The 71288-nt window shown below is 50.0% G+C and overlaps 1 protein-coding gene, 1 long non-coding RNA gene and 1 pseudogene across 2 annotated transcripts in view; 1 reads left to right on the plus strand and 2 right to left on the minus strand.

The window, feature by feature from the left end:
- Positions 1-2456: 2456 nt before the first annotated feature.
- LOC120383951 lies at positions 2457-24803 on the minus strand (annotated as a pseudogene).
- Positions 24804-30458: 5655 nt separating this feature from the next.
- On the plus strand, positions 30459-35412 carry LOC120384010. The gene is made up of 3 exons (XR_005588598.1): positions 30459-30727; positions 32566-32608; positions 35276-35412. It is a non-coding gene; the product is annotated as an uncharacterized LOC120384010 (long non-coding RNA).
- A 7588-nt stretch (positions 35413-43000) lies between these two features.
- Positions 43001-71288, minus strand: part of LOC120383901 (butyrophilin subfamily 1 member A1-like) — a 29457-nt gene continuing 1169 nt past the window's right edge. Inside the window, exons 3-14 of the mRNA XM_039502221.1 lie at positions 69469-69816; positions 67475-67756; positions 65913-66017; positions 65196-65216; positions 64749-64769; positions 62592-62612; positions 59038-59058; positions 58569-58589; positions 48388-48408; positions 47930-47950; positions 47192-47224; positions 43001-43667 (exon numbers count right to left, since the gene is read on the minus strand). Coding sequence (XP_039358155.1) covers positions 43153-43667; positions 47192-47224; positions 47930-47950; positions 48388-48408; positions 58569-58589; positions 59038-59058; positions 62592-62612; positions 64749-64769; positions 65196-65216; positions 65913-66017; positions 67475-67756; positions 69469-69816 — 1430 coding nt within the window. The 3' untranslated portion in view covers positions 43001-43152. The remainder of the gene's footprint in view (positions 43668-47191; positions 47225-47929; positions 47951-48387; positions 48409-58568; positions 58590-59037; positions 59059-62591; positions 62613-64748; positions 64770-65195; positions 65217-65912; positions 66018-67474; positions 67757-69468; positions 69817-71288) is intronic.

Raw genomic sequence — 71288 nt, forward strand, 5'->3', positions numbered from 1 at the left:
TACAGTGTATTAAAATCATTACACTCAGCTACAAGCTGTCTTCAGTAACACTCCAGTCTCTGCGCGTCACCCCTGCTTAGGGCCTGTTTGGGAGCTGAGGGCCACTGATGGCTGTGGGAAGAAGGTGGAGGGGAGACATAAGCAGTGGGGAGTTTTCCCCCTCTCCTTTCCTATCGCTCTCCTTGCCCCTTTCCCTCACACTTGTTTCTTTTCTAAGTCCTTGCTCCCCTTCCTGATGTTTCCCCCTTCTTGCTTCCCACCCGTTTCCATTTTCTCATGTCTCTCTGCTCCACACCTCCTGGGGGCTCTGTCTAGTGCCTGCTCCCACCCACCCACTCAAAACAGCAGAGGTGGTTCCCCCTTCTCGAGTAGGAAGGGTGTCCCAATGGTTAAGACACAGGCCTGAGGGTCAGGTGTGCTGGGTTTGGTTCTCTGCTCTGCAGTGACTCTCTGCTTAGCCTTGGGAAAGTCACTTCATCTCTGTATACCTTAGATCCCATCTGCCAAATGCGGCTAATGCTGACCCTGCCTCTTAGGCTGAATCCCTTCATGGCTTTGTGGTGAGGGGGGAAACGGAGATACCAGGGTGAGTAGATGTGGGCTGAATTTCTCCACAGCCTGAAGTATCAGAGGGGTAGCTGTGTTAGTTGAACTAACCTTGTTAGCTCTAGCTTGCTTCTTGCTTGCATATATATACCTGCCCCTGGAAATTTCCACTACATGCATCCGACAAAGTGGCTATTCACCGACAAAAGCTCATGCTCCAAAACGTCTGTTAGTTTATAAGGTGCCACAGGATTCTTTGCTGCTTCCATAGCCTGAGCGTTAGAGGCAGCTCCGCACAGAGGGCACAGGAGAGAGAGGGACTCAGGCCATCTCTGAACAGAGGGCGATTGGGGCTTCAGCCCCACATCTTCTGCCCCCCACCCCACCCTGTGTGGTTCCTGCTGGAGTCCAGGGCTTCTCCTACCCACCCTGTCCAACCCCCCGCCCAGCTACCACGGTCCGGGGCTTCTTCTCCCCACTCCTGGCCAGTGCAGCTCCTGCCGGGGTTCAGGGCTTATCCTCCCTCCCTGCCCAGCATGGCTCCTGCCAGGGTCCGGGGCTTCACCTTCCCCTAATGTGCCACTGCACCCATCCAGCGCGTGCGCCTAGGAGCCCTGCAGCCTGCTGGGGCGAATTCAAAGGGCCTGGGGCTCCCAGCCGCCGCCATCACTACCAGGCACTGGCAGGCCCCGGACGTCAGACGGTGAGTTCCTGTTTGTGGGTTGCTAAGCAGAGACAAACACCCCTCTGCAGCCCAGATTTAGGCACCTATCCATGAGAGGGGTGTGGCTTAGGACACCCCTCCCCCCCTTGCCGGCATCTCCCATTGGCTGGTTTACATGGCTCCCTGCCTACTGAGGTGGCTTTTGTGAATTGCATTGTAAGGTGCCTGTGTCGCCCTGGCATTGTCTAGGGAGTTTAGGCCCCTGACTCAGCTCTGAGGGTCACAGTGCTGCTGTCCCTGCGATTTTCTCACTCCCTAAAAATTACTCAGTGTGACACTCAGCATTGCAACACCCGAGTCCCTGCATGGATTGCCCCCTGTGCAACCAGTCACCGCTCCGCAGAGCACAGCTGAGCAATTCCTGATTGACATGGGTGTGCAGAGGACAGAAACAGAGCACAGGCTGGAGAGTGACACATCACACAGTAAAATCCAAACTCTCTTCCCAGAGGCTTAATATTCCTTGCAGCTGGAACATTAAAGTGGAACACACAAGAAGAATTGTTTGTAATGTTTTATTTACAATAAGTTGCTGGAAAGTACCAAAGTAAAAGGAGCTGACAAGGAGCTTTAATAACTGCAGCAGGGAAAGGAGATCCCCAGCTACTGAGAACAGTTTTCTTAATGGCACTAAAATAGCACCAATGGCCAGAGATTAATATAGGGAATTAATGAATTACAGTCTCGCTTTCAGTAACATAATAAATTTATCCGTCCTGCTCACGTTCCCTTTCCTTTCATACTGTCCTTTTCTATTCATTATTGTTCTAGTCCTCACTTTCCATCCCTCTTTATTCCCCTGTGTCTCTCCTCCCTGTCACAGATCATCCCCCTCGGCTGCTCTCTTCTTTCCCTGATCTTATCCCTTCCCCTTGTGATGATCCCCGGCTGGGAGCCACCAGTGAGATCTAAGGACACAGATCTGTACAAAACCCTCCCTGCTGCTGCTGCTTCTCCCCAACCCACCAAACCCTAATTGATTCATGCTGTGTCCCTGCCACCCCCACCTGCGCCTGTCCCCAGCCTGGCTGTTAGTTCTGCCCCCTGCCCAGCCCCACCTCTGCCCCTCAGGGCCCCTCCTGTAGCCCCAGGGGTTCTTCCCCCTCCTTCCCCCATCCCTGGGGCTGCAGATAGGGAGGGGGAGGTGCTTCCAGGGGCCATAGAGATGAGGGGCCAGGGGCTGGGTAAATAGGAGTCCTCCAAGGTCATAGAGACTGGGGTCCATGAGGCTAGAGAGGCTGATTTCCGGTTCCTGCCTCTGCTGCATGTCTCAGGGACACAGGCTGAGCCAGGATCCCAGCCCCACCCAGAGCCAGGGTCGGATTCTCTCCCCAGGGACGGAGCCCGGCGGGAAAGTGAAGATCGGGGCCTCGTCACCAGCATCGATAAGTGTCACCTGCCCCCGGTCACAGTCCAGACAAACCCGGATCCTGCTGGGGGCCCGGCTCAGGGGCAGGGGGGTCACAGGGGAGGTGAGAGCCCGGAACTGATCCCCCAACCACTGCACAGCCCAGATCCCCCCCTCAGGGCTAAGGCTGATCCATCCCTTCCTCCCCACAGACTCTCTGGCCACCCCCACAGCCCAGTGTCGCCCATCCCCCACCTCCACCTCCCAGCAATGTCTCCCCGAGGTGAATCCCTCACAGCCCAGCACACAGGCCCAAGAGTCAAATCTCTCAAGGTTGTTTGGCAGATCCTTCCGTGTGTCTCCACATCTCACACTTTTCCGATCCTCAGACAGGACGACGTGGGGATGAGCCGTGTCTGGATCCAGAGTCACATTCACTGGAGAGAGAATCAGAGCGTTAGGGGCAGAGCTCGGCCCTGGGGGAGTCTGGGGCCATTTCTCACACTCCCCAGCAGCCCCATTCAGGCTGGGACAGTCCCGGATCCCAGGCAACTGCCTCTGTCCTGGACACCTGAGGATACGTCCAGACTACCCGCTGTATTGGCGGGTAGTGATCGATTGAGACCCAATATATCGATCCCCGAACGCGCTCCTGTTGACTCCAGAACTCCACCAGCACGAACGGCGGTAGTGGAGTCGACAGGGGGAGCCGGGGACGTCGATCCCACGCCGTGAGGACGAGAGGTAAATCGATCTAAGATACTTTTACTTCAGCTACGCTATTCACGTAGCTGAAGTTGCGTATCTCAGATCGACCCCCCACCCCCACCCAGTGTAGACCAGCCCTGAGACTGAGCAGACATGTCACTGCAGCTCCTCAGTCTTTATAACAGGTCCCACTTCATTAGTTTCTCATTTATCACAGAGGCTTCAGCTCCCACATCCCGCTGCTGGTGTTGCTCCATTCCCAGCAGCACAGACACAGCCAGGAAGGCGTCAATTTTTATTGAGAGAGCAGAAGTGGCAGGTACCAGCTTTATACCCCAGAGGGAAGCTCCTTCCCCTAATGCAGCCTCCACTCCCAGGCCAGGGAACAGAGAGGAAGGTGCAGCAATGGGGAACAGCCACTTAAGACCAGAGAGTAGGAGGTGGCACTGGGTGTGGTAGCACCATCTCCAGCCTAGAGAGAAAGGAGGAGCTGACAGTTTCACAGGAAGACCATCTCCCTAATCCAGGAAGCAGGGAGCAGCTCCAATGGGAGAGCCCAGCCCTGCCCAGAGGAAAGGCAGGATGTTGGAGAAGAGCGATGGGGGACTCCCTGCACCGGGGTGAAGCAGAGGGATGTGGCAGAGAGCTCTGTTCACGTGTGACTCAGTTAAGAGCGTTTCTGTTCATCAGAATGGGCATGAACTCAGCACTAAGGGTGGTGTCAGGACTCTTTTTGTGTCCCTGCCCCCTCCATGGCCCTGACCGAGGCCCTGACATGGGTCCATGGGCCTTTGGCAGCAGTCCCCAGCCCATGTCCCCACTCCCCGGAGTGCACCACCCTGGGCAGGTGGAGGATCCAGGGCTCCCCAGTGCAGTCCCTGTATAGAGGCCTGGTTCTGGCTTCTGCCCTGGCCGGGGGCAGGGCCTCAGGGAAAGACGAGCAGGGGTGGGGCCATTGAGAGGCCAGCACCAGGGAGAGGTTGATGCCATGGGTAGGGGCTGCACTACACAGAGAGGAGCTGATCAGTTGCCCTGCCCTAAGCATAGATACTGCCTGCATGCTCCACGCCTGCCCAAGGCTTGCAGTGTGTGTGTGGGGGGCGGCAACGTGGCCTTCTTCCCCCAGACTATGCCCATGCTGAAAAGTGTCCTGGTCATCCCGCCATTAAAAGTGTGTGTGGGACGGGGTGGGGAAGGCTGGATCTACTTACTGTTTAATGTGTTATTTTTAGGGCGGTGTGTGTCATGGTCGCTGTCAGTTTGGTTGGTAACTTTAGCTACAATCTCATGAAGACGTTTTCTCTGGAATTTTCTCATAATTTAAAGGCAATCTTCACCCGCAGACTCACCCTGTCTGTGTGCTCCAAATGATCCTCTCCTTTTTCTCTCCAGTTCAGACGGCAGAGTGTCTTCGGGGAGAAAGGAGAAGAGAGGTGAGATTTCAGACTTTCTTATTCATAAGAGCATCCCCACTCTGAAACTGTTTTATAATTATGACAGAGAAACAGACAGAGACGCACAGAGACACATTCAGGTATTTAATATAAAAAGGTCTGAAATCTATTTTCCCCTCTCAATCAGGCATCTCTCAGCAATGGAGCCAGCAGCCTTGCAGCCTCACAACTAACCCAGGACACACAATCTGTAACAGATTTACTTTTCCCTCCTCATCCCCTCCCTCACTTCAGACTCCAGTTGGTTTGTCTCATTCACTTACTGTCTTTTGTCGTAACCTAGACCCAGAACATACAAAGACTTTGGCATAAAAGTAACTTTACCCACTTGAGTCCCTTTGACACTAACAGGATGTTCAGAGTTTGTGAAATTCTGGCTGTAATTGTGAGCTGTTGGGTCTGTTTACTCAGCACCTCTACAGAGAGCAGCATGACGCGACCTCGTCCTCCATAGGCAGAAATGGAAATAGTAAAATTATTTTATCAAGGTGGAAATTGAGGTGGGGGAGGGTTGTCTAAAAGGGTCCGATTCCCCCCTGTACGGGGAAAAGGAGAGGGGAGGAGCCATTTGTGACTCTGCTGTTCAGTGGCTGCAGGGGCCGGTGCAGACCTTGGCACAGGCTGAGGAAGTTCTGAAGCCAGCCAGAGTTACATCCCTATGACAACGGCCCCCATGGGTCTTGGCCAGGGAGCAGAGTGACAGAGGCCCAGCTTTACACGGCCCATGGCCCTCTATCCCTCGTCCACCTGGTCCCTCTTCCAACCGCCTTCACCAGCCCCACCCCATTCCCAGCCCTCTCAGGAACACGCCTTGTGCCTGCAGCTGCTGGGGAGGAGGCACAAAAGGCCCCTGTGCTGGAGGGATCCCTAATCATGGGGTGGGGGGGGCTTTCTCCTTCTCCACAGCCCATTTGGCCCAAACTAGCTGCAAACGGGACCAGAGCTCAGTGATGGGCTGGATCCGCCTTTGAGAAATGTGCCCCATGGCTGGAGATGGGGCAGTAGATGGGGAGGGCTCTGAGCTATAGAGAGTTCTTTGCCACATGTCTGGCTGTTGGGTCTTGCCAAAATGCTCAGTATTCAACTGACCACCATATCTGGGGTGGGGAAGGGATTTCCCCCCAAGTCAGATTGACAGAGAGCCTGTGGATTTTTTTCCTTCCTTCCTCTGCAGCCTGGTGCACGGGTCAGTTGCAGTTTTAAACTAGAGTCAGTGGTGGATTCTCTGTTGGATCCCCCCCCCCCCAGCCTAAGGGGAGGACCTACAGGACCTCAGAAACGCACTAATTGCGGGGGACAACTAATAAAAGAACAGGGACAGGAGTGCGGTGAAAGGGTCATAAGAAGGGAGCCTGACGGGGACGCCGAGCAGAGAACCCCGGACAGCGCCCACTGCTCCTCTAAGGCGTCAAGGGAGCCAGCGGACGCCGCCCAGAAGAACTCCGCCCGGAGACGTGAACGGACTAAGGAACGGAAGCAAGCCCCACAGTTGCAGGAGTCTCCAATGGCCAACCGCCTCTCCCGGTCGCGTAGATGGCCTTTTTAGCCAGGGCGAGGAGGAGGTTGACCAGGAGGTCCCGCGATTTCGTGGGGCCACGGATAGAGAGTGCATGGAGAAGCAGGTGGGGGGAAAAGTGCAGCCAGAAACGTAACAGGATATTAGTGAGGAGCCGGTATAGGGGCTGCAACCTGGCGCTCTCTAAGTAAACGTGCGCCAGGGTCTCTCTCATGCCGCAGAAGAGGCAGGTGTCTGGGACAGGGGTAAACTGCGCCAAGTACACACCCATGCTCACGGCCCCATGGAGGAGCCGCCAGCTGATATCCCTGTCAGGCCTCGGGACCAGGGTGCAGTAGAGGCTGGCCCACCGGGGCTCCTCACCCTCCAGAGGTGGCAGGAGGTCCCGCCACTTGGTGTTGGGGCGAGACACGAGGGTGAGGAAGTGAAGGGTGTGGAGCACGAGCATGTAGACATGCTTCCTTGGCGTGGTTTGGAAACGGATCGGCTGCAGATCGTGCAGCCAGCTGGCGGAGAAGGGGCGGGGGCCAGTCGGGTCCACGGGGTAGGGGCCCGATGAAAAGGTCCGGAGGGCTCGGGGTGGGGGGTGGGCAGGGCGTGCCCTCACGCAGGACCCGGTCCAGATAGGCCCGAGTAGAGGGCGGCCTTCACCTCCTGTAGTACGCGCCGGGGAGTAAAAGGGCTGGAGAGCCCCATAAGCCGAGCGAGCGTCAGGGGATCCAGCCAGTCTCCCCGGTCGTAGTCCAGGAGGTCTCCGACCCTGGTAGCTTCCGCCAGGACCAACCTCTGGCGCACCGCGGGGGACTCCGCCACCTGCACACGGAGCTGGGGGTTGTGTACTATTGGGTTATCCGGGAGAGGGGGCGGGCGGAAGCCCGCCCCATGCTAACGGATCCCCCCCCAGCCTAAGGGGAGGATCCACAGGGCCACGGAAACCCACTAAGTGCGGGGGACAACTAATAAAAGAACAGGGACAGGAGTCAGGTCAAAGGGTCATAAGGAGGGAGCCTGATGGGGACACCGAGCAGAGAACCCCGGACAGCGCCCACTGCTCCTCGAAGGCGTCAAGGGAGCCAGCGGACGCCGCCCAGAGGAACTCCGCCCGGAGACGTGAGCGGACGAGGGACCGGAAACAAGCCCCACAGTCGCAGGAGTCTCCGTCGGCCAACCTCCTCTCCCTGGTCGCGTGAATGGCCTTTTTAGCCAGGACGAGGAGGAGGTTGACCAGGAGGTCCCGCGACTTTGTGGGGCCACGGATAGGGAGTGCATGGATAAGGAGGTGAGGGGAAAAGTGCAGCCAGAAACGTAACAGAATGTCGGTGAGGAGCCGGTATAGGGGCTGCAACCTGGCGCACTCTAGGTAAGCATGCGCCAGGGTCTCCCTCACGCCGCAGAAGGGGCAGGTGTCTGGGACAGGGGTGAACCGCGCCAAGTACACGCCCGTGCTCACGGCCCCGTGAAGGAGCCGCCAGCTGATATCCCCGGCGGGCCTCGGGACCAGGGTGGAGTACAGGCTGGCCCACCGGGGCTCCTCACCCTTCACAGGTGGCAAGAGGTCCCGCCACTTGGTGTCGGGGCGGGACACGAGGGTGAGGAAGTGAACGGTATGGAGCACGAGCGTAGAGTTGTTTCCTTGGCGCGTGCGGAAGCGGACCGGCTGCAGATTGTGCAGCCGGCTGGCGGAGAAGGGGCGGGGGGGGCGGTCGGGTCCACGGGGCAGGGGCCCAATGAAGAGGTCCGGAGGGCTCGGGGTGGGGGGTGGGCGGGGCGTGCCCTCACGCAGGACCCGGTCGAGGTAAGCCCGAGCAGCGGGCGGCAAAGCGGCCTTCACCTCCTGTAGTACGCGCCGGGGAGTACAAGGTCTGGAGAGCCCCATCCGCCGAGCGAGCGTCAGGGGATCCAGCCAGTCTCCCCGGTCGTAGTCCAGGAGGTCTCCGACCCTGGTGGCATCTGCCAGGACCAACCTCTGGCGCACCGCGGGGGACTCCGCCACCTGCACACGGAGCTGGGGGTTGTGTATCTATTGGGTTTCCAGGAAACAGGGCGGGCGAAGCCCGCCCCATGCTAACGGAACCCCCCCCCCAGCCTAAGGAGAGGTGCCACAGAGCCTCAGAAACCCACTAATTGCGGGGGACAACTAATAAAAGAACAGGGACGGGAGTGCGGTCAAAGGGTCATAAGAAGGGAGCCTGACGGGGACACCGAGCAGAGAACCCCGGACAGCGCCCACTGCTCCTCGAAGGCGTCAAGGGAGCCAGCGGACGCCGCCCAGAGGAACTCCGCCCGGAGACGTGAACGTACTAAGGACCGGAAACAAGCCCCACAGTCGCAGGAGTCTCCATTGGCCAACCGCCTCTCCCTGGTCACGTAGATGGCCATTTTTGCCAGGGCGAGGAGCAGGTTGACCAGGAGGTCCCGCGACTTCGTGGGGCCACGGATAGGGAGTGCATGGAGAAGGAGGTGGGGGGAAAAGTGCAGCCAGAAGCGCAATAGGAGATTAGTGAGGAGCCGGTATAGGGGCTGCAGCCTGGCGCACTCTAGGTAAACGTGCGCCAGGGTCTCCCTCACGCCGCAGAAGGGGCAGGTGTCTGGGACAGGGGTGAACCGCGCCAAGTACACGCCCGTGCTCACGGCCCCGTGAAGGAGCCGCCAGCTGATATCCCCGGCGGGCCTCGGGACCAGGGTGGAGTACAGGCTGGCCCACCGGGGCTCCTCACCCTCCAGAGGTGGCAAGAGGTCCCGCCACTTGGTGTCGGGGCGGGACACGAGGGTGAGGAAGTGAACGGTATGGAGCACGAGCGCGTAGAGTTGTTTCCTTGGCGCGGTGTGGAAACGGACCGGCTGCAGATCGTGCAGCCGGCTGGCGGAGAAGGGGCGGGGGGGCCGGTCGGGTCCACGGGGCAGGGGCCCGATGAAGAGGTCCGGAGGGCTCGGGGTGGGGGGTGGGCGGGGCGTGCCCTCACGCAGGACCCGGTCGAGGTAGGCCCGAGCAGCGGGCGGCAAAGCGGCCTTCACCTCCTGTAGTACGCGCCGGGGAGTACAAGGTCTGGAGAGCCCCATCCGCCGAGCGAGCGTCAGGGGATCCAGCCAGTCTCCCCGGTCGTAGTCCAGGAGGTCTCCGACCCTGGTGGCATCTGCCAGGACCAACCTCTGGCGCACCGCGGGGGACTCCGCCACCTGCACACGGAGCTGGGGGTTGTGTATCTATTGGGTTTCCAGGAAACGGGGCGGGCGAAGCCCGCCCCATGCTAACGGAACCCCCCCCAGCCTAAGGGGAGGTGCCACAGAACCTCAGAAACCCACTAATTGCGGGGGACAACTAATAAAAGAACAGGGACAGGAGTGCGGTCAAAGGGTCATAAGAAGGGAGCCTGACGGGGACACCGAGCAGAGAACCCCGGACAGCGCCCACTGCTCCTCGAAGGCGTCAAGGGAGCCAGCGGACGCCGCCCAGAGGAACTCCGCTCGGAGACGTGAACGGACTAAGGATCGGAAACAAGCCCCACAGTCGCAGGAGTCTCCATTGGCCAACCGCCTCTCCCTGGTCACGTAGATGGCCATTTTCGCCAGGGCGAGGAGAAGGTTGACCAGGAGGTCCCGCGACTTCGTGGGGCCACGGATAGGGAGTGCATGGAGAAGGAGGTGGGGGGAAAAGTGCAGCCAGAAACGCAATAGGAGATTAGTGAGGAGCCGGTATAGAGGCTGCAGCCTGGCGCACTCTATGTAAACGTGCGCCAGGGTCTCCCTCACGCCGCAGAAGGGGCAGGTGTCTGGGACAGGGGTAAACCGTGCCAAGTACACGCCCGTGCTCACGGCCCCGTGGAGGAGCCGCCAACTGATGTCCCCGATGGGCCTCGGGACCAGGGTGGAGTACAGGCTGGCCCACCGGGGCTCCTCACCCTCCACAGGTGGCAAGAGGTCCCGCCACTTGGTGTCGGGGCAGGACATGAGGGTGAGGAAGTGAACGGTATGGAGCACGAGCGCGTAGAGTTGTTTCCTTGGCGCGGTTTGGAAACGGACCGGCTGCAGATCGTGCAGCCGGCTGGCGGAGAAGGGGCGGGGGGGCCGGTCGGGTCCACGGGGCAGGGGCCCGATGAAGAGGTCCGGAGGGCTCGGGGTGGGGGGTGGGCGGGGCGTGCCCTCACGCAGGACCCGGTCGAGGTAGGCCCGAGCAGCGGGCGGCAAAGCGGCCTTCACCTCCTGTAGTACGCGCCGGGGAGTACAAGGTCTGGAGAGCCCCATCCGCCGAGCGAGCGTCAGGGGATCCAGCCAGTCTCCCCGGTCGTAGTCCAGGAGGTCTCCGACCCTGGTGGCATCTGCCAGGACCAACCTCTGGCGCACCGCGGGGGACTCCGCCACCTGCACACGGAGCTGGGGGTTGTGTAGCAGGGCAGTTACCCTGTTCCTGGTATAAAAGGAGGTAAAAGATGAAAAGCAGCTGAGGTTGGCTGATTGGGGAGGCAGGCACAGCTGGGGCCACACCCAATTAGGTCACAGCTCGCCCTGATCAAAGGACTGGGAGCTAGGCAGGCAAGAGTCTCACTGCAGGGCTGCCTGGGAGTACAGGGTACCTTACACAGAGCAGGGCTGGGGGTGGGGCAGGCAGAAATGGGGAGCTCTGGCCTGGCAAGTCCCCAGGCTGAGGCCTTGTTAAGGGCCAGGGATGGTACTAGGGTTAGAAAGGCAGTAGGTCCAACCCCTTTGCTAATGATGAGTGGACATTGCGGACTGCAGGCTGCCCCAGAGAAAGGGGGCTAGATGACTGGCAGTAACCACTGAGGCAAGGTGGGTATAGAGGGTTGGGATGCTCCTGGGAGAGGAGACCCAGAGTGTGGGGGTACTGCTGTGGGCAGAACCCCAAGGTAAGGGGCACTGGGGTCCAGGAGGGACATGGAGGGGCCTGAGCCAGGAGAGACACTGGCCAACAGTGGGCACTCTGGAGCGGGAAAGCTAATTCCCTGACTGACCAGCAGGAGGTGCTGCACTGCTGAGTGCTCAACCAGTTACACTTGAAGTTTTAAAATCATGATTTAAGGACTTCAGTAACTTGGCCAGAGGTTAGGAGTCAATTGCAGGAGTGGGTGCATGAGATTCTGTGGCCTGCAGTGTGCAGGAGGTCAGACTGGATGATCATGATGGTCCCTTCTGGCCTTAAAGTCTTTGAGTCATTTCTTAATTTAACAGCATCATCTAAGTGGGAACAAATTGATCAGCACCATTCTCTTCTCAGAGACTCATCCCAATTTCCATTCCTAGATCCCTTCTAGGTACCTTTGAACTTCCCCAGAATGTCCAATAGCAGAATCATTTTCTGGGAGAAATCACTGACTCGCTCTTCCACTTCAGGAGAAATCTCTTCCGGCTGCGGAAACTTCCCCTTCTCAGACCTGGAGAGAAACAATTTTACATGATTGGATTTTACTGTGTGACTCATTATAAGTTCTGGCTTGTGAGTCGCTGCTCTAATAGGCCTGGAGTTAGAATTCCTCGACTTCTCCCAGCCTCAGAGCAGATGCAACACAGCCCAGGGCCAAGCAACCTTCTCGTCAAAGGTCATTAATCTTCAACTCTGGTCTGGAGAGATCAGCTCTGGGGACAAAAGGGGAATTGAGTCTCCATGGCCAATTCGCTCCTTGGCCTCCATGCTCTGAGGGACAGGAGGTTCCCAGGTGAAGTGCTGTAGAAATCTGCCTCTAGGAACTAGACTGAGACACCAACTACCCCTTCCCCAGCTCATTCCACACAGGTCTCCAAACAGTCCTCAGGTGGGAAAGACTCTTGATCGCTTCTGCCCTGGGCTGAATAGTGACCAGGACCCAGCAGCGACAGGCCCATATTCCATCCCCACAATCCTGAAGCTGCCTGTCCCCCAGGGATGTGACATCTCTATGAAATACTTGAGGTCAGTCCTTGCCACTGACTGGAGAATTCCAGAGTCTTCTGTACAAGAGTTAGCACCCCAGGATGAAGTGATCAGAGAAATTTGTATCCAACACGTGATCTCCCCACACATTTTGCTGTAGAGCCCTGGGGAAATGCAGTGCTACCCTCATGATCAAGCTCTTTCCCAGCATTGTGGAGTGCGAGGGAGCCACATACCTGCTCAAGGTGGTTCTGACATCCTAGAGGAAAGAGAGACAAAAGAATTTCAGTCCTCTATGACACATACACAGGGGATCCCAGGGAAGGGGTTTAGGAAGTATGGGGGAAGAGCCCCTGCCCTGGCCCCAGGGCCATTGATTCCCTGAGCTAATGGGGCTTTTCCATCTTTCATATCCCTGTGACTCTGCTAAGAATAATACTCACTCTGATGTCAGCAATGCACATGCCAAGTTACACTGAGATCTCCGACTGCTGGACTCCAGTGCTTATGATTCAGCAGCCCGCTCCTCCCTCTGTGGGGGCCTGGCATGTTTCTAATGATGAGTGCTGGTTTCCAATTGTCCCTGGGGGTGCTCAACCCCATGCCCCACCTCCACTCCAAACCTTTCCCCAGTGCCACACCCCAACCCAACTCTTCCCCCTCCCACTCAACCTCCACCCTGTCTCTTCCTCGGCTCCTCTTGTGAGCTGCCATAAATATAAAGGAAAGAGTAACATAAAATACCTCCTTGCAGCTGTACTGAATCGCTTTATCTCTAAGGGGTTAAGAAGCTCAGATAACCTGGTTGGCTCCTGACCAGAAGGACCGATAAGGAAAGAAGACACTTTCAAATCTGGTGGGTTGGGGGAGGTTTTGTTTGGGCTCTGTTTGTTTGTTTCCTCTCCTGATAGAGAGAGAGACCAAGCAGGGACAACATCTCCTGAAAACCTACCTGAAATGATCCATCTAAGATTACAAAAATTCTAACTAAGGCAAGGAAATGTGAATTTTCCCTATGCTAAGAGGTAGTTTTATTCCTGCTTTTGTAACTGTGAAGGTGAGTCCAGAGGGGAGTCCTCTGTGTTTTAAATCTTTTTATTACCCTGTAAAGTTACCTTCCATCCTGATTTTGCAGGTGTGATTCTTGTACTTTTTTCTTTATAATAAAGTTATTCTTTAAAGAACCCGATTGATTTTAGTGTCCTAAAGATAAGGGTCTGGTCTGTACTTACATTAAAGGCAATTGGTTGGTATATTATTCTCAAGCCTCCCCAGGAAAGGGGGTGAAGGGGTTTGGGGGGATATTTGGGGGGAATAGGGTTCCAAGTGACCCATCTCTGAATTTTTGTTTAAATCACTTGGTGGTGGCAGCAAGGACAAGGAAAGGAATTTGTGCCTTGGGGAAGTTTTTAACCTAAGATGATGGAATATAAGATTAGGGGGTCTTTCATGTGGGTCCCCACATCTGTCCCCCAGAGTTCAAAGCGGGGAGGGAATCCTAACCTGAGGACACTCCCTCCCCGCTCCCTCCCAGCATCTCCTGCACACAATGGAACAGCTGATTGCAGCAGGCAGATGGTGCTGGAAGAAGGGGGAGGAGTTGATCGGCAGGGCTGACAGTGGGTAGCACTGAGGGGGAGAGCTGGCTGTCCTGGAGCACCCACCTATGTTTCTCAATCAGTCTCACCTGTAGGAATTCACTCTCTGGCTTCTGACACTTCCCCTCCAGCTCACTGATCAGCTCACTCAGACGGGAAATCTGCTCGGAGAGTTTACTGAGATTTTCATTCTGGATCCTCACAATCTCCTTGTCCAGCTTCTCCAGCTGGGCCAGCAGGAGTCGCTCTTGTTCCTCCAGGAACTGCTGCAATTGCTGAAATTCAGACACAATCTTCTGCCTCTCGGTTTGTGTTTGTTTCTGTATGAAATAGGGCAAGGGCTGGTCAGGGACATGGATGGAGCACAGGGTCCTTTCATGGAGAGCTGAGTGTGCAGGAGGGTGATTTTTTTTGAAAATCCCCTGATTTCTGACATTTGACTCTACCCTGTGGGTACTAGGCAGGGGATTCTCTCACACCTTCCCTTTTGGCCCCTGTATCCCTGTGAAAGGGATGTTTCTCTGTCAGTCATGGTCAGCATCTTCTGTTATTTATGGTCTGTGGAAATTCAGACCCAGAGCAGCAGGAGGCAGGACTCAGCACTACGCTGACAGAGACGTCACTTGAGTTAAAAGAAACAAACGTTTTAAAAATGCACAAAATGTCTAGACACAGTGGACAAGCACTTCACGGGGACATTTGTGTGAATTCAGGCAAGCCACAAGGGCTACTCATCAACTGAAATGAAAGCTTAGGGCTTGTCTACACATGAATCTAACCCAGCAATCCGTGATCATGGAGAAACACACACAAGCCCATGTTCACGTAGGCCACACAGGAGTCTGCCTCCAAACAGACCTCCCACTGCCAGTCCCACAGCTGGTTCATAACAACAGGCACCTACCAGATATTCCCGGCAATTCCTCTCTCCAGTCGCTTTCAATCCCAGCAGCTTTTCTCTCTCTTCCCTCAGAGTTTTCAAATGGGCCTGGATTCTTTCCTGAAGAAACAGAAATGATTTGGGAGGTTTCATCTGGATAGTTGAGAGGTGCTTGGAAGTGGGTGTTTTTCCACCCGAAACCCAAGATGACTGTGGTTCTAATCACTTTGCAACATCAGGACCACCAAGGTGATGAAACCTCATTACTGGAAACTAGGAGCGTGTCACATTCAGACTCGTTACCAATTCTGGTTCAATGTTTTTAGTAATTAGAAAGAGATCTCAATTATACCCAAGCTTTACTGGTATTTGTGAATTGATTAATGGTACAGAGTATAACAGGGCACTGGAGTCACATGGGGGTGAATCAAGAAACCTGTTTGTTGAAGGTTTAACAAACAAAGTGATACAAATCTCAGAAGCCAACAGGGTTTAAATATGGGCTGGGATTTCAGCCCTGGAGTACTGGGGCTGCACTGGTTGGGCAGAGCTGGTCTAAGCACCAGGGCAAAACTCGTGAGATGTTGGGAGGCCGTTCGTCTGGTTGGAAGCTACACAGTCCAGTTTTGTGGAGCACTATCCCTGTCCGGTAGGGACTCAGCACTGGACTTGGCTTTGTCTGGTGCAAAAGGGAGAGGAGGAGACTGAGGCTGCAGGAGGACACCCGTGAGGGTGGGGGCAGGGCTGGGGTGGCACCTTCATGCAGAATGATGCAGGCGGGTGGCACGCTGGAAAAAATGGTGGTGGGGTCCACACAGGGTGACTGATACTGGTGAGGACGGGCCAATGCAGGCAGGTGTGAGGGTGTCCCGTGTTCTGGGGATGCCTCAGTGACCTCCCTAATTAGACATGATGCAGATTTGTATAAAGGACGGGTTGGAGGTTGCCCCAGTGATGTCCTAACCCCTCTCCATGGCAATGCCCCCTGGGCAGGTACCCCACGGTCCCATTCCCTGGTAAAGATCCCGGAAGCAGTGCATTCTGGGAGATTTCAAAAGGCTGCCTGGTGGGACTAATGGAACCACTCTGGCTGGTCCTTGCCCACGTACACAACAGAGCAGGTCAGACTGGCACCGGTCAGCTCCAGCCTGGGGTTGGTTTTGCTACAACCCAGTGTAATCCCAGTGGCACTTGGCATGGACCTGAGCTGTCTGGAGCCCTTTTGTGTGCGGACTGATGGTGCTCGGGGTCCCACATAGCGTTTAGCCCAGTGATCTCCTCTAGAGTTTAACCCCTCATGGAGCAACACAGGAGTTCAGAATCCCAGTGAGAAACCTCCTCTCCCTGGTGCGCCTGGGACCTTTATCAAGGTGTCTCTGCCTCCTAACGGAGACAATTCATCACTGGGTGGGGCTGATGCTAAGATGGCAGCATGGCAAAGTGGTTCGGGTCTTGGACTGGGTCTGGGGAGATCTGGGTTCTATGCTAAGCTCTGTCATTGACATGCTCAGTGACTATGTGCAACTCGCTGCCACGCTTTGTGCCTCAGTTTCCCTTCCCACCTGTTGTCTAGCTAGACCAGTGGTCACCTACCAGTTGATTGCGATCAACTAGTTGATCCTGGAGATTCTCCCAGTTGATCGCAATCTCTGGCAGCCGTGCGGCACTCCCAGAAGGGGCCAGCTTGCCCCTGCAGCCTGGGGTGAGGGCAGGGTTCTCTTCACAGGGCTCCTGCCTGCAAGCACCGCCCCCACAGCTCCTATTGGCCAGAAATGGGGAACTGTGGCCAATGGGAGCTGCGGGAGTGGTTCCTGCAGAGAGGGGCAGCGTGTGTAGCCACATGCTCCCCTCCAGGGGCCACAGGGGCACATTGGCCCCTTCCAGGAGTGGCGCAGGGTTGGGACAGGCAGGGAGCCTGCATTAGCCCCACTGCTCTACTGACCGGGAACTGCCTGAGGTAAGTCAGTGCTGCCCATCTGGAACCAGCTTCCCAGACCCCCTCCTGCCTCCCAACCCCCTACTCCAGCCCTGACCCTCCTCCCAGAGCCAGCACCCTGTGCCCTCACCTGCACCCCAACCCTCTGCCCCAGCCTGGAGCCCTCTCCTGCACCCCAACCCCCTGCCCCAGGCTCAGCCCAGAGCCCCCTCCCCGACTGCAACCCCCTCGGCCCCAGCCCAGAGCCTGCACCCCCTCCTGAATCCCAACCTCCTGCCACAGACCGGTGAACGTGAGTCAGGGTGGGGGAGAGCAATGGAGGGGAGGGGGGGTATGGAGTGAGCGGTGCTTCGGGGGCGGGGGGTGCAGATCCTGCTTTCAAGATTTGATATTTTGCCTCTGTGGCCACACTGCCTGACCATTAATTTTGTTACAGCATCTCCCCACACAATGAAGACTGTACAGAACTGAATGATGAGTCACACCTGTGCTAGGTAACTTTCAGTGAAATTAGCCGGTAATTAAAACCCCAAAGTTAACTTGACGAGTTCTACGACATTTGCCAGTTGCCTGTTGGGCCTGAGGTTTCTCTGTTGCACAGTTTCTCTGCACTGAGGGCAGGAGGCGGTTGTAGCGGATCCCTCCCAACACTGGCTGATGCAGGCTTGGCAGAAATTGTGCCCACACTCCAGACTGACTGGTTCTGTGAAATATTCCAGACAGACGGGACATGTCGCTTCCTCCTGGAGACTTTCCACAGGGTTCTCTGCAGCCATGGCTCCCTCTGGGCAGTGGATCAGGGTTAGTTTCAATTTCCTGAATTCACACTCTGCCCCGCCTGCAGCAGCAAGGGGGTGTTTCCTTGCCTGAAAATGACTCAGGCTGTTTGCAGAGCAGGGAGAACCCAGCCAATTTCACCCCTGGAGGCTTTACTGAAAAAAGGTACCAGTAGGGCTTCGGTCCTGCAATTAGCCCCTGTGCTGGTGGGGAGGGTCCCTGGGGCATCCACCTGTGAGGATGAGCCTGCAGGAGAAGGAGCTGTGTGTTAGGAGTGATAGTCAGGCTGGGCAGAATTTTGTTATAATATATAATTTTGACAGATGATGTTTATTTTAAGCAATTTTTATATTTATTTATTTAAATTTTCACAGCGGCACAACAATCTGGGGTTTAAGCTTTTCATTCCAATTAAAATTTTCACAGTTGTGGGAAATTATGGGGGGATCAGATAATATTTTGGTCAGACCAGAACTATTTAATGACACTGGACACTGAGATTCAAAATGTTGAAGCTTTAGAACTGTTAAAATTGTCTGTGAGCAGGTAAATCTCCTCCCTCCCCCAGCAGCTCCCCCAGGGCAGTAACCCAGTGCCTCCCCCACTACCACATGGACCAAGGCTGAAAGTCCATCTGATGGCAGCTCAGGGGCCTGTGGAATGTGCTGGGATCTCAGCCTGGGCCCTAGTGGGGCAGGTGACCCTGTAACACAACCACTCCCAGCAAGGCCATGCCCCCATTTTCTCCCTGTTTGTCAGTCTCAGCAGAGAGACCAGGGACTGCAGGGAGACTAAGCTCCTGTCCCCCAGGTGAGGGCTGGGGCCCAATGGCCGAGGGCAGCGGGTGTGCGGGGAGCTCGCACTAGGGGCTGCAGGGACCTGGTGTGGGGTAAACAGAGACCTCTCAGGCCACTTGTCCATTGCGGCTGCAGGAGGGGATGTGGGGACAGACTGAGGAGGCCTGGGGCAGTCTGGGAAGCCGCCATCAGGACAAGGAGAGGGAATTCAGCCGTGGCGGGGGAGCCGTGCTGGGCAGAGATGCTGCTGCGGATGCAGCTAGTTACCCGGGTCCAGCATTGCAGCAGTTTAACAACATGGTTAATAGACGTTGCAGCTCAGCAGAGGGAAGTGCTGATCTTTTGCTGGTCTCCGCGGGGCTTGAGATTTGCCGGCATCGTTCAAACACCTTTCTCCTGCGGCTGTCTCAGGTACCTGGGTCTTCACGCAGCATTGCAGAGCAGAGCAGATTCAGTGCTTTGGTACAGGGTTACAGGAAGGAAAAAGACTGGAATGGTTCATATCGTACCTGTCATTTCTCTCCCCGGGCCCTGGGGATGTACCGTGTGCAGCTGGTTACTTAGAGACATTCAGTTAGACAGCTGGGGGGAGGGCATTTTTGTGCTCTGCCCCTTTCTCAGTAAACTGAGACTTTTCAGGATCAGGACACTGACTCATTCGCTTTCTGGGTCTACTTGCTCAGTGTCTGCTCAGAGCTCAGCACCATGAGGCCCTCGTCCTCCATAGACTGTAATGCAAAGAGACACACAGGCATTGTATAGATGGGGAAACTGAGGCAGAGAGAGGGGTGGTTCAGTAGGCCCCCTATTCAGTGACTGCAAGGGCCAGTGCAGACCTTAGCAGCAGCCAGGCAAGTCCTGAGCTCCAGCCAGAGCCGCATCGCAGCTTTAATGGTCCTAAGGGGCTTTGCCAGGGTGCAGGATATAAGAGAAGCAGCTTCATCCTGGCCACACCCCTCTAGTCCTTTCTACCCCTCCCTCCTCCAGCCTGTCCCTGCCCCAACCCCACTCCCTCCCGCCCCTCCCAGGGGCGCTCCCTGTGCCTGCAGCTGCTGGGGAGGAGGCACAAACAGCCGTTCCTGCCGGCACAGGAGCCAGAGCACACTGAGGGGCTGGATCCAACTGTCAATAATTTCTTTTGATATAGGGTCCTAATTTGGGGTACTGACCTAAGTGCTGAGGGGCTGGTTCTCCAAGGGGCTGGGCACCCGCAGCGCCCACTGACTCCAGTTCCTGCTGTGGATGCAGCTGGAACATGTGCCCTGGAGTCCCGTATTTTGAAGAGGTATTTCAAGACATACAGAATTAGGCCATTGTTTAAAATTTAGGCCTTACCGATTTGCCCATTGTGATGTTATTGAAATGAACTGTGACCGTGTAGATCATTGTTGCAACCAAGGTCCTAGAGCTGCACCAAATATTATACAAAGAAGGTCAAGTAAGGTGTCTATGAAAAGGTTGTAATTTGCTGGTTATGGTTATGCTGTCTGTATGTGTGTATTGTTTTTGTATTTGAAGTTATGAATAGTGGCTATCTGCTTGTTTCTCAATGTGTTTGATTTTAAGTAGCATCAGTGAAGCATTTGGTCAGCTTCTTGAGAAAGGACTCTTCTGAGTAAGTGCCAGATCAAGAAACACTTAACTGACAGTGGACCTTGGGAGACTCCAATCCACTTCTGAGGAGCCTTCCTGGGAAAGTTCAAGATAGCATGTGAGCAATGGCTGCTCTACCAGCAAACTGAGTCATGCATGGACCTGTGACTCGCCCATGTGACTCCAAACTCCATTTTGCTGCTGTGATTTTCCACAGTAAGAACAAAGGGGTTTCCGACCACATGGCAGAGGATATAAAAGGCCCTGGAAACCCCTATATTTTGATCTTCAGTCCTGCTTCTGACATCTGGAGGAACTTTGCTAGAAAGTGAAGCTCTGAAGAAAGGACTGAACGACCCATCCAAAGCTGTTTTGATTGTACTCCAGAGAGTTGATTTGAGCTTGCAGTTTATTCCACCACTGCTATAAGCCTGAACCAAGAACTTTGCAATTGTTGTATGTATTTGATTCCAGTTAACCAATTTTAACTCTCATCTATATTTCTTTCTTTTTATGAACAAACCTTTAGATTTTAGATTCTAAAGGATTGGCAACAGTGTGATTTGTGCGTAAGATTTGACTTGTATATTGACCTGGGTATGGGGCTTGTAACCTTTTTTTTTTTTTTTACTGGGGTATTGGTTTTCATATCTGTTCATCCCCATATAGAGTGGGGCTGGTGGTGATACTGGGAATCTGGAGGGAATTGCTTGTTTGACTTCTGGTTAGCCACTGGGATGAAAGTGAAGTCCTCTCTGTTTGTCGGGTTGGGTGTGGGCTTGGGCTGTGAATGCCCTGCTCTTTCCTGAATTGATCCTCTCAGTATTGTCCCCCAAGAGCATGCCTTGTTATACCCATTAACAGCAGTACGTGGGCTAAGACTCATTGTATATCCATGTTTATACTTGGTCACTGCTCAATCCTGTTATTCTAAGCACAAGAGGAACCAACTCCAGGGGTGCTCTGGAGCTCAAATGCCCACAGAAAAAAATAGCAGGTGCTCAGAACCCACCTGCCACAGCTGTTTGATGGGGCCGTTGATCAGCTGTTTGGCAGCTGGGGAAAGTGCTTGGGTGAGGGCAGCAAGCCGCAGGTGCGGGGGGGCTTCTGGGGAAGGGTTGGATCAGGGGTAGGAAGTGGTGGAGAGAGGGTGGGGCTCGGGGCTGGAGCACTCTGAGGGAAAAATAAAAGTCTGCACCTATGGTAAGCAGAGAGCTGGCAGTGAAAGGCCCATGTTACATCCCCAGTGTCTACAGGCAGCCAGTCCCCCCAGGATGTAATAAGTTCATAATTGACGATGACCTGCTCTGTTCATTTGATCGTTGCCTGTTCTGTTCATTGCCTCTGGGGCACCTGGCATTGGCCACTGTCAGCAGACAGGACACTGGGCTACATGGACCTTTGGTTTGACCCAGTGTGGCCGTTCTTATGTTCTTATAATCTTTCCCACGGGATGGGTGAATTCACTGTTTTGTTCAGGGGTTGAGAACCTCAAGGTTAATTTGAACAAAGTGAAAGTAGCGGAAATGGGACCCTTGCGCCGCACACTGTGCTGAGGTGCCCTGGGGAGACGTGGCTTTCACCTGGTGTCCAACCCCTGCCCAGGCTCAAGAAGTGTGAGGGGGGGTGAGAAGGAGCCACATGCCTGTTCGTGGTGCCTCTGATGTCCTAGAGATGGAAGAGAGAACAGAGCGCTCAGTCTAATACCTCACACAGGGGGGAGCCTTCCATTATGCAGAATGGGGCTCGACTCCTGTCTCTGCCCCCAGCTCCACCCCCACTCCACCCCTTCCATCAAGGCTACAATCCTGCCCATTTCTGCCCTGTCCCCTGTGTGCCGTTTGAGGGAGAAGGTAATATGCCACGTTTACAGAGAATTCTTAATAGGAGTAAAAGATAAGTAATTCAGTTTCTATTCCTAGCTAAAGGCTTGGCTACACTCGAAACTCCAAAGCGCTCCAGCGGCAGTGCTTTGAAGTGCGAGTGTAGTTGCGGAAGCAGCGCTGGGAGAGAGCTCTCCCAGCACTGCAGGTACTGCACCTCCCCGTGGGGATTAGCTGCGCTCCCAGCACTGGGGCCGTTTACACTGAAGCTTTACCGTGCTGTAACTTGCTGCGCTCAGGGGGGTGTTTTTTCACACCCTTGAGTGAGAAAGTTGCAGCGCTGTAAAGCACCAGTGTAGCCAAGGCCTAACACACAGACACACAGAGTTCAACAGGTGGAATATAATTACCAGCCTCAGTTGCTCATCCTAGTCCACTGGCCAGGTGGTCCAGTCACGAGGAGGGGAGCTGGGTCCTGTCACACTTTTAAGGTACCCCCCCAACATTAAACAGAGTTTCAGTTACAATAGGGAGTTGCTTTACTTAGAATGTTAGACATCAGGCAATCCACACAAGAGAGAGAGACCCCATAAGTGCTTAATCTGTGGGAGAAGTTTCATACGGAGATCAGACCTTGCTAAACATCAGATAATCCACATAGGAGAGAAATCCCATAAATGTTTGGACTGTGGGGAAAGTTTTACACAAAGATCAAATCTTATGGCACATCAGGCAATCGACTGTTCATACAGAGGTCTCACCTTGTTAAACATCAAGCAATCCATACCATAGGGAGACCATAAGACTCTTGGAAAGGTTTCAGAAACAGATCAGCCCTACTAAAGATCAGGCAACCCACACAAGAGAGAGACCCCACTAAGTGCTTAGATTATGGATACTTTCAAATGTGGCGGGAGGTGGGGAAGGCTTTGTTTGTGCTCTTTGTTCGCGTTTTCTCTTGGAGCCAGAGAGGGACCAGACAGAAAAAAAACCCCAAACATCTCTTAAAACCCTGCCTATGGAAATAATCATCTAGAATTACAAAAATAGTAAGTAAAGCCAGGCAAGGCTTTACATGCCGACGTCCCTCTGTCCCTCGTCCACCCCCGTCCCTCTTCCACCCGCCCTCACCATCCCCACCCCATTCCCAGCCCTCTCAGGAACCCGCCTTGTGCCTGCAGCTGCTGGGGAGGAGGCACAAGAGGCTCCTGTGCTGGAGGGATCCCTCACCGTGGGGGAGGGGCTTTCTCCTTCCCTGCAGCCCATGTGCCCAGACGAGCTGCATACAGGACCAGAGCCCAGTGGTGGACTGGATCCAGCTTTAACAAATGCCCTTTAATTTAGGGTCTAGATTTTGGGTGCCAACTTTTAGGCACCTGGGGCCTGGTTCTCAGAGGGGTTGGGCACCTGCAGCTCCACTGACTCCACCTGCAGCTGTGGAGGCTGCATGGTTCTGGTGCATGAGCCCTGCAGTTTTCTAGCTGGGAGATTTCAAAGGCTGCCTGGTGGGACTAACGGAACCGCTCTCTCTGGTCCTTGCCCACGTACACAATGGAACAGGTCAGACTGGCACCGGTCAGCTCCAGCCTGGGGTTAGTTTGGCTACAATCCAGTCTTGGCATGGACCTGAGCTGTCTAGAGCCCTGTTGTGTGCGGACTCAAGGTGCTCAGGGTCCCACACAGTGTTCAGCCCAGTGATCTCCTCTAGTGCAGGCCGGCGGCAGCTGAGTTTAACTCCTCATGGAGCAGCACAGGAGTTCAGAATCCCAGTGGGAAACCTCCTCTCTCTGGTGAGCCTGGGACCTTTACCAAGGCATCTCTCCCTCCTAACGGACACACTTCTTCAGGGAAGTTGATGTTGAGGTGGCAGCATGGCGTAATGCTTGGCACAGTGGAGTGGGTCTGGGGAGTTTGGGGTTCCAGTCCCATCTGTCCTGGGCAAGTAACTGTGCCTCTCTGTGCCTCATTTTCCCTCCCACCCTAGTTAGACTGTAACCTGCTCAGGGCAGGGATTGCCCCTGGCTGGGTTTTGTGCAGTGCTCAGATCTCATGTGTGGTCTGTAAAGGGTGTTGTGATGCAAATAGAAGTAATAATAAATTATATAAAACAAACCAGTACAAACCTCAGCTCATAGCTTCCTCTCCTGCAATCTGAAGGCAGCACTCTCACAGACTGGTCCTCGGTTCATGTGATTTAAATGTCACTGGTGTTAACAGCTTTCATTCAGAAAAATATTCCCTTATTTCACCAGTGGAAGCTGGTGAAAAGCATTCAGCATCTCCGGTAAGTTTCCCACATCAGATATCTTTGAAGACTTCATTTTTTGCCTTCGTTGCCACACTGCCAGAATATTTATTTTGTTATCTCCCAAGCACTGAAGGCTTTAGAGAGCTGAATGCTGCAGTTACATCTATGAGAGGGAACCTTCAGTGAAATCAGCCTGTAATTAAAATCCAAAGCTAAGTTATTACCCATTAAACTTGACAGCAATTCCCTACCTTGCACTCCTGGGCAGCTTCCTCTATGCGAACCACTGCGTGAGCGCGGTGAGCCCGGGATCTGTCACACACCACACAGATGGGGGTTTGATCCTCTTCACAAACAGTTCCAGAGTCTCCTGGTGTTCCCCACACAACCTGCCTGCCAGGGCTGGCTCCAGATCCCAGCGCGCCAAGCGCGCGCGTGGGGCGGTGTTTTGCCGGCAGGGCGGCAGGCGGGTCCGGCGGACTTCCGCAGTCATGCCTGCGGGAGGTCCAACGGAGCCGTGGGACAGCAGACCTCCCGCAGGCATGCCTGCGGAAGCTCCACCAGAGCCGCAGGACCAGCGAACCCTCCGCAGCTGCGGGAGGTCCACTGGAGCCGCGGGACCAGCGGACCCTCCACAGTCATGCCTGCGGGAGGTCTACCCGAGCCGTGGGACCAGCACCTCCTGCAGGCATGACTGCTTGGGGCGGCCAAATTCCTAGAGCCGCCCCTGCTGCCTGCTCCCAATCCCTTTGCTGCCTGTAAACTCAGTCGTTTGGTGATTTCTACCATGTTTGCCAGCTGCCTGTTGGGCCTGAGGTTTCTCTGCACTGAGGGCAGGAGGCGGCTGTATTGGATCCCTCCCAGCACTGGCTGATGCAGGCTCGGCAGAAATTGTGCCCACACTCCAGAGTGACAGGTTCTGTGAAATACTCCAGACAGACGGGACATGTCGCTTCCTCCTGGAGACTTTCCATGGGGTTCTCTGCAGCCATGGCTCCCTCTGGGCAGTGGAACAGGGTAAGTTTCACTTTCTGGAGATCAGGAATATGCCCCACCACCTGCAGCAGTAATTGGGGGTTTTCCTCCCTGGAAGTGACTCAGGCTGTTTGCAGAGCAGGAACCAGCCCACTGGTAACATTAGAGGCCTGGAGGCTTTGGTGAAGAATGTCTCTGCTCCTGCAACAAGCCCCCTGTGCTGGTGTGAGGGGTCAGTGGGGCTTCACTTGGGCACCACTCACATTGGGCATCCCCTGGTATGATGAGTTTGCAGGATAAGGGTCTGTGTGATTAAGGAGGGATATTCAGACTTGGCAGAATTCTTTATATCAATTTTGTTGGAAAATGTTGATGTTCCTTTTTAAGCACTTTTTCCATATGTCTTGAGATAAAGTTTCAGTTGCACAACAATCTGGGTTTCAGCATTTCTTTCCAATTTTTATCAACTTACATTTTTACAGTTGTGGGAAATTATGGGGGGATACGATAATAGTGGGTCAGACCACAGTTATTCAATGACAGTACACACTGAGATTCAAAATGTTAAAGCTTTATAACCATTAAAACACAGATGGCTAAGATCACCTCTCAAAATAGACAAAGTCTCTCTCCTTAAATCAAACTTGAATAAGTTCTAAAGCAGCCTTGTTCTTACTTTGCATATCTGTAATTTTCACTTATCCGTTGAAATATTTTTTCATTGGTTTGTGTGTTCCCAGCTCCCTCAGTGGGGGATGAGCTAAAAAGATAAAGGAGAATGTTCATTTTTATATTTAGATCATTAGGACCAGATCCTCCAAGGTCTGTAGGCTCCTAACTCCCATTGACAGCAGTCTACATCCTTTGAGGATCTGAGGCTTAGAGTCTTACCTGAAGATACCAGGCCTGGAAACATAAACTGATCAATGGCCATGCAGTACTGACAGCACCAAGTGTTCAACATTCATGAGACTGGCGGAAGGAATCATGAGATCTTTTCTAAAACTTTTTTGTTTCTGAGTGACAAGGTTTCACTCTCATATTCTCAAGTTTTTCTACTCAACCAAGAGAAAGTAACTCTTCAAAGTGTCAAGCTTTTCTGGCAAGAAACTTATTTTTAAATGAGATTCTCATGTATTCATATGATTTCAAGAGCTGAGGCCAGGGGCTCCATTTCAGATTTGGTGGGTGCGGGGGTGGAAGGGGCAGCTTTAACCATGATTCCCAGGGTTATTTTTTACTGCATCAATAGTCCACAGTCACTTCAAACATAGCCCCAAAGTAGCCCAATCTATTTGTTATAGACTGTAGTGTTAATAAAAACAAAGTTTAATCTGTAAAAAGAATCATTATCTATCTAGAGTATAAATGATGGATGGTAGCAGCATATAGATCGATAACAAATTCTGGCAGCCAAATCATACAAATTTTCAGATTGGCTTAGGTTTATGTTCCCTGAAGGGTTTATACAAATAGTTCTAATGAATACAAAGTGTGATACAGCATGGCCAGAGGGCAGCAGGAGAGTGTTAGCAGGGAGCCTTATTCCCTGCAAGGGGAGGAAGGTTTGCTATAGATTAACTAGAGCACCTGAAGCCAATTGGAGTATCAGCAGTGAGTCACATGATATAAACCCCCTGCTTCAGGTCAGATAGTGTGGGTTGTTGGAGCAGGAAGGTTTGGTTGGAGCAGAGAGTGGTTTGAAGGAGTTGAAGCAGAGAACAGTTTTGAAGAGAGACAAAAGTAAAGTTTGGAAGTGTGCTGCGGTGGGCTGAGAAGTCCAAAAAACCCTAGGTAAGGGGCACCTGGCTTGTGTAGAAGGAAGGCAAGAAGTCCCTCCACAAACTGAAGGGCAGGAGAGGGAAGTAACCCAAAGGAAGGAACAATCAGTACAAGTGGTTCACCACTAACCTCAGGACCCCTGGGTTGGGACCTGGAGAAGAGGGCGGGCCCAGGTCCCTCCCTCTCCACTCCACTCCTCAAGGACACTAGGGGGGTAATTAAAAATACCGGTTCAGAGGCAAGCAATGGTGCCCTGAACCTTCCCCAAAGAAGAGAAAATGTGAGACCCAGCAGCATAACTGTACCAGCAATTTCTAACAAAAGGGTTAAGTTAGAAGGAGGTTTCTGGTGTGTTGCTGTAAGGATTTGAGAGAGTAAACATCACCTCCGTGAAATACACTGATTGCACTCAACTTTGTGAGCCTCTGCCACCCTCACAACTGTTAAACAGTGAGTTCGACAGGAGATATGAATATTTACCAGCTGGAAGAGAAGATACAGCAGAAAGCTGCAAAATGGCTACGAGGGGGTAGCAGATCCCCAAAAGAGATCTGGGGAAAAGGTCCTAAAATAGAAAAGTGCAGCCCCACTGTGGGGAGATTTGGTAACATCCAGACATTCCCAGGGGAATTGGTGTTTCTCTGTCACAGCCGATGGTCCTGATCCAAAGCCCATTGCTGGCAAAGGAAAGACTCCCACAGACAAGGGGGACTAAATGGTAGAATAATGGCAGTGCCCAGTGTGGCCATTTAACTACAGAATTAGAGAGTTGGAAAAAATTGGAAAGTTTTAGTGTAATTTAAGCAATTTCTGTAGTGGTGGCAGCTCATGCTTGTTTCTTCCTAGCAGGGAACGATTCCAGGTTTTCTGTTCTGCAGCACGGCTCTTGCAGGCTGGCTGTGCTTTACTTTCTCCATTTACCTAAGTGTAGACACTGAAAAAAATCAGTTGTACAAATTTAATTCATTTCACTTTCAATGTCCTGATGCTCCAATATTTGGGTTTCAAATACTGTCCAGGACTCTTGGTCTAAGAACTATTTTCAGTCAGACACAGAGCCCGTAAAAATAAGTTTTAAGTGCTGGAACGAGGGGTACTGGGGATGCAGCACCCCCTGGCTTGAAGTGGTTTGGTGGCTGCATGATCTCTAGATTATTCTTGGACATGATATGTTTTGAGATTTTTCTACTTCATCATGAAATAAATTTTCATATTATGTGTTGTAGCTTGATCTTTCACCCTTAACATAAATGAGCTGATGCTGAGCTCCAGGGGTTAAGATGTTTCCTGGAATGAAATATTCTGTAATGTTTCCCTGCACAAATGTAGAAACAGAAAATGTGGACGGACATTTTAGATTGAAATTTAAATGATTCAGCCGTTTGCAATTAGACGTTGATTCTTCTGATCAGAATCTAGCGTACTGTCGTAGAAAGCAACATTTCTAGGGAAACCCTGATTTTGCTGAAGCCACACTTTCAGGTGAGAGACATTTATGTGTGAAAAATGTCAACACGCTGTAATTATGGAGGGCCTTAACTGCAGAGGAATTGAGATTTCTAATAGAGTGTTCAAATTGTTCATGTTTTAAAGAAAACGATTTGGATTATTCAATAAGTAAATATAATTTCCTCCATTCTCCTTTCTCCTGTTAGTTTCCATTAAGCGAGAACAGAAATTGCTTTGCACAGAGGCAACAATAGTCTGTCACGGGGGGGGGGGGGGGGAGGAGCATGTTACTCACTGTTACTCTCCTGTTATTCACAGAGATCTGAGCATTGATAACATCCCTGTGCAGATTTACTGGTGAGTAACAACAGCACCTACCAGCAGTTCCTGGGTTTTCCTTTTCCCCACTGTAGTTAAATGCCAATTTCTCATCTCCCTCTTTCCTCAAATTCCCCAAACAGCTCTAAATTTGATCCTAAGAAGAGAGAAATGGCTTCTGAATTTTCTGTATTTTGGGGCATTTACCTCAAACAAAATGTATCAAGAGACAGGGAAGAGTCACAGTAACAGCCCTGCAATCCACAAAGCTGAGTGGGGGGGTCTGGACTCCTTATACAATTCCCCTCTGCTCAGCATCTCCCACTGACTGGTTTAGGCAGCTCCCTGCCTAGCACGCTGGCTTCTGTGTAACCCATTCTAAGGCACATACATCTCCCCATAACTCAGGCTTTGTGGCTCAGTGTCATTCCAGTGACTTTCTAGGCAGCTGCAATTTAGACCCAGTGACATTCAGTTTTGTAATACCTGAGTCCCTTCATGGATCTCGCTCTTTGTCTCCAACTCAGAAGGAGAGAGCAAAGTCCCCCAGCATGCAGCAGGTTCATGAGGCTGGAGGCCCTGCCTGCTTTCCTAGGCTCACATGGCCCCCAGGACTCCCAAGGGAAAGGTGAGTTAGTGAGGGGCACTGCAGTTAGGTTGGTCATTTTGTGCTACGTGATCTGAACTTTCTTGTACTTTATCTGGTTAAGTGAAAGAGCAATGGTGTGTCGGACTTGTGCAAAGAGTCTCTCCCTGTGTGTGAGATGCTTCACAACTACTGCGTGCCTCCAGAGAGAGTTCAGCTGAAACAGGAAGGCTCTCACCTTGGCGTGGAGTTCTGGGAGATGGTGTGTTTAAGCATGCAGGAGTCTGGAGAGTCAGCTCTGCACCAGGGGGTTAGGCAGTGGGTTTCACACCTCAGATGGAGGAGAGTCCCCAAAGAATGTGCCTAGGGACTCCAAGATTGGAGCAGTGGATGGGCTCTGTTCTGGTGCCAGAGTCTTGACTACTCTGGGGATCCTGTACAGAGAGGTAGCCGTGTTAGTCTGGTTCTGTAAAAGCAGCAAAGAATCCTGTGGCACTTTATAGACTAACAGAAGTTTTTGCAGCATGAGCTTTTGTGGGTGAATACCCACTTCTTCGGATGCAAGTAGTGGAAATTTCCAGGGGCAGGTAAATATAAGCAAGCTAGAGATAACGAGGTTAGATCAATCAGGGAGGATGAGGCCCTGTTCTAGCAGTTGAGGTGTGAAAACCAAGGGAGGAGAAACTGGTTCTGTAATTGGCAAGCCATTCACATTCTGGGGATCCTGGGGCTCAGATACCTGGATTCCCCTGACAACAGTCCAGTGGCACCTAACCAGATCTAGGATACACACACACACACACTAGTAAACAGAAACCTTCTCATGGCCCAGTATTGAAACACCCTTAACTCTGACCATGTGGGTTCTAGTGAATATTTCTACAGGTCTGAAATATTAAATTTGGAGACATGAATGGAGAGATCTCCCCCTCAGGGCTGTGACACCCCATTGCCTTAGATTGAGGAGGGCTCTTTCCTAAATGCTTCTCATTTCTGTATTTAGGAGATGGTCTCCCTCCAGGGCTGCCCTTTGCCTTGGGGTGGGAAGGTTTTTATTAATGGTTCTTCCTTGGCTGGGGAGAGGATGCCTGCTGTTCCACAGCTTCCATCCTTCTCTGTGGTCAGGATAGGGCAGCTGGTGGCTTTAACCAGATACCTGTGGCCAGGAGCTGCACAGGCTGGAAAATGACACATCCCAGTAAACACCAAACTCTTCTCCTAGGGGCATAATACTCTCTATGGTGTGTGGGTGGACAGATTTCCTGCTTCCATATTTATAATGCATCCCCACTCCGAACTGACCTAACACACACAGAGCCATTACACAACTGGACCAGACCCCCAGTCGACCCCACCCTCAGCTGGTGCACCCCAGTGCCCAAAGACTGACCAATAATTAGTGTAGGTACAAGTGCTGGCAAGCCACGCTGTCTCTGCATTGAACCATTCAATAGTACAAGTACAGCATGCATATTCTGTTATGCTATCATTAGTCACTCAGGACAATGGCCCGGTGAGGCCGGTGAGGGGAGCCAGCCTTAACCAATCAGAATGAAGTAAACAGGTGTATCAATCATATAGTAATAAGTAACCTGTGTGATGTCAATCATGTAATACTGAGTAACCAGTCTGTAAGAAAGAGAATAAAAGCAGCGGTCCGGGACTATCCTGGGACGCCTCACTGCAGCCTTGTCTCGTCTCTGTTTCCCGATACAACATCTGGTGACCCCGACGTGATCCAGACACAGGACCCCCGACTCATCGGCTGGCTTAGCCTTGGTGCACCTCAGCGCAACGCGCTCCCTCGTGAGTATGGGGGGGGACTTATCCATTGAGCAAAAAGATCATGCAAAAGAGTTATTGAAACTTATCAAACAGTACTGCAATATCGTTACGGCACTTGGAGGAATTGCTCCGAGTGATTGAGTATAAGTGCCCATGGTACTCGAACCGAGGCTCCCTAGATCACTCCGATTGGATAAAGATCGGAGAGGCGTTGTTTAGGGAACCTCGAGCCGAGATCCAACATATTTTGTTGTGGCAGCACTGTTCAGCTGCGGTGGGGAGATTACGAAAAGAGGCATCCCCCTCCGCACCTCCCTTGCTCTCGGTGGAGGCACCTCCCGCCTATCCCCGAGTGCTCCCACCAGCCCCTTTGTTAGCATCAAAAACTTCTACACCAGTGGTGGACACCCTGGGGCAGAAGTCCCTTCATCAGGGTGCTGTCTGTGCCGCCCTTGCGGCGGCGCGGGCAAGCGGGCAGGACCCCTTATTGGAAGAATGGGAGGGAGAAATCCCTTTGGTGTTTCCTCTGTCTTATGACCCTCCCAATGAGGCAGGTGAAGTGGTAGCTCGACACTCCACCATCCCGTACTCTATTCTTCGGGAGCTTAACAAAGCTGTACGTGAGTAAGGGTGCGTTCCACTTATGTGCAGGGTATGATAGAAGGGATCGCCAATAGTTATACTATGATCCCAGAGGACTGGAAACATCTATTTCGTATGATCCTTTCCCCTGCACAGTACGTGGTCTGGGATAATGAGTTTAAATTGGCAGCCCTGGCACTCGGTAACGCGCAGAATACTGCTGAGCAAATATATGGGACAGGAGCTTTTGCCACCATAGAACAACAATCTATATTGCCCATGGAATCTTTTCACCGCACGGCAATGTGCATTCAGAGAGCCTTTCGGCGCGTTCCAGCCTCTGGCAAGCCCCTTCGATCATTCACAAATGTTAAACAACAAGCTACGGAACCTTATCATCATTTTGTTGATTGCCTCAAGGAGGCTGTTCAACGCCAAATTGACAATCCAGATGCTCAGACGGAACTCCTTTTACGCTTAGCGTATGAGCAGTCCAATGCTGACTGTCGGAAAATTCTCCAAACTATCATTCACCGCCCTAATTACACACTCGCTGACATGTTGCAGGCATGTGCCGAAGTGGGCACTCAGACCCACGCTATGGCACTATTGGCGGGAGCAATCCGTCAAGGTAACAAACCTACAGGTAACTGCTTTAACTGCCAGCGACCTGGACACTTCAAAAAGGAGTGCCGGGCCCCAGGAGGTGGTGCTCATAAGGGCGGAACTAACACCACCGGGGGCCGTCCTTCTAAAAAGTGCCCAAAATGTAATAAAGGATATCATTGGGCTAATCAATGTCGCTCCTCAACCCCAGATAATTCGGGAAACTTTCGACCGGGCCCCCCTTCAGCCCCGGTTTAAAGGAGGGAGCCCTGCCTGCCATGGCCGCTCAACCGGCCACAAAAGGCAGTGCTGGTTTGGATCTTATTAATGCAGTAGATATGCAATCCCCTCTTCCTGGTGATGTACTCCTCATGCCTACGCAGATTTCGGGTCCGCTTCCCCCAGATACATTTGGGTTGATTTTGCCTCGCTCATCTGCTAGTAGTCAGTCTATTATGATTGTGCCCGGAGTTATCGATTCTGATTACACCGGCATTATCTATGTTCAAATTTGGAGTCACCTTCCCCTCAAATTAAAGGCGGGGGATTCTTGGGCTCAACTGCTAATCTTACCTTACACAGCGCTGGCCGGACCCGGCCAGGCGAGTCGTGCTGGCGGATTTGGTTCTACTCGCGTTAATCTGGAGCAAGGTCTCCTTTTTCATCCACAGATTGCTGCAGTATTACAACACATTCGAACCCACAAGCCGACCCGTAAGTATATCATCAACGGTAAGGAGCTCTATGGGTTGCTAGACACTGGAGCGGATGTTTCAGTAATTGCACAAAAGCATTGGGACCCTTCCTGGCCTTCCGAAGTTTCCCCCTCTGTTTGGGGAGTGGGAGGCCCGCAATCTTCCCGACAAAGCACCAATTGGCTCTCAGTATGGGATAGTGAGGAGGGGCGAGAGGTTGCAAAAATTCGTCTGTGCATTTTGCCAATTGATCTTAATCTCTGGGGGCGAGACCTATTGTCTCAGCTGGGAGCCTCCCTAGTTGTGCCATGACACGTCAATGCTCTTCACACACTGCCCTCCCCCTGGAATGGAAAACCCACGTCCCAGTGTGGGTTGAACAATGGCCACTCCCTCAGGAAAAATTAATAGCCCTTAAGGAATTAGTTCAGGAACAATTAACCGAGGGACATATTGAGCCTACTACTAGCCCATATAATACTCCGATCTTTGTTATTAAGAAAAAATCTGGACGCTGGCGATTATTACATGATCTCCGAGCTATAAACAAAATTATGGAACCTATGGGAGCCCTTCAATGTGGGACCCCGAATCCGAATGTTATACCACATGATTATCAGTTAGCAGTAATCGATCTTAAGGATTGTTTTTTCTCTATCCCTCTCCTCCCCCGTGATCGAAAGTACTTTGCCTTTACTATCCCTGTTTTGAATAATAGTCAGCCAACAGAACGCTACCATTGGAAAGTTCTTCCCCAGGGTATGCTAAACAGCCCCACCCTCTGTCAATATTACGTAAATCAGTCTCTCTTACCTTTTCGCAAACGGTACCCTATGCTTAAGGTTTACCATTATATGGATGATATCCTCATAGCAGGACCAGAACTCCCTCCCTCGTGGAAAACTGACCTGCAAAATATGCTCCAGGAATACGGCCTTCAGATAGCCCCAGAAAAGGTACAATGTATAGAGCCCTTCCTTTATCTGGGACATAAAATGATGGCCGCTTATTCCATTCCGATTATCCCGCAAATTGCCTTGAAAACCAACATTAATTACGTCACCCTTCAGCAAGTCCTCGGCATAATTAATTGGGTACGTCCCTATTATCGCCTTGATACCAACATGTTAAGTCCATTATTTGATGCTCTTTGGCAGGGGCGTCACCCCTCCGATATAATTTCTCTCACAAAAACACAACTAGATGCCATTGCACAGGTGAATCAATCTCTCGCTAAGGTTTGGGTGGATCATGCCGTGGATAACGAGCCTCCACGTCTCGCTTGTCTTCAAGGGGTGACCCAGCCTTGTGCCGCCCTCTTTCAAGCACCCGAGGCTGGGACGGTACGAATCCTTGAATGGCTTTATCTCGCCCACACCCCAGCAAATACCCTTACTCCCCTTCCCTCCATGCTTGCTTCCCTAATTACAAAAGGGCGCCAACGTGCATTAGTGCTTTTTGCTATTGATCCAGCAGAAATAGTTCTTCCAATTCCCCTACATTTATGGCAAACCCTTTGTGAAACAACTCCTGAGGTTCAATGTGCGTGTGCGGGTTATACAGGAACCTTTACCTTTCATACCTTAAAGGACCCCCGCTTTGGCATGACGCAGCGATTACCCCTTAACTTTTGCTATTTGCTCTCACCAACCCCGCTGCCAGATGTGCTTACAGTATTTACGGACGGAAGTCCACACCGTGGGGTTCTCTCTTGGCGTGACCCATCTACTACCCACTGGTGTTCTCTGTTTACCCTACCCCAAAGCTCCGCCCAGCGTGCTGAGCTGGCTGCAGTAATTTTAGCCTTTAATCGTTTTTCTATGCAACCGTTTAATATTATTACTGATAGTTTATATGTAGCCAATGTTGTTTCAAATATCAGTGGCAGTTATGTATCACCAGCACTAGATAAAAATTTGCGAGCTTTGTTTTTAACATTGCAACATCTCATTCATTCCCGTACCGATCAGTTTTTTATTGCTCATATCAGAAGCCACCAACCCTTCCCTGGCATGTTGACGGAAGGCAATGCCCAGGCGGATGCCCAACTCAGGGCATTCCCTTGTACCCCTATAGAAAGTCATGCCCTACACCATCAAAATGCCAAGGCATTGGCTAAACAATTTCAGATCCCTCTTTCTGATGCTCGAGGTATTGTTCAACAATGTCCTCAATGCACCCTTAACCCACAGGGTCCTCCCATAGGGGTAAATCCCCGTGGTCTCTAAGCCAATCAACTTTGGCAGATGGATGTTACCCTTTTTCCCCCCTTCTCCCCTTGGAAATACCTGCATGTTGTCATCGACACATTTTCAGGCTACACTTGGGTAACAGCCCAAAAAGGGGAGGCTACCAAACATGTTTGCAATCACTTGATTCGCAGTTTTGCGGTAATGGGCAGCCCCGCTGAGTTGAAAACCGACAATGGCCCTGCTTACTGTTCCTCCGCCATGGCCGCATTCTGTGCCCGGTGGGGCATTCTCCACAAATTCGGCATTCCTTATAATTCCCGGGGTCAGGCCATTGTTGAGCGGGCTAACCGTACCCTAAAGGAGGCCCTTACTAAACAAAAACAAAAAGGAGGAGTGCCCCTGTCTTTGCCAGATAAGGAAGAATGGCTGGCTCGTGTATTGTTTACTCTGAATCATTTAAATTTAACTTTGTTTAATAATCAGTTTTTGTCTAGAGCCCAGCGCCATTATAGACAGACCGAGCCCCTTCCGGCGCCGAAGGTGATATATCGCAAGTTGCCAGGACCAGAGTGGAGCCTGCCTGTGCCACTCATCACCTGGGGCCGGGGCTACGCAGCAGTGTCAACTGAAACCGGCCCGGTGTGGGTTCCCGCTCGCTTTGTGAAGCCGTGGAGAGATGGTCTGGCATCAGGGGCTAAAGAATCCCATTCCGGACTTCAGTCTAACCCTGACGGATAGGGCAGACAAGATCGACAAGGCCCGAAAGCGTGGCACACCTAACACTGCCATAACTTGGGGGCAGGTCAAAGCTTTATCACGGCAGGCTGAACATGTATTAGAGCAAACTAAGGCGGATAAGACTACAGAAAATTACTTTCTTGCGCTAATAGCCAGCTTAAATGCCATGGGGTATTGCAAAATCGAGCAGCTATAGATTATTTACTTATGCTGCATCATTATGGATGTGAAAAGGTTAATGATATGTGTTGCTTTAATATTTCTGATCATCATCATTCAGTTGAAAATCAACTCAAGATAATTAAAAATTTAACAGATCAAATCAGATACAATCCAGACCCCTTCTCGGGATGGTAGGATTGGCTCTCCTCATGGCTTCCTAACACCGGGTGGTTGCATCAACTTGTCACCTTTGGGGGACTCACTGTACTGTTACTCGTGCTGTTTTGCTGCGGCATCCAGTGTGTCCCTTCACTTGTTTCTCTCTTCATTAAGGGCTGTCCATGGACTAACCCAGGGCCCCCTCGTAAGTATTAGTCATGTTAACAAAACAAAAAAGGGTGAGATGTAGGTACAAGTGCTGGCAAGCCACGCTGTCTCTGCATTGAACCATTCAATAGTACAGTACAGTATGCACATTCTGTTATGCTAGCATTAGTCACTCAGGACAATGGCCCGGTGAGGCCGGTGAGGAAAGCCAGCCTTAACCAATCAGAATGAAGTAAACAGGTGTATCAATCATGTAGTAATGAATAACCTGTATGTATGAGAAAATTGAATAAAAGCAAGAGTCCGGGACTTTCCTGGGACGCCTCACTGCAGTACCGTCTCTGTTTCCCGTTACTACAGCTCAGACGAGCCTACCAGAAAACCAAAGAAGCAAACGGAAGGTCCGGTGCAGGGCCAAAAACATGCCGCTTCTACGCTGAGCTGCATGCAATTTTAAGGGGCTGTGCCACAACTACCCCACCCCTGTCCGTGGATTCCGAGGTGGGGATGGTAATCGCAGCCATGGCTGAGGATTCTGCAGATAGGGAAGATGACGATGAAGAAGAGGAGGACGAGCTTGCAGAGAGCACACAGCACTCCGTTAGCCCCAAGAACCAGGAGCTTTTTCTGACCCAGACGGAATTACCCTCCCAGCCCTCCCAAGCCACTAGCCCAGACGGTGAAGCCATGGAAGCGACCACTGGTGAGTGTACCTTTGTAAATATAAAACATGGTTTAAAAGCAAGCGTTTTTTAATGATTAATTTGCCCTGAGGACTTGGGATGCATTCGCAGCCAGTAAAGTTACTTAGAAAAGTTTGTTAACATGTCTGGGGATTGAGCGGAAATCCTCCAGGGACATCTCCATGAAGTGCTCCTGGAGGTACTCCAAAAGCCTTTGCAGAAGGTTTCTGGGCATGGCAGCCTTGTTCCGTCCACCATGGTAGGACACTTTACCACGCCATGCATGTAACAAGTAATTGGGTATCACTGCATGACAAAGCATAGCTGCGTATGGTCCCGATGATTGCTGGCATTCAAGAAACATCCGTTCTTTATCTCGCTGTGTTATCCTCAGCAGAGTGATATCGTTCAGGGTAACCTGGTTGAAAATCAGGAATTTAATTAAGGGGACAGAGATGCCCATTTTCCTACTGGGTTCATGGCCTGCTGCTTAAAAATAATCCTTCCTTGCACGTAGCCAAGCCGGGGGAGGGGAGGAGTGAAATAGCGATGAGCTGTTTGGCTAGCAGCGATCTTCCCAGCTACCAGCCACGCGGGGGGGGGGGTGGGGGGTGGAAGGGGGGTGATTAGCAGTGAGCTTTCATGATATCAGCCATGCGGTGGGGGGAGAGGTAAAGCACTGTATATATGAAGGCTGCAGAAGCCAAAAGACAGTGGCTTACCATGGCCGCATGCAAGCTGAATTCTGATGCCCAGACCTGCGTCTGTGAGATCTGTAACACCAGAGCCACAGGCACTTAATATTAAGATGCAAAATGCGACCTTGTAGTGAAATCACATGTGCTATGTAAGGTGAATAGTGTTGTTCACTGTGAAAGAGTATAACCATTGTTCTGTAAAATGTATCTTTTTAAATACTTCTCTCCCTTTTTTCCCTCCCTCATGCAGCTGCAAATTTTTCAAACCTCCCTACTCCATCCCAAAGACTAGCTCAGATAAGGCGGAGGAAAAAGAAGACGCGAGATGAAATGTTCTCGGATATCATGGAAGTAACCCGCAAGGAAAGAGCTCATCTGAATGAGTGGAAGGAGGTGGTATCAAATTACAGGAAAGATGCCAGTGAACATGAGGACAGGAGGGATGCTCGAGATGAGAGGTGGCGGCAGGAAGATCACAGGTGGTGGCAGGAAGATCAGCGGTGGCGGGATGCAACTCTGGGGCTGCTGCATGATCAAACTGACATGCTCTGGCATCTGGTGGAGCTTCAGGAACGGCAGCAGGACCACAGAGTGCCGCTGCAGCCCCTGTATAACCACCCTCACCCCTCACCATGTTCCACATCCTCCTCACCCAGACGTGTAAGAACGCGTGGGGGGAAGGCTACGTGCACCCGCCCACTCCACGCCCGTGGACAGCCCAACCAAAAGGCTGTCATTACTGTGAAATTTTTTTAGTGGCCTTTTCCTTCCCTCCTAATCTCCTCCCAAACCACACCCGGGCTACCTTCTCAGTTCTCTCCCTCTTTTTATAATGAATTAATAAAGAATACATGATTTTTAAACGATAGTGACTTTATTTCCTTAAGCAAGCTGTAATCGAAGGGGGAGAGTGGGTTGCTTACAGGGAATGAGTCAATCAAGGGGGGTGGGGGTTCATCAAGGGGAAACAAACACAGCAGTCACACCCTACCCTGGCCAGTGATGAAGCTCGTTTTCAAAGCTTCTCTGATGCGCACCGCTTCCTGGTGTGCTCTTCTAATCTCCCTGGTGTCGGGCTGCGCATAATCAGCGGCCAGGCGATTTCCCTCAGCCTCCCACCCTGCCATAAAGGTCTCCCCCTTACTCTCACAGAGATTGTGAAGAACACAGCAAGCAGCAATAACAAAGGGGCATTGGTTTGGTTGAGGTCTGAGTGAGTCAGTAATGTGCGCCAGCGCGCCTTTAAACGGCCAAAGGCACATTCTACCACCATTCTGCACTTGCTCAGCCTGTAGTTGAACAGCTCCTGACCAGTGTCCAGGCTGCCTGTGTATGCCTTCATAAGCCATGGCATCAAGGGGTAGACTGGGTCCCCCAGGATAACGACAGGCATTTCAACATCCCCAACCATTATTTTCTGGTCTGGGAAGTAATTCCCTTGCTGCAGCTGTTTAAACAGAGCAGTGCTCCAGAAGACGCAAGTGTCATGAACCCTTCCCGGCCATCCCACGTGGATGTTGGTGAAACATCCCTTGTGATCCACCAGTGCTTGCAGCACCATTGAAAAGTACCCCTTGCGGTTTACATACTGGGTGCCCTGGTGCTCCGGTGCCAAGATAGGGATATGGGTTCCATCTATTGCCCCCCCCATACATAGTTAGGGAATCCCATTGCAGCAAAGCCATCCACTAAGGCCTGCACGTTTCCCAGAGTCACAACCTTTCGTAGCAGCAGCTTAATGATTGCTTTGGCTACTTGCATCACAGCAGCCCCCACAGAAGATTTTCCAACTCCAAATTGATTCCCGACTAACCGGTAGCTGTCTGGTGTTGCAAGCTTCCAGAGGGCTATTGCCACTCGCTTCTCCACTGTGAGGACTGTTCTCATCTTGGTATTATGGAGTTTCAGGGCAGGGGAAAGCAAGTCACAAAGTTCCATGAAAGTGCCCTTACGCATGCGAAAATTTCGCAGCCACTGCGAATCGTCCCACACCTGCAAAACTATGCGGTCCCACCAGGCTGTGCTTATTTCCTGGGCCCAAAATCGGCGTTCAATGGCTAGAACCTGCCCCATTACCATCAGGATCTCCAAAGCGCAGGGGCCCATGGTTTGAGAGAATTCTGTGTCCATGTCCTCATCACTCTCATCGCCGCGCTGCCGTAGCTGCCTCCTCCTCGCCTGGCTTTGCAGGTCCTGGTTCAGCATAGACTGCATGAGAATGCTCGAGGTGTTTAAAACGTCCACGATTGCAGTATTGAGCTAAGCAGGGTCCATGCTTGCTGTGCTATGGCGTCTGCACAGTTCACCCAGGAAAAAAGGCGCGAAACGGTTGTCTGCTGCTTTCACGGAGGGAGGGGTGAGGCTGTACCCAGAACCACCGGCGACAATGATTTTTGCCCCATCAGGCACTGGTACCTCAACCCAGAATTCCAAGGAGTGGGGGAGACTGCAGGAACTATGGGATAGCTACGGGATAGCTACCCACAGTGCAACGCTCCGGAAATCGACGCTACCCTCGGACCATGGATGCACACCGCCGAATTAATGTGTGTTGTGTGGCCCTCGTGCACTCGACTTTATACAATCTGTTTTACAAAACCGGTTTCTGTAAAATCAGAATAATCCTGTAGTGTAGACGTACCCTTTCTTTGAGAAGCTCTAGTCTCCCCGTGTTTCAGAGCAGGGACTCAAAACTGGGTGAGGGCGTAGCCTGTGTGTCAAGGCTGATGTGCTTTTAGCCAGCCTTGGGAAAATTGTGTCTAAATTTGGCCACATCATAAGCCTTTGAAAAATTGTGGTTTGCACATGATGCCAATGGCACTGTGGCACCAGGCCCACACTGGGAAGGGGTCCATTATGGACCCCAGGCTCTAACCCATCCACACAGTCGGGTCTGGCCCCTTGCTTCCTATCAGGGCCGGTTATTGAGGATTTGGGGTCTGGGTGTGGGAGAGCAGGTCTCTAGAGGGCATGGGGAGGTGCTCAGTAGTGGGGAAGGTTTGTATGATTTGGGGTGCTGGGGAGTGGGGTTGGAGGCACCGGGCTTTGGGGGTGGGTAGATCTGTGTGTGTTGGGGGCTGTGCAGTGGTGGAGATCTGTGTTGGGGCGTTGGGAAACGTGGGGGGTCTGTGTGGGGCACAGTGCAGTTGTGGCGGTGGGGGTGTGGGGGCCACTGGGCAGTGAAGGGATCTGTGTGGGGGCCTCTGGGTGGGTGGGGGTGTGCTGGGCATAGTGGTCTAAGGGAGGGCACTGGATATAGGGATTTGTGGAGCTCTCTGGGTGGTGTGGCACTGGGTGTAGGGGGTCAGAGGGGTGCTGGGTAGGTGGTAGCATCATGTGACATGGGCCCACCCCCAAGGGGAAGAAGCACAGTGGCAGCAGCACAGGGCGTTGCAAAAGGACTGGAGGAAGCTCAACACAGAATGCTCTAGGTTTCTCCCTTCTCTTTCCCTCAACGATTTTAAATCCACGTCTTAGCAGGCTACAGTAGAAAGACTGGCTGAACAGGCTAAGACAGGGCTCTGTCCATTTGCTGGGTCTCTAGCAGTTCAATCCATCAGAAAAGTACCTCACATTTGATTACTTTGGAGTCTCATTCCAAAAACTGAAAGCTAAATAACCGTGGAGTTAGTCCTCATTTTTCTGCCCCAACACAAACTACCTTCTTTCCCAAGCGGAAAATGCTGGGGAAGCCTGGAATGAGTGTGATTCAAGATGGGAATGAGAACAAAGGCCAATTCCTGCTCATGGTTACACCCAGTGATGAGCTGCCAAAATAGGAACAACCAGTTCCCTCCTCCTCACCCCACGAGGGGGTCATGCCCCCACCCCGGGACTCCTGCCCCACCCCAGGACCCCTGCCTATCCACCCCCTTCCCTGTCCCCTAACTTCCCCTGCCGCCCCATCCAACCCCTCCTCTTATTCCTGATGGCACCCTGGGACCCCCGCCCCATCCTACCACCCCGTCTCTCTGTCCCGACTGCCCCTGGAGCCCCTGCCCCTGCCCCTGACTGCAACCCACCGCCCCATCCAACCCCTGGTCCTTCCTGACTGCCCCCCCAGGACCCTTGCCCCCATTCAATTCCCGTTCCCTGCCCTCTGACCACCCCCAGTCCTGACCCTAATCCACCCCCCTGCCCTCTACCCAACACCCTCTCCCTGCTCCCCTTACCGCGCTGCCTGTAGATGGGGGCCGTGCCACCCAGAGTCGTGGCTGGGAGCCGCGGGCGTTGGGCTGGAGTTGGGGGCTGGGCCAGAGCCACTGTCCAGCCCGAAATCGGGGGCTGGCCTGCAGTCGGGACTGGGGGCCAGCCCAGAGCCACTGGTCAGGCCAGAGTTGAGGGTCGGGCCAGAGTCGGGGAGCGGGGGCTGGCCCGGAGCCGCGCCACCCAGCTGGAGTCGGGTCGGAACCGGGGCCTGGCCTGGAGTGCGCCGCCTGGACACAGTTGGGGTTGGGGGGCAGCCTGGAGTCGCGGTTGGGGCCAGGGACGTGTGGCACCTAGATCCCTCCTTGTGCCCCCTAGCTCACCTGCAGGAAGCTGCTTCCTTCTCAGCCCTCCAAGGCTTCCCACACTAACAGCGGATTGGCGGGAAGCCCGGAGTGGGAGCCTTCAGAGGAGGAGGCAGAGGCAGAGCTGGAGCCAGGTGGCCTGGGGCCAGGGGCAGGGCAGGGCAGGGAGCTGCTGGAGCTTTTGTTAAATTTAAAAGCCCTTTACAACCGGTTCTAAAACGGTTTCTAAATTTAACAACTGGTTGCCACGAACCGGCTGCAGCTCACCACTGCTCGCACCCTGTGCAACCAGCGTCCAATCCGCAGAGCACAGCTGAGCAATTCCTGATTTATGTGGGTGTGCACAGGACAGAGACAGAGCACAGGCTGGAGCGTGACATATCACAGTAAAACCCAAACTCTCCTCCTAGAGGCACAATATTTCCTGTGAGGGCTGGGGGAACACAACCAGGTCAGGAAGCAAATCCCAGGACTTTGCCCCAGGCACCTGCAGCTGGGACAGTAAAGTGGAACAAACATGAAGAATTGTTTGTAATGTTTTATTTACAGTAAGTAGCTGGAAAGTAGCAAAGTAAAAGGAGCTGAGAAGGAGCTTTAATAACCACAGCACGGCAAGGAGATCCCCAGCTACTGACAACAGTTTTCTTAATGGCACTAAAATAGCACCCATGGTCAGGAATTAATATAGGGAATTAATGAGTTACAGACTCACTTTCAGTAACATGTAATAAATCTCCCCGTCCCACTCACGTTCCATTTCCTTTCATACTGTCCTTTTCTATTCATTATTGTTCTAGCCTCACTTTCCATCCCTCTTTATTTCCCTGTGTCTCTCCTCCCTGTCACAGATCATCCCCCTCGGCTGCTCTCTTCCTTCCCTGATCTTGTCCCTTCCCCTCATGCTGATCCCGGGCTGGGAGCCCCCAATGAGATCTAAGGACACAGATCTGTACAAAACGCCCCTGGCTGCTGCTGCTTCTCCCCAACCCCCCCAAACCCTGATTGATTCATGCTGTGTCCCTGCCACCCCCACCTCCGCCTGTCCCCAGCCCGGCTGTTAGTTCTGCCCCCTGCCCAGCCCCCACTCTGCCGCGCAGGGCCCCTCTGGTGCTGCAGGGAGGGGGAGGGGCTTCCACAGGTCATAGAGATGAGGAGCCAGAAGCTGGGTAGATGGGAGTCCTCCAAGGTCATAGAGACTGGGGTCCATCAGGCTAGAGAGGCTGATTTCCGGTTCCTGCCTCTGCTGCGTGTCTCAGGGACACAGGCTGAGCAGGGATCCCCGCCCCACCCAGAGCCAGGGTCGGATTCTCTCCCCAGGGACGGAGCCCGGCGGGAAAGTGAAGATCGGGGCCTCGTCACCAGCATCGATAAATGTCACCTGCCCCCGGTCACAGTCCAGACAAACCCGGATCCTGCTGGGGGCCCGGCTCAGGGGCAGGGGGGTCACAGGGGAGCTGAGAGCCTGGAACTGATCCCCCAACCACTGCACAGCCCAGATCCCCCCCTCAGGGCTACAGCTGATCTCTCCCTTCCTGCTCACAGACTCTCTAGCCACCCCCACAGCCCAGTATCGCCCATCCCCCACCTCCACCTCCCAGCAATGTCTCCCTGAGGTGAATCCCTCACAGCCTAGCACACAGCCCCAAATGTCAAATCTCTCAGGGCTGTCGGGCAGATCCTGGCGTCTGTCTTCCCGTCTCACACTTTTCTGATCCTCAGACAGGACGAGTTGGGGATGAGCCGTGTCTGGATCCAGAGTCACATTCGCTGGGGAGAGAGAATCAGAGCATTAAGGACAGAGCTCAGCCCTGGGGGAGGGTTTGATGGCGTCAGTGACAGAATCTGCCCCAGCTGGGGAGTGACTCCAGGATTTATCCATCAGCTCTGAGATCTCAGCACAGGGCTGAGGAGAGTCACTCCCCTGGCAGAGATGTGTCAGCAACAGAAACAGCTGGGCCAGGCCTGAGACTCAGAATCTCTCCCCTCCTTCCCCCACATCTCCCCAAGGAGGGGACTAGAGACTCTGGGAGCCCCCAGCAGATGGTAAAATTCAGTGAACACTGACAGAGCTCCCCTCCCACCTTAAATCTCTCTGTGTCCCAGCTGCCCCTGCTGTGCTGCACTTTGCTATAGGGCCTCCCCACTGCACCTGGCCTGCTCTGAAATGTCACAGCCGGGACAGCAACAGGCCAAATGGTACCAGGATTGAACCCGCCGAGAATGTCACTGCTGAGCAGTAGTCGCAGCACAAAAGTACGTTATCCCGGGAGACTGAGGGGCTAAACAAGGGAAGCAGGTTCATGGTGGAAGCTATGAGTGTGGGGGGAGCCAGGACAAATGAAGGTTTTGTGGGGCCATGGGCCATAGCAAGTAAGGGCCCCTCCCCCCTTCTGCCTGTAGAAACCCCCCCCCCCCACACACACACACTCCTGCTGGGGAATTAGGGCTGGGGCATGGGGGTGTGCCCTGCTCTGCCCATCTGGTGCTCCAGCTGCAGAGCAGGGCAAGACCCCGCACCCTGACGCCATTCCCTGGCTGGAGTTCTGGGTGGATGGGGGAGTGGGGCAAGCACCCGAGCCCTGACCCCACTCTCTGGCAGGAGCAGTGGGCAGGCAGAGCGGGTTGGGGCACAGAGACGCCCATTTTTCTGGAGCCCCTGGGCACAGGCTCCATTGTCCAAGTGGCAAATCCACCACTGGGGAGGAGGTACAGAATAAGTTGCTGGTGGAAAAAGGGAGAGGGTCATGCTAGGGATGGGGAGGCTGACTTGACGTCCTGTTTACCAGAGATGGGACCATGCTGGGGTCATGGTGGATGGAGACAGGAGAAAAGAGACAAGCTCACAGCGCTGATCACAGGAGCTTCCCAGATCTGTAGAATGGAGCCAGGGGAGCCCCTGTCTGTGATCAAGGTTCTGTTCCTCTGCTTGAGACAGAAGCAAGGGTCTCACACAGACACAGTCCCTGATCACCCCATCAGTGTGGGGTAACTGCAGAGCTCCTGGCTTTCTTCACAGGGGAAAAGATGAAGGAAGAAACAAAGGGACACTGGAGATTGGACATCAGCACAGGAACATAAAACAAACTCGCCCTGGAGAAGTGGCTATGGAGGTGCATGTCCTACTGGATCTGTACATTGAGTGGCAGCTGCTATCACAGATCTCTGCAGGGTGCAGTGCATATGCAAGCCGTGAACATAAGAACATAAGAACGGCCGCACCGGATCTGACCAAAGGTCCATCTAGCCCAGTATCTCTTTACCGACAGTGGCCAATGCCAGGTGCCCCAGAGGGAGTGAACCTAACACGCAATGATCAAGTGATCTCTCTCCTGCCATCCATCTCCATCCTCTGACGAACAGAGGCTAGGGACACCATTCTTACCCATCCTAGTTAATAGCCATTTATGGACTTAGCCACCATGAATTTATCCAGTCCGCTTTTAAACATTGTTATAGTCCTAGCCTTCACAACCTCCTCAGGTAAGGAGTTCCACAAGTTGACTGTGCGCTGCGTGAAGAAGAAATTCCTTTTATTTGTTTTAAACCTGCTGCCTATTAATTTCATTTGGTGACCCCTAGTTCTTGTATTATGGGAATAAGTAAATAACTTTTCCTTATCCACTTTCTCAACATCACTCATGATTTTATATATCTCTATCATATCCCCCCTTATTCTCTTCTTTGCCAAGCTGAAGAGTCCTAGCCTCCTTAATCTTTCCTCATATGGGACCCTCTCTAAACCCCTAATCATTTTAGTTGCCCTTTTCTGAAACTTTTCTAGTGACAGAATATCTTTTTTGAGGTGAGGAGACCACATCTGTACACAGTATTCGAGATGTGGGCGTACCATGGATTTATATAAGGGCAATAATATATTCTCAGTCTTATTTTCTATCCCCTTTTTAATGATTCCTAGCATTCTGTTTGCTTTTTTGACCGCCTCTGCACACTGCGTGGACATCTTCAGAGAACTATCCACAATGACTCCAAGATCTTTTTCCTGACTCGTTGTAGCTAAATTAGCCCCCATCATATTGTATGTATAGTTGGGGTTATTTTTTCCAATATGCATTACTTTACATTTATCCACATTAAATTCCATTTGCCATTTTGTTGCCCAATCACTTAGTTTTGTGAGATCTTTTTGAAGTTCTTCACAATCTGCTTTGGTCTTAACTATCTTGAGCAGTTTAGTATCATCTGCAAACTTTGCCACCTCACTGTTTACCCCTTTCTCAAGATCATTTATGAATAAATTGAATAGGATTGGTCCTAGGACTGACCCTTGGGGAACACCACTAGTTACCCCTCTCCATTCTGAGAATTTACCATTAATTCCTACCCTTTGTTCCCTGTCTTTTAACCAGTTCTCAATCCATGAAAGGACCTTCCCTTTTGTCCCATGACAGCTTAATTTATGTTAGAGCCTTTGGTGAGGGACCTTGTCAAAGGCTTTCTGGAAATCTAAGTACACTATGTCCACCGGATCCCCCTTGTCCACATGTTTGTTGACCCCTTCAAAGAACGCTAATAGATTAGTAAGATACGATTTCCCTTTACAGAAACCATGTTGACTATTGCTCAACAGTTTATGTTTTTCTATGTGTCTGACAATTTTATTCTTAACTCTTGTTTCGACTAATTTGCCCGGTACTGACGTTAGACTTACCGGTCTGTAATTGCTGGGATCACCTCTAGAGCCCTTTTTAAATATTGGCATTACATTAGCTAACTTCCAGTCATTGGGTACCAATGTCGATTTAAAGGACAGGTTACAAACCTTTGTTAATAGTTCCGCAACTTCACATTTGAGTTCTTTCAGAACTCTTGGGTGAATGCCATCTGGTCCCGGTGACTTGTTAATGTTGAGTTTATCAATTACTTACAAAACCTCCTCTAGTGACACTTCAATCTGTGACAGTTCCTCAGATTTGTCACCTACAAAAGCCAGCTCAGGTTTGGGAATCTCCCTAACATCCTCAGCCGTGAAGACTGAAGCAAAGAATCCATTTCGTTTCTCCGCAATGACTTCATCGTCTTTAAGCGCTCCTTTTGTATTTCGATCGTCAAGGAAGAGGTAGGACGAGTAGATGCAATATGCTATGGATTCATTATGGTGTGGTAGGACATAGGCACAAACCCCACCTCACCTTGTGATGCACCGTGAAATGAAGGGTGTTGGGGAGGTCTGCCCTGAACTATCATGTTCACTCCCATATACAAGGAAAAAGAGGCACATTACCTCATGGGAACAGAGATTTGGACATTGATAAAATATGATCTTTAATTACCTTCTTCTATAGGTGCCACGGATGTTCTCCACCCTAAAACCAGCCACATAATTAGAGAGGAGAGCAGATTTGAACATGTATTGCATGATTCAATATTGTACAAACTAATACACTGAGGGAAAAGAGAAAGTTCTAAGTTCATCGGAACCTGCACTGGGTTGCATGAGTGTTTCTCTCCCAGGGTTGATGTTCACTGCAGGGTTAGCTCAGGATCTTACCTGGCTGTTGCCCCAACCTGTTTAATGCGCAAGCACAAAAACTCTGACTCGAGTTTGGTGGTGCTGGCAAGACTTTGGGTAGAGGCTATAGCCCAGGTACCACTTTAATTCAGGTTGGTTAGATGCCTACTTTGCAGTGTGGAGGGAAGATACTCATCTCAGGTGCTGATAGACCACCAGTGCCTTTGCACAATTCCTCCTGGGCAATATTTTTTTGACCATTACCTACTTTACTACAGTATTACTTATCAATTTTTCAAATTAGCTTTTGGTGTGAAATTCATCCAGTTTAGTCTTTCCCCTCATTTTATAAAGTTACATTAACTAACAAACCCCCCCAAAATGATGATGATGATGATAATAAAAAAGCAAGCAAACAAACTAAAAATGTTTCCTATTGCAATAATTTTAAAATTTAAATTTAAAAGCAAACAACCCCACCACAATTAAACAAACAGCCACATGAGACTCCAAACTGGTACGAAAAGTTTCTTTTCAGAGGAAGGATAATGACACTTACTTATCTCGTTATCTCGTTTCTCTGAAAATGAAAGAGAAAGAAATAGTATTTTTTTAGGCATTTCCGTTTTCTTATGTTTTACTTCTCTTTATCATCAGTATGACAGAAAAGGCTGAGAGAAATCAACATCTTCTTCAGAACATCAGACAAGAGTATCCAGTGGTACCTTCTGGTCTTAAACTCTGTGACTCTATTGCATATCAGTTTTTCAAATTAGCTTTTGGTGTGAAATCTCTCCACTTTAGTGTTTCCCCACATTTTACACAATTACACTAACCCTTCCACAAAAGAATAATAATAAAAAAGCAAGTAAACAAAAAGAAAGGTTTCATATTACAACAAATTTTAGAAGTTACATTTTTCAGTGAACTCCACAACATTTAAACAAACTGCCACATGAAGATCCAATTACAAAAAAAAAAAAAAATCCTTGTCAGAGGAAGGATAATGACACTTACCAATTTCTATATCTCGTTTGCCTAAAAATTAAACAGACACACAATGTTTGTTAGATGTTTTGCTTTTCTTAAGTTTTATTTCTCTTTATCGTCACTATGACAGTTAAGGCAGGTTACTTCTATTCAATCTCTTCTTCAGGAACTCAGATAAGACCAGTGGTGCCCAAGCTTTTCCAGTCACACCCCCCTTGCAGTAATGGAATCTGTCTGCTCCCCCTTCCATTGCTGCACAGTTGGCTCAGCAGAGGAGCTTGGGCTGAAGGCAGAGTTGGGTGCAGAACTGGGGATAGGGGAGGAGCTGGGGCTACAGGCAGAGCTGGCGAGGGGGAGGAGAGGGACTTTGGTAGGAACTGGCCTGGGGCCAGAGCAGGGGGAGGACTGGAACTGTGGCAGGAGCTGGAGCTTGGCAGGGGAGTAGGGGGCAGAGCGCAGCAGCAGATGGGATTGGATCTGGGCTGGGGGCTGGGTGGGGCTCCATCCCCTCTCCCCAAGGGGGCTGGCAGGGACCCTGCCTTTTACCTGCTCAGGGCCAGATTAAGAAAGGAGCTTTAGGGGCTGCAGCCCAGGGCCCCAGGGAAAGGGAGGCCCCGCAAAATGATCTCCAGACGGCCAAAAGTGCAGATCTTTTTGCAGGGCCACCTTAGCCCGGGACCATGGGCTGCTGCCACTAAAGCCCCTGCATTCCAGCGTAGCCTGGCATTGGCGGGGAGGTGGCTCTGTGTGCTGGCATGCCATTCCCACCGCCACCCCGCTGGGCTGGAGCTGCGAGTGCTGGGAAACTCAGTCTGCGCGCTTCCTTCACGTGCAGCCACTGCCCCCGCAGCTCCCATTGGCCAGGAATTACAGCCAATGGGAGCTGTGGGGGGTGTTGCCTGCATGAAAGAACCAGGACAGTGTGTGGAGCCGCCTGCTCCCCCTCCCTGGGGCCTGAGCCACCAAAAGGGAGCTGTCCTAGGTAAGCGCCCCACACCACAGCCCCCTGTCCTGCCCCACACCACAGCCCTGAGCCCCCTCCCACACCCTAACTCCCTTCAAGACCCCATACCCCCAACCTCCTGCCCTGAGACCCCTCCCACCCTCCAATCCCCTTGGCACCAGCCTGGAGCCCCCTCCTGCATCCGAAAGCCCTAATCCCCAGCTGCACCCCCGGGCCCTCACCCCCAGTTGGAGCCCTCACCCTCTTCCACACCCACCCACTGCCCCAATCCACAACCCCCTCCTGCACTCTGAATCCCACATTTTTTGCCCTACCCCGGAGCCTATGGGGCCCCACAAACGCTAATAGTCCCGGGCCCCCAGAAGAGTTAATCCGGCCCTGCGCCCACTTGAACAGTCCTCCACATGCCCCTAGGGGCCTGCCCCACAGTCTGCAGACCTCTGCACTAGAGGATCCAGGTCATCCCTTCTGGTTTTACATATAATACAATAACTGTATTGCTTAGCAATTTTTCAAATTAACTTTTGGTGTAAAATTCATCCAGTTTAGTCTTTCCCCACATTTTATAAAGCCATATTAAAGTTGACCCACATACACACACGTTACCAAAATACTGATAATAACAACAACGTAAGCAAACAAAAAAGATTTCTTACTGTAGCAATTTTAAGTTAAATTTAAAATCAAACACCTCCACCACTGCTCCACAAACTCCCACATTAGAATCCAAACTGGTACAAAAAGTTCCTTGTCATAGGAAGGATAATGCCACTTACTTATTTCTTTATCTCGTTTGTCTAAAAATTAAAGAGAAATAAATAGATATTTTTGTTACGTACTTCCCTTTCCTTATGTTTTATTTCTCTTTATCATCAATACAACAGTAAAGGCTGAGAGAAATCAACCTCCTTTTCAGGACATCAGACAAGAGGATCCAGGGCTCTCTTCTGGTCTTAAATTCTGAGATGCTATTGCTTATCAGTTTTTCAAATTAGATTTTGGTGTGAAAACTATTAAATTTAGCATTTCCCCACATTTTATACAATTATACTAACCCTTCTACAAAAGAATAATAATAAAAAGCAAGTAAACAAACAAGGGGTTTCGTATTGCAACAATATTGTAAAAGTTAAATGTAATATTAAACAGCTCCAAACCATTTAAACAAACTCCCACATGAAGATCCACTTAAAAAAAAATCCTTGTCAGAGGAAGGATAATGAATGACACTTACCAATTTCTATATCTCGATAACCTAAAAATTAAACAGAAATACACATATTGTTTGTTAGGTGTTTCCCTTTTCTTGTTTTATTTCTCTTTATCATCAATATGACAGGTAAAACTGAGAGATTATTTCTATTCAAACTCCTCTTAAGGAAATCAGACTAGATCAGTGGTGCCAAAACTTTTCCTGTCATGCCCCCACTTACCAGTAATGGAGTCTGTCTCAAACCCCCCTCCCCCCTCCATTACACCACAGTTGGCTGAGTCCAGGAGCTTGGGCTGAAAGCAGAGCTGGAGATAAGGGAGGCAGGTGCAGCAGGTTATATGGGCTCAAGGTGCTCGAGCACCAGGAATATTCAAGGCTGAGGGCTCTGCTCCACCAATATTTGGGGCTGGGTTTCTCCCCTGGCCCTGCCTGGAGCGGGCCCTCTCCCGCCACGGAGCTTCCCTGCCTGAAAGAAAACAGCCAGCGCCTCTCTCCCTTGCTTATGCTGCTTCTGCCTAAGGCTATAGAGATCAGCAGCCGGCAGCCTCTTGGAGCACCAGGGGAGGGGAAGAGGGAGAGAGGAGGGGGTGGGGGAGGCACACGTGCTTGGGAGCTCTCTCCCCCAGCACCCACCTGGAGGCGACGCCAAGGGGACTTCCGGCCAGGAAATGGACATCTGGGGTGGACCTCACTCACCTGAGCAGCTGCTGGGGCTTCAGTGAGGTTTGACCCTGTGATCCACCCCCTCCCCCCTGCAACACCCACTCCTGCCCAATGCTGGGCAAGGGACAGCCCCATCCCCAGTGAGGCTAGGGTGAGGGGCAGCAGGCTGCTGCAGGGGAGGAAGGAAGCCACATGTGATGGTAGTCCCCCTCCCCGCAGCACCCACCCACCCACCACAGGGGAGATGGGGGAGGGGAGCTTCCTAGGCCTGAGCAGCTGGGGCTTGGGTGAATTTTGTGACACCCTGCTCCCCCGCCCCATAGCCACCATCCCGCAGTCCCCACTCCTGCCCCATGCTGGGCAACGGGCAGCCCCATCTCACATCCCCAGTGAGGCTATGGTGAGAGGCAGCAGCAGGGGAGGCCACACATGATATCAAACCCCCCCCCGATACCCACCATAGGGGAGGTGAGTGGGCTTTCTGGACCTGAGAGGCCCTAGGAGCATGTGCAGTGACTGTGGTGCAGAGTGAGTGTGCTGCCGGGGGAGGGGGGAAGAAGAGGGGTCTCTCCCTTGGAGCTTGCTGCTGCCAGTAAGAGGGAGGAGTCCTCTCTGGCCCTAGCCCTGGGGCAGCCTGTCTGCATCCCAAGTTCCTTATCCGCAGCCCTGCCCCACCCCAGAGCCTGCGCCCCCAGCACCCCAACCCTGAGCACCCTGCTGCACTGTGAACCCCTCATCTCCAGCCCCACCCCACAGCCCTCACTTGAGGGGAAAAACGTGCAACTTAAATTTGGTGGTCAGTTTGGAGTATCATTGTGTTTAGCACAATACTTGATTATTTTACACCCTTTAAAGTAAACAGGTGTTACAAAGTGGGAATGTTCTTAATGTTTTCTCTAAATATTGTGTGGGTTCCTCAGTTTCCCCTATGCATTTCTCAAGGATCTAGATGGTGGGATAAGGGGGTGTTATTGTTGTAGAGCCCTAGATGGCCAGTGTGATGCTGTCTTCACAGAGAATGGCCGAAACCCTGTCTCCGGGCAACTGATGGCCTGGGCCGCACTCCTGCAAGCTGCCAACTGAAGGTGTTGGAGAACAAAGAGATCAGGTGGCCTCCTAATGCCTGGAAAAGAGACAAAGGCCAGAGAAGGGAGTGTCAGTGCCTGTGCGGACTTCTGGGAAGCGCATGGTGTGGAAGGGGATGCTGGGATGCTTTGCAATTACTCCATGCAAAGCCAGTCAGGACTCTGGGGGAGCTTCCTCTCTCTGAGCATACTTGTTATATCCTTGGGGGCAGCCGGTTTAGGAAGAAATCACTTGAGGCCAGACAGCAGACAGCTAACAAAACTACCATTTTATTTACAGACTCAGAGAGCTCACCCAGCCGGCTGAAGCTGGCTGAGCTATCCCCTAATAATCTAACTCAGTTACCATAGGAACCAAAAACCATGACAACCAAATACACAACATATTCCTCCCCCCCAATAAGAACATCCCCTAAATAAAACACACACTAGACTAGAGAAGGAGGGTAGACTGCTTCCATTCCCGGCTAAACCCTGGGGATTATTTTGCCCTATAACCATGGGTTCGCCCTAGCTAAAGATCCAACCGATGAGGAGGCCTTCTGTCTTAGGTGGATTACGGCGAACTTCTGGTGTTGTTGCACCCGAAAGTACCATGGGCTCAGGGTCCGCAGCACGAACGGGTGAGGAGGTGGTATCAGCTTGTGCTGGGCAAAGGGGTATCTCAGCTGCCAGCAGTAATGGAGGAGAACAGTCAGGAACAGGTGACTCGTGATTCGGTGTCTCACCAGAAGGGGTGAAGTCAGACCCCTCAACTGCAGATGGGTCCTGAAGACTGGCATGACCTGGCAACAGCTGATCTACATGTCGCCGCCAGGTAAGATTCTCTGCAGTCTGGACTGTGTAGGAAACAGGTCCTGTTTGAGTGATGACTGTGGCCGGGACCCATTTAGCTCTGGAAGTATAATTCCGAGCCAAAACTGGCTGTCCCGGGCTAAAGGTTCGGTCTTTTGCTCTGGGTGCCCGTCTGATGACTTGATATTGCTGCTGATGTTGCACAGTTTGTCTGGGTTCAGAAGGTTTCAGCAGATCAAAGCAAGTGCGCAGCTGTCGTCCCATCATTAGAAAGGCCGGAGATGCCTGGGTCGTAGCATGAGGTGTGTTTCGGTAGGAAAGTATCCAGATGCTTTTGAATGGAGTGTTGTCCCCTTGCTGATTTCAAAGCGTTTTTCATTGTCTGCATAAATCTTTCAGCTAATCCATTGGTGGATGGATGATATGGTGCTGACATGATGTGGTGTATCCCATTTGCCTTCATAAAATTTTGAAACTCCTGAGAGACAAACTGTGGTCCGTTGTTGCTCACAAGTTGTTCTGGCAGACCAAAACGACTAAAGAGTCCTCGTAGTTTTTGGATAGTACTCTCTGCAGTAGTGGACTGCATTATAGAGACTTCTGGCCATTTAGAATGGGCATCTACTGCCACCAAGAACATGCTTCCTTCAAGGGGGCCAGCAAAGTCAACGTGAATACGTTGCCACGGGTTTTCAGGCCAGTCCCATGGGTGTAGGGGTGCCCACTGGGGTGCATTCCTCACACCCTGACATGACATACAAGCTTTTGCCTTCTCTTCAATAGCACTGTCCAATCCAGGCCACCAAAAATAGCTTCGTGCAATTTCCTTCATGCGCACTATTCCACAGTGACCAGAATGTAGCTGTTCTAACAGCTGTGATCTCAGTGGTGGTGGAATAATGACACGTCTCCCCCACAACAAACAACCAGATTGGACCGATAACTCCGTCCTTCTGGACATGTAGGGAACAAGGTCAGATGAGACCAGAGAGGTTTGTCGAGTTTTTCCATGCATCACCGGGTCCATAACTTGGGACAATACTGGGTCAACGCGGGTTGCCTTCTTTATCTGAGTAGCAGTGATGGGTGTATTCTCTACCTGTTCAAAGTAGAAGATTTCCTTTTGGGCACTATCTTGATGTTTGACCGGCAAAGGCAACCTTGAGAGGCCATCTGCATTGCCGTGCAGAGTGGATTTCCGATATTTGATTTCATATGTGTGTGCTGAAAGTAACAATGCCCGACGTTGCATACGACTAGCAGCTAATGGGGGAATGCCTGTGTAGGGTCCAAAAATTGATGTCAGAGGTCGATGGTCTGTGAGAAGAGTAAACTTTCGCCCAAACAGGTACTGATGAAACTTCCGAATTCCAAAAACAATTCCTAATGCCTCACGTTCGATTTGGGCGTAGTTAGTTTCTGCTTTGCTTAGAGTGCGTGAAGCAAAAGCAATAGGTCTCTCTTCTCCCGAAGGCATAATGTGTGACACGACTGCTCCCACTCCATAAGGGGAGGCATCGCAGGCCAATTGTAGGGGTAAGGATGGATCAAAGTGCGTTAGAACTTCAGAATTTAGCAATGCATCCTTAGCTTTGTTAAATGCAACATCACAGGCTTCAGTCCACTTCCAGGCCTTGTTCTGCCCAAGGAGCTCATGAAGTGGTTTTAGCAGTGTGGCTAACTGTGAGATGAACTTTCCATAGTAGTTCAGTAGTCCTAGAAACGAGCGCAGCTGGCTTACATTTCGAGGTGGGGGAGCCTCCACAATAGCTTTAACTTTTGCAGGGGCCTTATGAAGACCTGCAGAATCAATGATGTGTCCCAAATATTCAACAGAGGGCTTGAAGAATTCACACTTGTCTTTGCGAACTCGTAGGCCATACTCTTCCAGTCTTTGTAGGGTAGCCTCTAAATTCTTTAAGTGATCCTCTTCATTTCTTCCAGTGACCAGGATATCATCCAGATAGCACTGAACTCCTGACAAGCCACACAAGATCTGGTCCATAGCCCTCTGGAACAGGGCGGGAGCAGATGTTATTCCGAAGGGTAGGCGGCAGTATCGATAAAGCCCCTTATGAGTCACAATAGTCAACAGCTCTTGGGACTTTTCATCGACGTGCATCTGTAAATATGCTTGACTCAGATCAATCTCACTGAACTTTTGTCCCCCAGCCAGGCCTGTGAAGAGGTCATCGATGCGGGGAAGCAGGTATTGCTCTGCACACAACACTGGGTTGACAGTGACTTTAAAATCACCGCAAATCCGGAGAAAGCCATCTATCTTCACTATTGTAACGATAGGAGTGGCCCATGAGCTATGGGTAACTGGTATTAGGACTCCATTGGTGACCAGGTGCTCCAGGTCTGCTTCAACTTTTGGCCTGATGGCATATGGCGCAGTTCGGGCTTTCAGATATTTTGGTGGACTGTCAGGTTTAATGTTCAATGTCACAGTGATTCCCTTCATACTTCCCAAATCATCTCCAAAAACAGCAGCATGTTTCCTTAGTATAGGGGTTAGACTGGTTTCTTCTTTAGTCATCCGGTGCACTTCTGCTCAGTTCAGTTGAATCTTCCCAAGCCAAGACCTACCCATTAAGGCTGGGTAGTTACCTCTCACCACAAACAGTGGCAATTTAGCCACCTGTCCATTGAGCTCCACCTTAACATCAATAGTGCCCAGCATAGGCACAGCTTCTCCCGTATACGTCTTCAGAACAGTTTTTGTTGCCTTAAGCAGAAGATGCTGTAGCTTTTCTTTATACACAGTCTCGGAGATCAGTGAGACGGCTGCACCGGTGTCCAGTTCCATGCGTATACGTTTGCCATCCAATAACGGGGTTACCCAGTATTCATGTGAGCCCACTGCCAAAGACAAAACAGGCAGTGGCACTTTCTCTTGCGCTGAGGTGTCACCTTGATCATCCTGGGTCTGCTCTAGGGTATGCAAGGTTCCTCTTTTTGTCGGCCAGACCACAGGCCTCCTTTTCTTTTGTTTACAGGCACACTCAATGTGTCCCTTTTTGCCACAGTGTTGACACACCAGGTCCTTACACAAGCATTCCGATGCCTGGTGACCCGGCTTACCACAGCGGTAACATTCTTGACTCTGCACAGTTTTGTGGGTCAGTTCTTGTGACACTTTTTTCACCCTAGGGGATGCACCGATGTATTGCGCCTCCCTTGTAGCCAGTTCCATGGAGACAGCAATATCAACAACCTTCTGTACGGTAAGCTGAGCCTCTGTCAGTAGGCGCTTCCGTATAGCTTCACTGTACAGGCCACACACTAACCTGTCACGCAGGGCATCATTTAACATCTCACAGTGTTCTGCTAGCTTTTTTAAAATTGCTACAAATTGTACAACTGTTTCATCTTCCTTTTGGTCTCTTTTGTGGAACCTATATCTTTCAGCAATTACCAGTGGTTTTGGGGAGAAATGGGACCCCAGGATTTCCACAATGTCACTGTAAGATTTAGTCTCAGGCTTAACAGGGTGTAGTAAGCTGCGTAGCAGGGAGTAGGTTTTAGCCCCTACAACACTTAAGAATATTGGCACCTTCTTCGCTTCTGTAATGTCATTTGCAATAACAAAAAGCTCAAAACGCTCAGTATACACATGCCACTGCTCTATATTCTCATTAAAAGGTTCCAGTGGCCTGGTCAGAGTAGCCATGATTTTAGTTTCACTTTCACAGTCAGTGCAAACAAGCAGTATTTTTATTTGTTTGTTTTGTACCTTGACTTCTACTTCCTTCTGTTACTGGAGCAGCACCAGGATCCCATCCATCGTCGCCACTTGTTATATCCTTGGGGGCAGCCGGTTTAGGAAGAAATCACTTGAGGCCAGACAGCAGGCAGCTAACAAAACCACCATTTTATTTACAGACTCAGAGAACTCACCCAGCCGGCTGAAGCTGGCTGAGCTATCCCCTAATAATCTAACTCAGTTACCATAGGAACCAAAAACCATGACAACCAAATACACAACAATACTGTCTCCAGGGCAAGAACCTTACACCTTCCTGGGTCTGACCTCGGAGCATTCAGTATGCCCTTCTGCACTGTGCGCTTTCTGCTGCGAGTCTGCCCAGGTATGTCCTGGAGCAACCTGAGGTCCCTGCACCCCAACTCTGCAGTCAATCGTGACTCTCAGCCAGCCGGTAAAAAACAGAAGGTTTATTAGGCGACAGGATCACAGTCTAAAACAGAGCTTGTAGGTACAGAAAACGGGACCCCTCAGTCAGGTCCATCTTGGAGGGTGGGGAGCCTAGACCCAAGTTCTGGGCCTCTCCCCATTTCCCCAGCCAGCTCCAAACTGACATTCCCTCCTCTGGCCTTTGTGTCTCTTCTGGACAAGGAGGCCGCCTGATCTCTTTGTCCCCAACACCTTCAGCTGGCACCTTGCAGGGGAAACTGAGGCACCTACACAGTATTCAGAGAAAACATTAAGAACACTCCCACTTTGTCACAACAGGTGCAACAAAGTATAATACCATATATTGAAGCAGGCAAGTATAATACCATATATTGCTGCTTCTGACTTTCCACTTTTAATTGACCCTTGTAATCTTGTGGTGCTGACGCGTTGTACCTTCATTTTATATCGTCTTACAGGGCGGGAGTGGGGGGGGGGCACCACCATTTTGGGCACCACCAAAAATTATACAAACCTGCTGCCTATGAAGGGAGGAGCTGGAAATAGAGGTGGAGCTGGGCTGGGGGTGGCGAGGGATTGAGGGCAGAGTTGGGCTGGAGGCAGGGCAGGCGGGGGAGTGGAGCTGCAATTGGGGTGGGAGCTGGGCTGGGGGGAAAGTGGAGCTGTGTCTGGGGCAGAGCAGGGGGTGGAGTGGAGCTCTGCCTGGGGCAGGAGCTGGGCTAGTGGGTCGAGCATGTCATGGGCTGGGGCAGAGCAGGGAGTGGAGTGGAGATGCAGCTGTGGCCAGACCTGGGCTGGGGGTGGAGCAGGGGACCGAGCAAAGCTTGGGTGGGGTTGGAGCTGGAGTTGGGGCAGAGAGGGGCTGGGTGGCACTACCTCTCCATGCCCCATGGGGGCTGGCTAGGGCCCTGCCATGGACCCCATCCCCCAAACATTCCTTCGTGCACTCCTAGCAGGGCACACCCCACAGTTTTTTGGAACACTGGACAAGAGGATCCAGTCATTCTTTCTGGTCTTAAACTCTGTGATTCTATTATTATATTGCTTATCAATTCTTCAAATTAACTTTTAGTGTGAAATTCATCCAGTTTAGTCTTTCTCCCCAATTCACGAAGTTTCATTTAACCCCCCCCACACACACACACCATGAAAGGAATAATAACTATAATAAAAAGCATCAAGCAAACAAATGAAAAAGGTTCTCTATTGCAATAATTTTAAAAATTAAATTTAAAAGCGAACACCTCCACCACAATTAAACAAGCTCCCACATGAGGATTCAATCTGGTATTAAAATTTTCTTGTTGGAGGAAGGATAACGACACTTACCAATTTCTGTATCTCTTTTGCCTAAAAATTAAACAGAAATACACATATCGTTTGTAAGGAGTTTCCCTTCTCTTATGTTTCATTTCCTTTTGTCTTCAGTACAATTACAGCTGAGAGATTATTATTTCTATTCAACTTCCTCTTAAGGAGGTCACACTAGACAATCCAGTCATCCCTTCTGGTCTTAAACTCTGTGACTCTATTGCTATCAATTTTTCACATTAGCTTTTGCTGTGAAATGCATTCATTTAATCTTTCCCCATGTTTTATAAAGTTACATTACAAAACAAACCCCTATAAACTCTAACAAGAATTATAGTAATAATAAAAAGGAAGCAAACATAAAAAATTTCATATTGCAACAATTTTGAAAGGTACATTTGAAAACAAACAACCACCACAATTAAACTCCCACATGAGGATCCAAATTGGTTCAAAAATTTCTTAGAGGAAGGACAATGACACTTACTTATTTCTTTATCTCGTTTCTCTAAAAAATGTAAGAAATAAATAGATACTTTTGTTAGGCATTTACATTTTCTTGTTTTATTTCTTTTTATCATCAATATGACAGTAAAGGCTGAGAGAAATCAACCTCCTTTTCCGGACATCAGACAAGAGGATCAGTGGGCCCTTCTGGTCTTAAACTCTGCGACTCTATTGCTTATCAGTTTTTCAAATTAAATTTTGGTCTGTAATCTATCCAATTTAGTGCTTGCCCACATTTTATCATGTTACTGAACATAAGAACATAAGAATGGCCGTACCAGGTCAGACCGAAGGTCCATCCAGCCCAGTATCCTGTCTACCGACAATGGCCAATGCCAGGTGCCCCGGAGGGAGTGAACCTAACAGGCAATGATCAAGTGATCTCTCTCCTGTCATCCATCTCCATCCTCTGACAAACAGAGGTTAGGGCACCATCCCTTACCCATCCTGGCTAACAGCCATTTATGGACTTAACCACCATGAATTTATCTGGTTCTCTTTTAAATGCTGTTATAGTCCTAGCCTTCACAACCTCCTCAGGTAAGGAGTTCCACAAGTTGACTGTGCTCTGTGTGAAGAAGAACTTCCTTTTATTTCTTTTAAACCTGCTGCCCATTAATTTCATTTGGTGACCCCTAGTTCTTGTGTTATGGGAAGAAGTAAACAACTTTGCCTTAGCTACTTTCTCCACATCACTGATAATTTGATATACCTCTATCATATCCCCACCTTAGGTCTGGTCTACACTATGCGTTCAAACCGGTTTTAGGAGCGTTAAACCGATTTAACGCCACACCCGCCCACACTAAGAGGCCCTTTATATCGATATAAAGGGCTCTTTAAACCGGTTTCTGTACTCCTCCCCAACGAGAGGAGTAGCGCTAATATTGGTATTATCATATCGGATTAGGGTTAGTGTGGCTGCAAATCGACGGTATTGGCCTCCGGGTGGTATCCCACAGTGCACCACTGACCGCTCTGGACAGCAATCTGAACTCGGATGCAGTGGCCAGGTAGACAGGAAAAGCCCCGTGAACTTTTGAATATCATTTCCTGTTTGCCCAGCCTGGAACTCTGATCAGCACGGGTGGCGATGCAGTCTGAAATCAAAATCCAAAAAGAGCTCCAGCATGGACTGTATGGATGTGATCGCTGTATGGGCAGGCAAATCTGTTCTATCAGAGCTCCGTTACAGAAGACGAAATTCCAAAGCATTTTTTAAAAATCTCCAGACAGACGCCATAGCAGGGACTCAGCGCACTGCTGCGTGACAAGCGTAACGGAAAGCCAAAGAATCAAATGGACGCTCATGGAGGGAGAGGGGACTGAGGTGTCAAGCTATCCCACAGTTCCTGCAGTCTCCAAAAAGCATTTGCATTCTTGGCTGAGCTCCAAATGCCTGTAGGGTCAAACACATTGTCCGCAGTGGTTCATGGCATAGCTCGTCAATTTACACCCCCCCACCCCACCCCCAGAAGTAAAAGGGAAAAAAATCGTCTCTTGACTCTTTTAAATGTCACCCTATGTCTACTGAATGCTGCTGGTAGACGCGATGCTGTGGCATTCAATTGCAATATCCTCTTTCCCCCTCGCTGGTGGCAGATGGTGCAATATGACTGGTATCTGTCCTCATCATCAGCCCGTGAGTGCTCCTGGCTGGCCTCAGGTGAGGTTGGCTGGGGGCGCCTGGGAAAAACTCCTGATTATCCCCAGTAGATGGTACAGAACGGCTGGTAACCATCTTCATCGTAGCAATAGGGGGCTGAGTTCCATCAGCCCCCACCCTTCATGTGTAAAGAAAAGATTCTGTACTGCCTGGACTATCATAGCAGCGGGATGCTGGGCTCCTGTCCCCCACACTGCTTAATGTCCTGTCTGGACTATCATAGCAGCTGGAGGCTGCCTTCCCCTCATTTTATCTTACTAACAAGTCACTGTTTCTTATTCCTGCATTCTTTATTACTTCATCACACAAATGGGGGGACACTGCAACAGTACCCCAGGAAGGCTGGGGGAGGAGGAAATCAACAGGTGGGGCTGTTGCAGGGGCACCCCCTGTGAATGGCATGCAGCTCATCATTTCTGCGGGATCTGACACAGAGCGGCTGTGCTCTCTGGTTCTCTGATACACTGGTTCTCTAGTACACTTGCCCCATATTCTAGGCAGGACTGATTCTATTTTTAGATACCATAAAGGAGGAATTGACTCGGGGAGTCATTCCCATTTTTGTCTTTTGCGCCCCCGGCCAATCTCAGCCAGGGGCACCCATGATAGCAGCAGACGGTACAGAGTGACTGATAACCATCATCTCATCGCCAATTTACAATGGCAGACGGTGCAATATGACTGGTAACCATCTCTGCTATCTTGCAAAGGCAAATGAATGCTGCTGTGTAGCGCTGCTGAATCGCCTCTGTCAGTGGCATCCAGTACACATACGGTGACAGTGACAAACGGCAAAACAGGCTCCACAGTTGCCATGCTATGGCGTCTGCCAGGGCAATCCAGAGAAAAAGGGCGCGAAATGATTGACTGCCGTTGCTTTCCCAGAGGAAGGAGTGACTGACGACATTTACCCGGAACCACCCATGACAATGATTTTTCCCCATCAGGCACTGGGACCTCAACCCAGAATTACAAGGTTCAGGAGACACTGCGGGAACTATGGGATAGCTACGGAATAGCTACCCACAGTGCAACGCTCCAGAAATCGATGCTAGCCTCGGACCATGGACGCACTCCACCGAATTAATGTGCTTAGTGTGGCCGCATGCACTCGATTTTATACAATCTGTTTTACTAAACCGGTTTATGTAAAATCGGAATAATCCCGTAGTGTAGATGTACCCTTAGTCTCCTCTTTTTCAGGCTGAAGAGTCCTAGCCTCATTAATCTTTCCTCATATGGGACCCTCTCCAAACCCCTAATCATTTTACTTGCCTTTTTCTGAACCTTTTCTAGTGCCAGTATATCTTTTTTGAGATGAGGAGACCACATCTGTATGCAGTATTCAAGATGTGGGCATACCATCAATTTATATAAGGGCAAGAATATATTCTCTGTCTTATTCGCTATCCCCTTTTTAATGATTTCTAACATCCTGTTTGCTTTTTTGACCGCTTCTGCACACTGCGTGGACGTCTTCAGAGAACAATCCACAATGACTGCAAGATCTTTTTCCTGATTAGCTGTAGCTAAATTAGCCCCCATCATATTGTATGTATGATTGCGGTTATTTTTTCCAATGTGCATTACTTTACATTTATCCACATTAAAATTTCATTTGCCATTTTGTTGCTCAATCACTTAGTTTTGTGAGATCTTTTTGAAGTTCTTCACAGTCTACTTTGGTCTTAAGTACTGTAACCTCCCCCAACCAAAAAGAAACAATAATTAAAAAACCAAACATGCAAACAAACAAAATCAGGCTAAATGTTGCAGTAGAAGACGTGTAAAAGTTAAATTGAAGAGTGAACAATTCCACAACAATTAAACAAACTCCCACATGTCAGAAGAAGGATAATGACACTTACCAACTTCTATATCTCGTTTGCCTAAAAATTAAACAGAAAGACCCATATTGTATGTTAGGAGTTTCCCTTTTCTTTTGTTTTATTTCTCATTATCATCAATATGATAATTAAGGTTTAGAAACTATTTCTGTTCATTTTCCTCTTAAGGAGGTCAGATGAGATGATCTGGTCGTCCCTTCTGGTCTTAAACTCTGTGATTCTATTAGACTCATAGAATCATTAGACTGAAAGTCCAATCCTCCGCACTTGTGGCAGGACTAAGTATTAGCTATTCTAGACTACCCTGACAGGTGTTTGTCTAACCTGCTCTTAAAAAACTCCAGTGAAGGAGATTCTACATCCTCCTTTATTCCATTTATTCCCTACTCTGCCTGTTACGAAGTTTTTCCTAATGTCCAGCCTAAACTTCCCTCACTGCAATTTAAGCCCCTTGCTTCTTGTCCTGTCCTGTCCTCAGAGGTTAATGAGAACAATTTACCTCCCACCTTCTTGTAACAATTTTTCATATACTTGAAAACTGGTATCATGTCCCCCCTCAGTCCTCTCTTCTCCAGACTAAACAAACCCACCTTCCTGCCCCCTGATTAAAAGAGGGCCAGAACTGAAAAACTTGCCACTGGGAGGGGGCACTAAGTGTGTTAATCACTAGGCCACCTAACCCACCAATGACTCTATTACACTCCTACAGGAGGATGCAATTGTGTACAAACATTTTCTTCTGAGGGAAGAAAAAGATACATCAATTTCTAGATCTCATTTCACTAAAACATAAATAGAAATAGATATCAAAATTGTTATGAGCTTTCCTTCCCTTATATGTTATTTCTCTTTATCATCGAAAAAGTTAAGGCTGGGTGATTATTTTTATTCAACTTCCTTTTTTCTATTGCTTCCCCACAAACACCCCCTCCAATAACATTTTGGAGTGAAGTTTATCTAGTTTAGACTTAATCTAGTTTTATAAACTTTGGGGTAACACACCCTGTCCTGGGGCCCAGCCCCTTCCCATTCAGGAAGAGACAAAAACTCCTCTGGGCTCAAGTGACCTCATTCCTACAGGGCCTGCTCCACTTGGAAGAAATGATCTTCAAAGGGAGAGGTTGTCACAGGAGGGGGCAGCGACCAGGAGGGAGGCTGCTGGAACTCAGGGGAGCTGAGTCTTGCAACAGAGCCACTCAGAGGAAGACAACTTACCTAGGCTATTCCGTGGGGCCGGGGAGGGGAAGCTACGACCTTTGTTGGAAAAATTCCAGGCCCTAGTGGGCTGCCCTGTCCTCCCCTGCTAATCCCCTGGGATGCCCTGAGCCCCGCGGAGGCCCCGAAAGCCGGATCCTGGGGCAGCTGCCCCTTTTGCTCCCCTCCCCATCAGCTGATGGGGGGAAAAAAGTCAGCCATGTGTGGTCCGGTCCAACAGCCGGCTCTTACCAGAGCAACGCACTGGCCTGCGTTGGCCCACTTTCACCTCTGTCTCCATTGATATCCCCTCTCCCCTGCTAATCCCCACGGGGGCCCCCAAAGCTGGAGCCCAGGGCAGCTGCCCCTTTGCTCCCCCACCCCCCACCCTGTCAGCTGATGGGGGCGGGGGAACAAAAAGTCAGCTGTGTGTGGGCCGGGCCGGCGGATGGCTCTTACCAGAGCGCCGCACTGGTCCTCACCAGCCTACTTTCACCTCTGTCTCCATTGATATGGGGACTAAGGCCCAGACAGCTAAGCAACACCCATACTTAGGTCGCTTAGCCTGCCCAGACAGCAAACAGTCCTTTCCCCTCCACTGGGTAACAATGCCGCATATACCAGAAACTGAGGTACACACGGGTTTCATAAAAATATTGCAGAAAATTCCCACTTCATCACCCCTTCCTGAACAAGCCAGATCTCTATAGTTTTTTGAAAGACTCTGAGGCTGAGGGATCATCTGCGCTGAAAACTTACATCCCTCAGACATGTAGCTATGTCGACCCAAACCCCTATTTGGAAGGACTTTTAAGGGGAATGGGTCTCTGGAAATATCCAAGCAAGCCCTAAAATGGTCCAACCTATTACACACACATCAGCCCAGCGAAGTAAAAATAAATCAGAGAAAACAACCAATCGATACACAGTTGTGTGACTGTGGTCAAAACCTGTAATTGTGGGAAAAGGGAAATTGAAACTTACCAACTTCTTCAGTAAGTTTCCCTTAAAAATACAGAAATAAATATAAATTATTTTCCTTTCATGCTTTATGAAACAGAGTTAAAAGACAACATCCTATCGGTACAAAATTCATTACGAGCATGGAGGGACAAGCCCAATTTATTTGGAAATTGGGCAGATATTTTTTAGGGATGAAATGAACCCGGAGCATGGACAGCTGTGTCTGAGATATGTGACAGCAAAAAAGAGCCTGAGTACAAATATGAGAACCTTCTCTCAAGTGGAACCAGAGACAGACAGTGATAACTGCCTGAGAACTGGGAAGAGAGGGAAATGAAGGACTGCTCTGATCCAATTATCTGGTTCAGTTCTATTGTCTGAGACTCTCCTCCCTTCTATCTCTCCAAGAAGCCCATAGACAATTGTGTCAAAAATTGTATTTGTGGAAAAAGGGAAACTGAAACTTACCAACGTCTTCAGTAAGTTTCCCTGAAAAGTACAGAAATAAATATAAATTATTCTCATCGCCTTGCTTGAGGAAACAGAGTTAAAAGGCTACATCCTACCAGTACAAAATTCATTAGGAACATGGAGGAAAAAGTCCAATTTATTTGGAAATTGGGCTGGTGTTCTTTATGGATGAAGTTCAGAAGGGCATGGACAGCTGTGTCTGATGTGACCGTGGGTATGTTTGTTTGTTTTTTCTAACTGAGGAACAAAAAAGTTTATTTACTGATTTACTACAGCGGCATGTCTATACAGCCTATCACTGTAATGTCAAGGTGCATTACACTTTATTAGCAATGAAAAAAAAAAGAGAGAGAGAGATGAGGTCAAATAGGAGAGGCTAGGCTTTGCAGAACTTTCTATCAAGTGGGACCAGAGACAGAAAGCAATACCTGCCTGAGAACTGGGAAGAGAGGGAGATGGAGGACCAAGCAGCACAGAGATGTATCTGCTATGATCGGATTCAGTTCTATTGTCTGAGACTCTCCTCCTTTCTATTCTCTCCCTCACACCTCTGCCCCCACCCTCTATCAGTAAATTCACATGCATTCTTCTTCTTTATTTAGGACCAGATCAGCAGATCACACATTCTTTTCGTGTTAAATCCCTAAATTGCCCTTATTTATTTATTAGAAAAAAAACCTTTATTTACAGTATATTTCTCCCTCTGATATTTACCTTTCATTTTAAACAGATAAACAGTGAGGCCAATGAAACCAAACAAAACCACCAGGATCACACTCAGAGCCACCATCCAGGGATTCACCCTTGGGAAAAAGGAATCTGAAAAACAAAACACCCAGGGCTTGCCTTAGTATGGAAGTAGTGACTAAAAATTTTTTTTCATACAAATACACAAATAGTGCCCAGCAGGATTAGTGTGAGCTAAGAGTGAAAGAACGGCCATGTCTACGCTACACAAAACACCAGAAACTGTTTTTAAATACGGCTCCAATTAACACAGCTTTACCATTGATTTATCCTTGAAAACACAGCCCTGATTTGTTTCATTGCTATTCAGAGGGCCACAGAAATCAGAGGCAAATTCTCTGCTCGTAAAACCCCATTGACTCTAATAGAGTTATACCAGAAAAGAATTTGGCCCTTAGCAGTAAGTAATATTCAGAAACTGCCAGATTAATTAGCATATTTTTGAAAAATCCACAGTTACCCCCTAATATTGGGAAAAAAACATAATCACAATTTGTCCAAACACTTGTGCAGCAAATTAACTAATTTCCATTTGCTCTTCTTGTGTTCACAATGATTCAGTCATCTAAACAGGATGGGATGCCTAATGTCTTTTCCACACATGGCTTGTGCTCTGTTTTAGTGAACATGGGGCAACCTTCTTACGGGATCATTCTTAAATTGGTTCAAGAGTTGACAGTGTAGGAGGGTTGCATCAATTTAAATAAACTGATGCACAATACCTTAAATCATAAGTCAGCTTCATAGTGCTCTATCTCCATTTAGCTGAAGTCGATAAGGAATTGATTGAAGTTAAATCTATTTAGGGCACTCTGAAACTGATACAAGAAGTGTTCACACAAGCAGGTGTCATCCATTAACTAATCAGTACATCTTCGGTGTGTAGAGAAGGGGTAAAATGAGTCCTTTTGTGGATCCGGATCAAAGTAAATTAAGGAATGCAAGTCCCATTGAATGTCAGTAAAAACAACATCACATGACTTAGATGACATTTCACAAAGGTAATGAAGTTGGTGAAGTGAACAGATCACTAGAGCCCTGTGTGGATACAGAATTGGTATCCGCATCCAATCTGCAATCCCCCAAAATGAGGCTATCTGTGAATATAAAGCAGATATCTGTGGGTTTACAGGGCCCTACAGATCACAATCAAGCCAGAGTACAAGATTTACCACATTCAAAAAAATCATTAAGGTGAATTTAAGGTTACAGGAGCCTAGTACATCAGTGGATTGAGTGAAAGTTCCTTCTCAAAAAGGTTGGAAAGTGTGTGTGCGTGTGCATGCATGCGCAAGCACACTAGAATATCAGAAAAGTCAAACTTAAAATTAAATTTACATGAAATTCAAAATGTTGATAGTCTGAATACTCACAATTAAGGGAATCAAATTGCTTAAAATGTAACCCTGTAAAGACACTATCTTCTATGTTTGAAATATCCACCACAGATGTTTCAGTTCTTTTCTTCCTATGTTTTGTTTCGTTTCTAGTGGTGGTGAGTTCAGTGTGGGATTTGGATGGTAACTGACCTGCTATATAAACTGCTGATTCCTTTTCTTGATTGAGAACGGTGTTCCTGATGCAACAGGACAAGTTTTGGTTTGAATGTTCTATTACAATGAGAGCAGTTTCTGTTTCAAATAGGCCGTTATCTCTTTGGGATGTTGTTTGAGAGAGTGATGGTAAATGTCGCCCACTGCGATCTTTCCACAGCACTTCAGGCTCTGGGTACCAACCAGCTGATTGACAAACCACCCGAATCCCTCCATCTTGGTGACCCTCCACAGAGATAAGAGGAGCAGAGCCCAGACCTAAGGGGAAATACATAAAGGTGTCAATTCCATATGTTAATAAAGCAGAAGGGACAGTTTGTGGATCCCTTACTCACACTAGAAAGCACTAATCCATGCGGGTAGTCAGTAGAAGGGATAAATGAATACTAGAATGTCTGAAATCCCAATAGTGGTGGACACACAAAAATTTGAACAAATATTTAAAATAGTTTCACTGAGTCAGTGGGAGATATTGTCATTTCAACACAGGAGCAACTGAGTGCTGACACCTTTGGAGATATTACAACGTAGATATCTGAATAGGATCTGAACTTTAGAAAATCTGGTCATTAGTGCATTGGATAGATCTAGTTATTTAAACAAAAAAATCTTATTGGTTCATGGTGAAAGTGTTAAAGCAGCAGGGGAAAAATGCTCAGTCTTGTCTAAGAGTGATAAATGCATAATTTTCCCTCCCCACTAGGACACTCTGCACTCCATATCCACCATAGTAATATGATTTGGCATGATTATGATATAATTATGTTGCATCTTGTACAAGATGGGTCAAGTAAGGTGTCAATGGAAAAGTTATGATTGGCTGAATGATTATCCTATTTGTATGCATGTATCATTTTTGTATCTGGAGTTATGAATATTGACTATGCATCTGTATTTCAAATGTGCTTGTTCTGGATAACGCCCACAACTAGCCTTTCAGATACAACAGTGAAGAAGCTAGACAATGCTAATGGCCCATGAGCAAAAACAATGGGCCATGGAAAAGTCTTGTTCTCACTGGGGGACACTTCAGACAGCCTATGGATAACGGCTGCCATGACTCATCAAGCCTGCAGGAGCATGTGACTAGACCCATGATACTGAACTCCAGTTTGGTACCTGTATTTTTCCACAAACTGGGCTGGGAACTTGGCTTGGAACAAAGGGGTCAGCTCAATTAATAAAAGTTTTTGTGTATATTCCTCTCCACATCGAGGGAGGGGCGAAGTGGGTAATTGTAATAATCTTTACTGGTCAGGCTTTTCACCAGGGCAGGATGGTACAGATCCAGGGTCCCAGGTTGGGGAGGTGGGGGGTGTTTTGGCTGAAGCTTCGCTATTGTTGGTTCATGAGTGCCTGGCCAGATGCATTCATGCACAAAGATGGGTGTGGTCCCTGCCTGTGGATGTTGATGTGAGTGCAAGTGTGGAGGGTTTTGCAGCTTGTCACAACATCACGGTGCAAGAGGGAACCCAGACTGGTGAGACAGGGGGCTCAGCTTTACCCCAGTTCCAAATGGTACCCCAGGGGAACCCATCACACCCACCACCACCATCACCATTATACAGTCTTAGCAAATAAGAATACTGTATTTGATTTTAACTACACCTGTGAGGAACAACCAACAGTGAACCAATAAGACGGTCATAAAAGTCTGTCAGTCCCATCTTAGCCACACATCCTAGAAATGACTGCAGAGCAACTGGAAGGCCATGTGTGTCCAGAAGTCTTTCCCCTCTTTGGGGTCAGTCAAGATTGGGTGAAAAAGTGCCTTGGCCATCCTGAAAATGTTTTTAATAACATGTTGGGAAAGTTTCCAGCATATTTTCCTGGTATGAAAGTGGCTGTTTGCTGAAAGTTAGATACACTGTGTTATTGTGAAATATTTCACAAGCAGGGAGTCAAACTTGTAATAGGAAAGAATAAAGTCTGCAGACCACACACAGCTAAAACTGATAGGAGCTACTGACCTGCTACCCGCAGTTCCAATACAGTTTCTCCATAAAAATTATCATTTCGAACAAAACAGAGATATCGTCCTTCATCAGCACGTCTGATATTGAGAATCCTCAGGGGAACAATCCCATCTGTGAGTCCGGCTTTCAAAAGCTCTGTCCTTCCCCAATAGTCTGGCATCTGCCGCTCATACTGATCCTTCCCATCACGATACAGGTGCACAAAGGATTCAAACTCAGATCGGAACCATCTCACCTCCATGTTTGCAGCGCTCATGCTGGGGGACAGGTGACAGGGTAACACAGTTTCCTGACCCAGGATGGCAGTGACAGGGTCAGAGGGTCCAATCACTGTGAACTTTGCTGGAAAAATGCACCATGAATGTAACAACAACAAAAAGCAGGTCAGAGGAAAATGGCAATTTGATATGAAGGACACAGCCAAGAGGTTCCATTTCAGACAAACTTTCCAAACTTCAGCCAGGGACAGACACTGGCATGGTACATTTCAGCCTGAATGTTTAAGAGAAAGCAGCGCTCATGGGCAGTGGGACTGGGGCTCTGTTATGAGAACACTCAGCCTCAGTATATGGCACAGGCACACAGCACTGAGATGGGGGTGGAGCTGATAACAGACAAGTTTAGCGCATGGCCCAGGCACAGAGCGCTGGACACAGTGGGGAGCTGAGAACTGGTAGGCTCAGTGCCTGGCAGAGGCACACAGTGCTGACATGGGGTGGGAAGCTGAAGACAGGTGTATTCAGTCCATGTCACAGTCACACATCAGAGAAACTGAGGCAGAGAAATGGTAATGGACATTTTTGGTGTGTAGCTGAGACAAGCTTATTGTTTAACAGCCCATTTTCCTGAGTGTTCTCAAATTGACACACTTACTGATGTTGCCATGACATTTTCTGGGCCTCAGCAGGAATAAGGGTAGGGTTGATGGGCCATATTTGCTGTTCTTTCACCAAGGTGCTCCTGAGACATGTCCACATGGCTAGAGCTAATTTTTGGACAATTACGGTTCAATGCTTCACATGCTCAAGAGACCAAATAACCAAACTTAGTGAACATTATTGTCTAAGACAAAACGGGAGACATAAAGGAGATATATAAATCCTCCTCCCAGGAAGCAATTCTTGTCTTGCAGCATACTCACCGTACACAGAAGGTGTGCTAGAAAAATACACCCCAAACCCACTTATACCACGACTGTTTACAAGTGAAAAAGCACTTTAATCATCATGTAAGATCCAACCCACCAGTTTCTTAACCCATTTTTGGATACTACATTCCAAACCTGATGGGTGTTGAGGTACATCCCAACCAGTGCTAGGACACACCTTTCATGGCTTTGATAGGCTTCCTATTTTCTATTGTGAACGCTAACTTCAGATTTGTAAAGAGTTGTGGGATATTAGATATCGGTGAACAGAACTGTGGGAAAAGCATTATACATTCAGTTAACTTAATTTCCCAATTCTCTCTCTCTCTCACGTATATTATAGAACTGCAGTGCACATAATGCCTAATAATATGGTGTATATTACACCTAACATATATGCATTGGCTAACAGGCCCAATTAAAAAAGTCACATGACATCAATATATTCTGGTTCATCTTATGTTTTTGTGCACATTAGTCTCAAACTAGGGCTCTGATCTTTTTTACACCGGAAACCCACTAAGTTATTTTATTTTATTTATTATTGTGATTATTAAACACTTCAGTAAGTGTCCATCCAATGCTTTGGGCATCTTTGACAATCTTTTAAAAATACTTGTGTGAAGACACAGACCTGGGCACTATCCCAGGAGGAAATAAAATATCC

Source organism: Mauremys reevesii, linkage group 15 (genome assembly GCF_016161935.1).
Source record: "Mauremys reevesii isolate NIE-2019 linkage group 15, ASM1616193v1, whole genome shotgun sequence".
Taxonomy (NCBI): domain Eukaryota; kingdom Metazoa; phylum Chordata; order Testudines; family Geoemydidae; genus Mauremys; species Mauremys reevesii.